At 48.7% G+C, this 52,223-nt stretch overlaps 3 protein-coding genes across 7 annotated transcripts; 2 read left to right on the forward strand and 1 right to left on the reverse strand.

The window, feature by feature from the left end:
- The first annotated feature begins 15,912 nt into the window (after positions 1-15,912).
- Positions 15,913-21,815, forward strand: Wdr45 (WD repeat domain 45). Of its 5 annotated transcripts, none has more exons than XM_057759514.1 (11): positions 15,913-15,996; positions 17,396-17,467; positions 17,570-17,644; positions 17,733-17,837; positions 19,567-19,672; positions 19,799-19,893; positions 20,324-20,403; positions 20,512-20,720; positions 20,815-20,916; positions 20,998-21,143; positions 21,394-21,815. In XM_057759514.1, exons 2-11 carry the CDS (start codon positions 17,413-17,415, stop codon positions 21,501-21,503), a joined length of 1,083 nt encoding a protein of 360 aa, XP_057615497.1. In that variant the 5' UTR covers positions 15,913-15,996; positions 17,396-17,412; the 3' UTR covers positions 21,504-21,815. The 5 variants fall into 5 exon arrangements, with proteins under 5 accessions (XP_057615497.1, XP_057615494.1, XP_057615495.1 ...); XM_057759511.1 differs by having other exon boundaries at positions 15,926-16,081; positions 17,134-17,467; XM_057759512.1 differs by having other exon boundaries at positions 15,926-15,996; positions 17,134-17,467.
- Positions 21,816-22,179: 364 nt separating this feature from the next.
- Praf2 (PRA1 domain family member 2) lies at positions 22,180-24,652 on the forward strand. The gene is made up of 3 exons (XM_057760000.1): positions 22,180-22,415; positions 23,377-23,594; positions 23,921-24,652. Exons 1-3 carry the CDS (start codon positions 22,237-22,239, stop codon positions 24,058-24,060), a joined length of 537 nt encoding a protein of 178 aa, XP_057615983.1. The 5' UTR covers positions 22,180-22,236; the 3' UTR covers positions 24,061-24,652.
- A 1,005-nt stretch (positions 24,653-25,657) lies between these two features.
- Positions 25,658-46,067, reverse strand: Ccdc120 (coiled-coil domain containing 120). Its single transcript, XM_057760399.1, is given in 12 exon segments — positions 25,658-26,717; positions 27,203-28,117; positions 29,152-29,250; positions 29,380-29,554; positions 29,821-29,883; positions 31,098-31,374; positions 31,710-31,850; positions 33,114-33,247; positions 33,389-33,479; positions 33,605-33,654; positions 33,657-33,758; positions 45,749-46,067. Coding segments are annotated over 11 exon segments (2,079 nt in total). The 5' UTR covers positions 33,676-33,758; positions 45,749-46,067; the 3' UTR covers positions 25,658-26,602.
- Between the last annotated feature and the right edge of the window lie 6,156 nt (positions 46,068-52,223).

A 52,223-nucleotide genomic window follows, 5' to 3' on the forward strand; every position in this document is an offset into this window, starting at 1 on the left:
ACCTGTGTGTTTTAGCAAAAGCCTCTTGGGAGGATACTGAGCAAACCCCTGGAAACTTTTATCATGTATGCAAATATTCTGAATGATATATTTGTCCGGGGGGGAAAAGCAAACTCTGCAGTATGGGGGGGGCGCCTAAAGTATTTTATTGTGCTGCCTGGAAATGTAAAACCAATGTCAATGTCTCCTGGTTGAGGGTTAACAAAAAAAAACTTAGTCTCTTTCACCTGTACCACACCAGAAAAAAATCTAAAATCACAATCACTTTCACTGAGAAAAAAAAAAAAGCTAACCGGTTAACAGGCAATATTTGAGGTTTATAGTTGTATAATCCAAAAAAAAAAAATACATAGGGATTCTGTTCACCCTATGACTTGCTGTAACACCTCCAATGACTATAGTACTAGGGCCCAACCCGATATTACCTGACCAGGGCCAGCTAGCCCTTGCTGAAATAGCCCCCCCTTGCCAGGGCCCTAGGCCCCACTCCTAATGCTAAGACAGATCCAATTAGTCCCCCAAATTTACTAATATCTCAAGATTGAGATATTTGACCAAATAAGAGGAGGGAATGTACAATCCTGAAGCCATTTTGACAATTCTGAATCCTCCCAGCCTCTGTGCCATAGTGCTTCCCCTCCTCCCCTGGGAACCAAGGACCTAACAGCTACACTCGCACGAACTCAGTTCCTGAACAATAATTACCCATATACGTATGCTTTGGTTCAGTCCCCTGGGAAACGGGGTCAAAATGACCTCTTACCTCACCTGATCTGGCAACAGCTCTCCAGTCAATTATTGGTAATAGCCCTTTCGAATAAGCCAATCAGAATAGTCAAAGAACAACTCCCCTTGCTTCTATGGCCCCTTTAAAAGTAAACTGTACCAGCTATTCGAGGTCCCTCGGCTTCCCGAATGCTGGGGGACCCTGTCATGACAGAATCAATAAAATCCTCATGCTTTTGCATCGGCTGAGGTGTATGAAGTGGTCTCTGGGGGCGACTCCTCCTCGGTGTTTGGACGCTCGGTGTTTGCAAATGTATACATGGGGTACAGTATAGCAAAGAAAAGAACAAGAAAGACTAAGTATAAGGGAATGGGGAAGGACTGAATGCAGGAAATGGACATGAATTATGAAAAAAGATATGAAGCTAATTGTTGGTGGGTTTTATTTCTCTTAAATCTCTAGGTGTTTTGCTTGCCTCTGTCTCTGCCCCACGTGAGTGCCTGTAGAGACCAGGAGAGTGCTCTCCTGGAACTGGAGTTCCAAAGAGTTGTGAGCCACCTTGTGGCTGCTAGGGATGAGCCCAGTCCTTTGAAGAGCAGCCAGTGCTCTTAAGTGCTGAGCCATCTCTCCAGCCCGTTGTTACTATTTTTGTTATTTTTTTGTTTTGTTGTTGTTGTTTTTTGTTTGTTTGGGTTTTTTTTTTTTTGGCGAGAACTCAAGACAGGGTCTCATTTCGTAGCCCCAGCTGTCCTAGAACTCAGTTTGTAAACCACTATGTCCTCAAACGCAGATATCCGCCTGCCTCTGCCCCTCTCCCCTGAGTGGTATTAAGGGAGTGTTCCACTATGCCGGGCTCACGAATGTTATTTTTATGAACTATCTGAGTAACGTTCAGTATTTTCCCAAGCCCCTCCCCACCCTGTCGATCACTCGAGTAACCGCAGTGCTCAGCAGGGTAGCAGGAGGATCTCCTTGAGTTTTAGGTCAATCTGGCCAACACGGGATGTTAGAAGCCAGTTTGAACGATTTAGAGTGTGCGACCCTGTCTCAAAAGTGAAAACCAGGACGCTCCACAACGTGTTCCCTTCCAAATGTTTGCAGTCTCAGGACCGTACCCACCCTAAGACCTGGTGCTCAGGGAAGTAGCCACTCCCAAGCCTTGTGACGCTAGCTCAGCCCAAACCACTGCGTGAGACCGGAGGGGACCATCTGAGCCGCGGATCGCGGCGGCCTGGACTGAACCACATGGATGTCGGGCGTGGGGGGAACTCGGGAGCCGCCGCCCGGCTCGAGCCCCTGCAGGGCGCGGCCATCTTGGGACGTTCCACTTGTCCATGGCGGAGGAGCGAGGCAAACGGGGAAGCGGCGTCTCGGCCGCAGACGGCCACCATCCGCTCACCCCAAAACCCCGTCCGGGCGTGCTTCCCGCCACTCTGCGCTGGCGGCTGGCACTATCGAGCCAGCGGGACGCCGCTATCCCAACCCGGCACGTTCGCCCGCTTTCCTGCGACCCCTCGAACCATTTGGAACCCGCTCCCGAGGCCCTCGAGCAGGCCATTGGCTGAGGCGCTGCCCCGGTGGGCTCTGATTGGTCGCCGGCCAGACTCGGGGTCGGCCGCTTTCTGCGGCTGCGGGGTCCTGGGAATAACGTAGCTCCACCCCCACCCTTGCGCCGGGTTCTGGGAACTGCTTCTAGACGTGCGCAGTGGTTGTGACCTGTAGCTAGGCATCTTTCCAAAGCCCAGGTTTAAGAACCTTAGGTCGATGGTTCAAATACAACCTCAGTGTTTTTTGTTTTTTTTTTTTTTTTTGGTTTTTTGAGACAGGGTTTCTCTGTAGCTTTGGAGCCTGTCCTGGAACTAGCTCTGTAGACCAGGCTGGTCTCGAACTCACAGAGATCCGCCTGCCTCTGCCTCCCAAGTGCTGGGATTAAAGGCGTGCGCCACCACCGCCCGGCTACAACCTCAGTGTTTAAAACTGCTCGCGGCTGGGCGGTGGTGGCGCTCGCCTTTAATACCAGCACTCGTAAATCAGAGGCAGGTGGATCTCTGTGAGTTCAAAGCCAGCCTGATCTACAGAGCGAGTTCCAGGACAGCCAGGGCTATTAAACAGAGAAACCCTGCCTCAAAAAACAAAAATTATAAAATAAAATTGATCGCGGGGTCAAAAGTCAGCAGAGGGTACTTGTTTTTACTGTCAAAGATTAGTGAGATCACACACCAGGCCATGGCGCTTTCATCATACTACAGCTTAAAATTTATCAATGCTGTTGTGTGTGCTAGTGCACCCCTTTAATCCCGGCACTAGGGAACCAGAGACAGACTGATTTTTGAGTTCCAGATCATTCTGATCTGCATGGTTCCGCCAGACAGTGGTGGCGCACGCCTTTAATCTCAGAGGATGGAGTATCTCCATGAGTTCGAGACCAGCCTGTTCTAAAAGAGCTAGTGCCAGGATAGGCTCCAAAGCTACACAGAGAAATACTGTCTCGAGAAAAAAAAAAAAAAAAACCAAGCCAAATAGGTATGCATGGTGTTAGTAAACAGGCAATAAATAATCTCACCTTGCACAAAAGAACACTCAAGGCTGGGCGGTGGTGGCGCACGCCTTTAATCCCAGCACTTGGGAGGCAGAGGCAGGCGGATCTCTGTGAGTTCGAGGCCAGCCTGGTCTACAAAGGGAGTCCAGGACAGGCTCCAAAGCTACAGAGAAACCCTGTCTCGAAAAACAAAAAAAAACAAAAAAAAAACAAAAAAAAAAAGAACACTCAAAGGGAAAAATAGCTAGGTAAGTTAGTTCTTGGAGCAGAGGGTGGCAAAAGAAGTGCTAGAACACACACCTGGGCCAACATGGCTATTTTGTTTGTAGGTGGAGGTGTTGGCTGCATTGCATCATACCCATTGGTGGGAACTTAACTTCACAATCTGACACGATTGGCTAATCAAAGCAAGGGGGAATGGGGAAATTAGGGGAATACAAGTCATTGCTGGACTGACTGCTTTTGATTTAAAAAAACAAACGTTTCTCATTATTTCTTCTTTTATTATGCTTTTTTATTTCAAACTTAGTAAGCATACATTGATCATTTGGAGGCTCTAATAGCAGTGTTGGGCCCTAAAGCCCCAACAAGGAGGAGGTCGCCCCAAGAGACACTCTCAGCACGGTTGATGCAGTAACAAGAGGAATTTTTATTCTGCCAAGGCAGAGGTCCCTGAGCCTCGAAAGGAGAAGGACCCCTGCTTTGTCTATTACAAGCTCTTTTAAAGGAAAAACCACAAAATCAGGGAGGGGGTGGTACAGAATCAAAGGGAAAGTGCAGAAATCATTTGTCAACTATTTCGACTAGTTCATTCAATGGTCAGCTAACTCTACTTGATCAATGCTGTGGTGATTACAAGGAGGTCACCTGCAGGTCGTCTCAGCCCAGTTCCAGCGTCCGGGTCTATTGAAAAAAGACTACAATGGTGATAGAAAGTACTCAAAGCTCCAGTGCACGCGTAGTTGGTTACCAGGGTCCTGGTTCCCAGGAAGGGGGTGCAGTAATGCTAAGGTGCCCCAAAGTCTTTCAGCAGTACATTACTGTTATGAGGGATGGCCTAAACATGGCTTTCGACAGTGGTGCTCAACTTTTCTCCTGCCGCGACTTTAATACCTCATGTTGTGGGGACCCCCCAACACACCATAAAATTATTTTCGTTGCTACTTTCTGTCATTTTGCTACTGTTGTGAACTGCAGTGTAAATATCTGTTTTCCAATGGTTGTAGGCAACCCGTTAGGTCAAGGCCCTTAGGCTGTAAAGAAACCACTGACTTACAGTCAGGATACCTTCCAAAGGGTAGTTTCTTGATGAAGCTATTGAACAGACCCAACTGGAATATAAAGTTTTCACCCTGTTCAAAAATTTTATTCTCTTGCCGGGCGGTGGTGGCGCACACCTTTAATCCCAGCACTTGGGAGGCAGAGGCAGGCGGATCTCTGTGAGTTCGAGACCAGCCTGGTCTACAAGAGCTAGTTCCAGGATAGGCTCCAAAACCACAGAGAAACCCTGTCTCGAAAAAAAAAAAAATTTTATTCTCTTGACTAGAAAGCAATTTGTCTTTGCAAAGTCTTTATTTCACTATTCTCCTCTCTGGAAGGGTCACTCTAAAATGGTTTAGGAGCCAGATTCAAGATCAGGTTTCTCAAAACACTTTGGTGCCCAGACATTTTTGGGTTTTAGCTAAAAAAGAAAAGAAACTATATGCTTTTCCTTGGGGCCTTTTTACTTTAAACTGTCTGGCCAGTGTCTATCCCCCTCTCAAGAGGTGTCCCTAATTGCTATTATGGGATTGGGGTGATGGCCGAACTGGCTTTCTCCAGATGAATTTTCAGTGTCAGGTGTGGCATTTTGGGGGGTACCAGCCCAGAGGGACTATCCAAAAGTTATCAACTACCAGCTGTAGGGAAGAAAGGAAGTCCTTAACTGCTGTCAAGGGATGCGAGGAGGATAAAGGCTAGAGTTAGGACAAGCAGGTAAGGAGGAAAAGGCAGAATATGAGAATATGTCTAAAACAAAGCCTGTTAGGAGTTCTTTATTCATTTGATTTTTCAAGACAGAGTTTCTAATAGCTTTGGAGCCTGTCCTGGAACTCACTCTGTAGACCAGGCTGGCTTCGAACTCACAGAGATCCTCCTGTCTTTGCCTCCTGAGTGCTGGGATTAAAGGCATGCGCCACCACCACCCAGCTCATTAGAATTTATTCATGGGCTCACACAGACATACTCTACTGGGCTTCTCATTTTTTCCCCAAGGTGGGGCTCAACAATGATATAGCCAGGATCTGTGGGTTCTGGAAATCCAACCCATGTTTGTTGGAAGAACAGCCAATGCTCTAAAGACTGAGCCATCTCAGCCGGGGCGTGGTGGTACACACCTCTAATCCCAGCACACGGGAGGCAAAGATAGGCCATTCTCTGTGAGTTCAAGGTCACCCTGGTCTGCACAGCAAGTCCCAGGACAGGCGTCAAAGCCACAGAGAAACCCTATCTCGAAAAACCAAAAGATATATATTATTATTTTGTGTATATGGGTGTTCTGCCTGCATCTATGTCTGAATATCACATGCATGCAGAGTCCTCAGAGACCAGAAGAGGACATCAGATGTGCTGAGACTGAAAATACAGTTGTGAGCAGCCATGTAGGGACTGGGGACAGAACCTGGGTCCTCTGGAAGAGCAGCCAATGCTCTTAACCATTGTTGAACTCTAGCGTCCAAACACCGAGGAGGAGTCGCCCCCAGAGACCACCTCATACACCATAGCTGATGCAAAAGCATGAGGATTTTAATAATCCTGTCATGACAGAGTCCCTCAGCATTCGGGAAGCCGAGAGACCTCGAATACCTGGTACAGGCTGCTTTTAAAGAAGGCCACAGAAGCAAGGGGGGTTGTGATTGGCTTATTCGAAAGGACGATTACCAATAATTGGCTGGAGAGCTGTTGCCAGATCAGGTGAGGTAAGAGGTCATTTTGACCCCGTTTCCCAGGGGACTGAATCAAAACATACGTATATGGGTAATTGTTCAGGAACTGAGTACGTGCATGTGTAGCTGTTAGGTCCTTGGTTCCCAGGGGAGGAGGGGAAGCACTATGGCACAGAGGCTGAGAGGATTCAGAATTGTCGTAAAGTCTTACACCATTAAGCCATCTCTCCAGCCCCCATACATAGTTTTGGTTTGCTTGAGGCAGGGTCCTACTATGCAGCCCTGAATGGCCTCAAAACTCGGAGGTCTGTCTATCTGTATCCAGAGTCTAGGCCAGTACCGCCATACCTGGCTCTCTACTGTGTTTGAGACGGGATCTCTCACTGGACTAGAGTTTGCCACTTTGGCTAAATGGTGGGCTACTGAGTCCCTGGGATCCTGCTGTCACCCCTGCCAGCTCCCACTGCTGAGATTAGAGATCTCTGCCCAGATTTTACATGCATGCTGGGGTTCTGAACTCAGGTCCTAATACCTGCGCATCAAGCACTTTATCCACCGATGCATATCCATTACCCATTTAAATTTTTTTAAATTTTATATTATTATTGTTGTCATTATTTGGCTTTTTTAGATAGAGTTTCTCTGTAGCTTTGGATCATGTCCTAGAACTAATTTTATTTTATTTATTTATTTATTATTATTATTATTATTTTATTTATTTATTTATTTTTTGTTTTTCGAGACAGGGTTTCTCTGTGGTTTTGGAGACTGTCCTGGAACTAGCTCTTGTAGACCAGGCTGGTCTCGAACTCACAGGGATCCGCCTGCCTCTGCCTCCCAAGTGCTGGGATTAAAGGCGTGCGCCACCACCGCCCGGCACTAATTTTATTTTTTAATGCGAATGGCTGCTTTGCTTGTATGTATGTCTATGCACAACTTTATGCCTGGCGCCAGAAAAGGCCATTGGATCCCCTGGAACTGGAGTTAGAGAGTTGGGAGATTCCTTGGTACTGGGACTGACACTCGAGCCCTCTGGAAGAGTGGCCAGTGCTCTTAACTGCTGAGCCATTTCTACAGCCCAACAACACGGTTTTCTGAAACAGGGTCTCATGAAATCCAGGCTTATCCCAGCCTTCCTACATAACTGAGCCTGACCTTGAACTCTCAATCCTGTCTCTACCTCCAAGATGCTGGAATTGCAGCTTGAGCCACCATGCCCAGCCTCCCTGAGATATTTTTTTTCTTCTCAGACAGGGTCTCAACTGTGATCCCTGGCTAGCTACGTGAATGTGGACCAGGATGGCCTGGAAGTTGTGACAATCCTCTTGCCTCTCTGCCTGCTGTGCTGGAATTATAAGCATGAGACATCATATACCCAGCCGCTCCTGCTATCTTGAGGGGATTCTTTAGGTCTTCTGACTGAGGAATCATGAGTGTTCTCCCCAGGTTTGGGTCCAAGGCTAAATTGTCCTGCACAAGCTCAAACTCCTGTAGCTCCAGGCGCTATTGGATGCACGCCCTCTGCCGGCGGTAGGGGAGGCCAAGGGGTTGCTTCTGTACCTTGTTACAACACATTGCGCCTGCGCGGCAAAACGAAACGAAGAAACCCAGCCCATTTACTGGGGGAGCCTTAGCGTCCCATGGGTCTGGGCAGGCAGAGAGCTGAGAGTTTTGGGAGCCGAGGGCCCGAGATTGTCTGTTAGGTTCCTAGGTGGAGCCAAGTGGGTATACTTCAGGACAAAAGTCTAGGAGGTGAGGCCCTAGGTTATCCTAGTGTATTCTTCCCTGCAGTGGCTCTCAAGCTTCCTAACTGCACCCCTTTGATCCAGTTCCTCGTGCTGTGGTGACCCCCCCACCATAAAATCAGTTTCCTTGCTTCTTCATTACGTCATTTTGCTACCATTAGGATAGTAATGCAAATCGTTTTGGAGACAGAGGCTTGCCAAATGGGGTGTAGCCCATAGGTTCAGGACTGCTGTTTTTGAGTTTCTGTGATAGAGGATTGTCAGAACTTTTGTTCGGCCTGGCACTCAAACCTGTGGTGATTCTAACGCTTAGGAGGCTGAGACAGAAGATTGTCATGAGTCCCTGGTTAAAAAAAAAACACACAACACAACCATAATTTCTCAATATTATTAACGGTATAAGTAATAGATAAGTAAATAGATGTTCGCTAAAATAGGAGCCAGGAGGTAGAGGAGGCCCTTGGATTGTCTTTAGCTTTTTAAAATATTTTTTGAAGGCCAGGCAGTGGTGGTGCACACCTTTAACCCCAGCAATCCAGGCAGAGACGGGTGGATCTCTGAGTTCAAGGCCAGCCTGGTCATTAGATTGAGTTCCAGGACAGGCTCCAAAGCTACACAGGGAAGCAGTGTCTCAAAAAAAAAAAACTATATATATATATATATATATATATATATATATATATATATAGAGAGAGAGAGAGAGAGAGAGAGAGAGAGAGAGAGAGAGAAAGAGAGAGAGAGAGCACGCTAAGGTATCATTTGTATGACTGATTACTTTATGTAGACCAGGCTGGCTTGGAACCCCCAGAGACTCACCTACCTCTGACTCTGAGTTCTAAAATTAAAGGCATGGGTCATCATGTCCAGCTCAATTTAATTTATTATTCATTCGCCTTTAAACAGTTTTTTTTTTATTATGTATACAATATTCTGTCTGTATGTATGTCTGCAGGCCAGAAGAGGGCACCAGACCTCATTACAGATGGTTGTGAGCCACCATGTGGTTGCTGGGAATTAAACTCAGAACCTTTGGAAGAACAGGCAATGCTCTTAGCCACTGAGCCATCTCTCCAGCCCCCTTATAATTTTTTTTAATTATTTATTTAGTATGTATACAATATTCTGTCTGTGTGCATGTCTGCAGGCCAGAAGAGGGCACCAGACCTCTTTACAGATGGTTGTGAGCCACCATGTGGTTGCTGGGAATTGAACTCAGGACCTTTGGAAGAGCAGGCAATGCTCTTAACCACTGAGCCATTTCTCCAGCCCGCCTTTAAACAGTTTTGAGGGAGAAGACATCACACTTCAATTTAAGCAAACACTTTCTACTGTCGGACTTCTCTCTTTCTGTACAGTAGGCCACGAATTCATAGGCAAGGGGCCCCACCAGCTTGGACTCCTTCGTATCAGTTTAATTACTTTATTTAATGATTCAAAATAGTTTTGTTGGTGGTTTTTGTTTGACACAAAGTCTCAGTATGTATCCCTGACTGGCCTCGAACTCACTCATAGACAAGTGGCCTTGAACTGCCAGAGTTCTAACACCCCCTCCTTCTTAACTTCGTGAGCTCTGCCAGCACTTGGTACAGGTCTACATGCAAACAAAACATTCACAGAAATAAAAACACCTCCAAACATCCTCTGAAGATCTGTGTCACACATGGCTGTAAAAGCAGGAAGGGACTGGCACAGGAGTGTATCAAGGGCACAGAGGGAGGTTAGTGCAAGACCCCTGCAGGTAGAGGTGAGGGCATAAAAAGAAAAACTAGTGTCGTTTCTAGCACCCTGTGTCAAGGCCTACTCTGGATAGATTAAAGGCATAAAAATGGGTGGATGAGTGGCCCGGCGGTGGTGGCACACGCCTTTAATCCCAGCATTCGGAGGCAGAGACAGGTGAATCTCTGTGAGTTCAAGGCCAGCCTGATCTACAAACTGAGTTCCAGGACAGGCTCCAAAAGCTACAGAGAAACCCTATCTTGAAACCCCTCCCCCACAGACGCCAAGAAAAAAAAAGATGAATGAACAGAAGGAACTAAGAGAGACACACATGGACCTAATCTACATGGGAAGTAGAAAAATACAAGATCTCCTGAGTAAATTGGGAGCACGGAGAGGGTATAAGGGGAGGGGAGAAGCAGGGAGGAGAGCAGAGAAAAATGTAGAGCTCAATAAAAATTTTAAAAAATGTGTATGTATAAATGTTTTGTCTGCATGTATGCATGTGAACCACATGCATGTTAGAAGCCTTCAGAAATAAGCAGAGGGGGTCAGATTCCCTGGCACTGGGGTTATGGATGGCTGTAAGTCACCATGTGGGTGCTGGGAAGAGAACCCAGGTCCTCTGGAGAACAAGTACTCTTAACTGTTGAGTCATCTCTCAGCCCCAAATAGACTTCTTTATTTGTATGTGTGTATGTGCACATGTGCGGTGCCTGTTGAAGAAAGAAGGGGACATCAGATGGTTGTGAGCTACATATGGTGCTGTGAATTGAACGGACTCATTCATCATAACCACTGAATCTTTTCTCCAGCTTCTGGTTTCTTGACTTTGACAAAGTGTGTCCCAGCACTGGAGAGGCAGAGGGAGTTCAAAGTCAGCCTGTTCTATAAAACAAGTTCCAAGATAGCCAGAATTGTTATACAGAGAAACTCCGTCTCAGAAAAAGAGAAACAAAAAAGATAAAAAGGGTCTTGCTGGCCTTGATGGTATGGCCTGTAGTCTACGCAACTGAGAGGCAGAAGCAGGAAGAGCAGAAGTTCAAGGTTCTTCCTGGCTAAAGATTTCTGGACCACTTGGATGGAAATACAGTTAAGCAATATGTGTGTATGTGTGTGTGTGTATACACATACATATATGCTTGGTAGATGCAGTGTGTAGTTTCTTATGGGATCACACCTGTACATTTGTAATCTCAGAAGTTGTTAATACCAAGGGGATCAAGAGTTCAAGGTCATTCTTAGCTACATATCAAATCTCAAACCACAGACGAGATCCTGCCTCCAAAACCAAAAAGCAAAACAGCAAAATAAAAACCAAGGACTCACATGAAAGGAGAGAACTGACTCCAACAAGTTGTTTTCTGACCTTCACACAGGCACCGTGACAAGTACACCCCACACACACACAAAAAAATGTAAAGTCATTTTATTATTCTGTTTGTATGAATGTTTGGCTTGCATGTATTATCTGTACACCATATGGATCCAGTGAGTGCTACTGGAGGCCAGAAGAGGGTATCAGATCCCCTGGGACTGAAATAACAGACAGTTGTGAGAGCCCTGTGGATGCTGAGGATCGAACCTGGGTTCTTTGAAAGAGCAGGCAGTGTTTGTTCCATTGAGCCACCCCTCCAACCCTCTAAAAGATTTTTTTAAAAAATTAAAGCCAGGAATGGTAGTGCATGCTTTTAATCCCAGCACTCAGAAGGCATGGGGCTTACTCAGTGAGTTCCAGGACAGTCCAAACTACATAAAGAGAGTGTATCTCAATAAAGAGAGAGAATGAGGGAGGAAGTAGAAAAAAGAAAGACACACACAGAGGAGACTATTTAATCGGCTGATATACACATACATACATATATCATTTTTTAAAAATCATAACAAAGCTGGGTGGTAGTAGTCCATACCTTTAATCCCAGAACTCGGGAGGCAGAGGCAGGCAGATCAAGGCCAGCCTGGTCTACAGAGTGAGTTCCAGAACAGGCTCCAAAGCTACACAAAGAGACCCTGTCTCAAAAAACAAAACCAAAATCATAACGATATTCAATCTTGTACATTTAAGGAATTCCTCCAAAAAAAATTTTATTTATCTTTTTTTTCTTCAATACAGGGTTTGTCTGTTTAACAGCCCTGGCTGTCCTGGAGCTAGCTCTGTAGACCAGGCTGCCCTAGAACTCACAGAGATCAACCTGTCTCTGTCTCCCGAGTGTTGGGATTAAAGGCGTGTGCCACCACTGCCCAGCTGCAAAACAATTTTCAAAGGACGGCAATTCCAAGAAAAAATGGTCAGAGGATATGATCAGGCAGGGTCCAGGTGTTACAAAGAGAAGGGGGGCCCTAGTTTGTCCCGGCTGCCCGGCTAGCTTACACCCAAATGAACCACACAGAAACTGTATTTATTAAAACACTGCTTGGCCCATTAGCTCTAGTTTCTTATTGGCTAATTCTTACATCTTAATTTAACCCATTTCTATTAAGCTGTGTATCGCCACGTAACTGTGGCATACTGGCAAGATTCTAACCAGCATCTGTCTCAGGCAGAAGATCCATGGCGTCTCTCACTCTGCCCTTCTTCTCAGCATTCTGTCTTCTCAGCCTACCTAAGTTCTTCACTATCAGGCCCAAAGCAGTTTCTTTATTCATTAACCAATGAAAGCAACACATGAGCAGAAGAACCTCCTACAACATCCGGGTTTCCTTTCCAGGTGCTTTGATAAAACACCTAATAAAGGAAACTTTGAAAAAAGTAGGGTTTATCTGGCTTCCATTTACAGGTTACTGTCCATCATAGCAGTGAAGGCAAGGCAGCTGGAACTTGGAGGCAGTCATATCAACTGTCAGAAGCAGAAAGAGAACACACACTGCTGATATAACGTTTTAATGCCGGTACTCAGCTAGGGCCTTTTCTTTTTGTAATACAGTTTGGTGTCCAAACCCAGGGAATAGTAACATCCAGAGTGGGCTGGGTCGTCCCACATCAATTAATGCCATCAAGACAATCCCCCAGACAAGCTCCAGGCCAACCTGATCCTAGATAATCCCTCCTTGATTCTCCCTTCCCAAGTGATCCTAGCTTGTGTGAAGGTAACAATACTACTCATCACAGCCCCCTTTCCAAAAGACAACCCCTCCCAGCACTAATCACACGCGACAGGTCACTCCGATAGATGACCAGAAAAATCTAAGTTGTACAAAGCACTTACTGGCTATTTGTCTGGAGAGCCTATGTAAACTAGAAAGTTCTCAGAAAGGCCAGCGAGGTGGAGAATGGAAGAGGGGGCCTACTTAGACAAAATAGAAGGGTTTCTTTTGGTGGGGGGAGTGACAGGATTTCACTATGTAGCTGTGTCTGGCCTGGAACTTGCTGTGTAGACCAAGCAGATCTTGTTTTTTTTTTTTTTTTTTTTTTTTTTTGTTTTTCGAGACAGGGTTTCTCTGTGGCTTTGGAGCCTGTCCTGGAACTAGCTCTTGTAGACCAGGCTGGTCTCGAACTCACAGAGATCCGCCTGCCTCTGCCTCCCGAGTGCTGGGATTAAAGGCGTGCGCCACCACCGCCTGGCTCGACCAAGCAGATCTTAAACTCAGAAATCTGCTTGCCTCTGCCTTCCAAGTACTGGGTTTAAAGGTGTAGGCAATTACCAAACCCAACTTGACAATATTTCTATTTAAATGGTTGTCCCTAGGTTAACAACCTTTACTACACACATATGCCTGTGCTGGAGCCCTCCTTGATTTTCAGCAGGCAAGCAACGTCAACCAGACTCTAGAAGGATCCTTTGTTAGACTGATTTTATTCTTATGTATGTGTATGTGTAGGTATATACCTTGTGAGTGTAGATGACCTGAGGCCATAAAAGGGCATCAGATACTCTGGAGCTGAGTTACAGAGGTTTTGAGTCTCCTGATGTGAGTGCTGGGAACCCAACTCAAGTCCCCTGGAAAAGCAGCAAGTGCTCTTAACCTCTGAGCCATCTCTCTAGCCCCTAAAAGGCCTCTTTTCTTACTCAAGTCCCCATACTTTTTCCTCCTGCCTCAGTGGCATGAGGATCAGGAGTTGAAGGTCTCAAATAAAAGTTAAGTCTGCCCACAGTTCAGCCATGTGAGATGAGTGCCTTAGCCAGCTTTCGGCAGAGCAGCTTCCCACTGCTGAGGGCAGTGGTTAATGCAGAACCCCATAACTGGTTAGGAATAAAGAATGGTGGCCTGCTTGGCCCTAAATGGGACACAGCTATATCACCTCCTCCAAGGCCCAGGGAAAATTAAGGAAGGAGGGGCAGAAAGAATGTGAGAGCCAGAGGATGTGGAGATGTCATTAACAAGATGACATCAAAAAGATGTCTCCTGAGCCGGGCAGTGGGGGTTCACGCTTCTAATCCCAACACTCGGGAGACAGAGGCAGGCGGATCTCTGGGAGTTCGAGGCCAGCCTGGTCTACAAGAGCTAGTTCCAGGACAGGCACCAAAGCTAGAGAAACCCTGTCTCGAAAAAAACCAAAAAAAAAAAAAAAAAAAAAAAAAGATACAGGGTTTCTCTAGCTTTGGTGCCTGTCCTGGAACTAGCTCTTGTAGACCAGGATGGCCTCGAACTCCCAGAGATCCGCCTGCCTCTGCCTCCCAAGTGTTGGGATTAAAGGCGTGCGCCACCACCGCCCTGCGAAACCCTGCCTTGAAAACCAAAAATAATAAATGTGTGTGTGTATGTCTGTATGTCTCCTAAGCATGAATGACATTGCAATTGCACTCATAACTGAAGCTGTGGTTATAAAGTTGTGCACAGGACTGGCACAAGACTGAGCTCTTCAATAATTCATCATGAATGGGGGAAGGGCTCATGAGGCCCCATTCTTTCTTCTAGGTAACTGATGGTTTGGGTGGCCGAAGGTGTAGATTTCTTCAGTGGTATAGGCACTGATAAGCTGTCCTTGCTGCAGCAAATACTATTCCACCCGTGCCAAGGGAAGAAACTCTAGACTCTACATCTACTTTTGCCCCAAGGAACAAGGTGCCAGAGTGACTGAGGATGGTTCCACTGTCCACCTCTGGCCCTCACACGTATGCGTATTCATACGTGTGCCTCCACACATGCAGAACAATGCACACACGTGCAGCACATGTGCACACACACAGACAAATGAAAATACAGGAAGTGTTGTTTACCTTACATTTGACTGCTAATAAAGCCAGGGCTCAGAGAGACTCAGCAGCTTGCCTGTCGGTGCTTATAGAACTGGAGGGGTACAGCAGTTACCCAGCTTAAAACATATGGCTGGCCCCACCATCACTAAGACACTTTCTTGCTACCAACTCTGATTTTTGGGAAGGCAGAGGCAAGTGGGTCTCTGTGATTTCTAGGCCAGCCTGGTCTACACGGTGAGTTCCAGGCCAGCCAGGGCTACACAGTGAGACCATTAAAAAAAAAAAAGCCAACACCACCAAACAGCATCAAAACAATACTCTTAAAAATAAGTCGCCGCCTTTAATCCCAGCACTCGGGAGGCAGAGGCAAGCGGATCTCTGTGAGTTCGAGGCCAGCCTGGTCTACAACAGCTAGTTCCAGGACAGGCTCCAAAACCACAGAGAAAATCCTGTCTCGAAAAACAAAAACAAAAACAAAACAAAACAAAACAAAAAAAGTCGCACTGCCGGGAGGTGGTGGCGCACTCCTTTAATCCCAGCACTCGGGAAGCAGAGGCAGGCAACTCCTGTTCCAACTACAGGAGTGCGCAAACACCCCTGGAGCACTCAGATGTTTTACCATTAAAAAAAGTATCATTTTTGTAAACAAACAGAGCTAGGGACAGGGTAGGGAAAAGAAAATAAAATCCCATCGCATCATTCCCCGCCCGAGGCGATCTCAACTTTCAACATTTTTTTATCTTCCTCCCAACCTGGAGCTTTCAGAGCCATAAACACAAACATCCAACAGCCACTCTAGCCCAATTCAGAGGACTAACTCGTTAGCCTGGGAGGTTCACCCCTCTATCTCTGGGTGGATTAATGAGCTCAATGCTTGGCCCGCTTCCGTTTAGGGAGGGGCAGGCCCTCTTTCTCTCCGGGTTCCCTCAGATAGTCCTGCCTTTGGGCAGTCTCTTATGCCTCCAGTACCCCTATGGGCCCTCCCTCTTCTCCCGATACGCCCCTAGGAGGACTCTACAACTACTCGGATGCTCCACAGATCCCCGCACTGGGAGCGAGGAGTTGTGGGCGGATTTTAGGGCCAGGATGAGTCACTTCCGGTCACAGACTCCCTCCTCCGGAAGTAAGATCTGATGTAAACAGCGGAACCGGGCACCAAAGCCCGGGAGGTCAAAAATTCGTGCCGCAGGCGGCACCAACAGCTAGGGTAGGGGTCGGGGAGGGGTGAAGATCAAGTCAGCAAAAGCAACGCGCAGCCGGAGCACGATCCAAGAGTTGGTCAGGGTCGCAGGGTGGGTGTTTCTACTAGAGGTCTTGACAGGTGGTGCATGGTTGGGGACTGGCGGCTAGAGTCGGTGCTGTCATGGAAAGGGAAAGGAACAAGACTTTTGAGAGAAGTTGAGGCGTTTCAATTAGGGTTCTTAGTTGGTGTGGGTATTTGGACGAGCGATCTAGGAGAGAGCCTTGGAAGCTGCTGCTATTCAGAGTATAGCTCATGTAGAAGCAATACCCAGGAATTACAGCAGAAGTAGGTTTAAAGTCTTAGAGGGTGGGTAGGAGGTGTGTCTGGACAGAGGTCTTCGAGTGATGGGGTTTGACAAGAGACAGAGAAGCAGGTCGAAGTTTTCCTAGGTAGATTTTTTTTGGGGTGGTGTGTACTGGGAGAAGGGTCTTTAGAGAGTATCTGTGCCCTAGGGCAGGGTCTTCGGGAGACAACGTGGGAACAAAAGGGGACACATTTTAGGGGAAAGGGGGCTCATGAGTAGCATTGGGTCACCTCAGTTAGGAGTCATGGGTAGAGAGTACAAGGAATGACGTGTGTGTCAAGTGTGAAGAATTTAGAATGTCAAGGGAACGCCAGGTGGGGACTTCAGGAAATAAGTCCTGGGTGTGGAGGGAGTTCCCAGGCTTGCCTCAGTGATCGGAATTAGCAGTGTGAGAAATGGGTTTGGGAAATGTATTTCATGGAGGGTGTGAATGGGGTTCTGGGGGCAATAAATGAGAGTTAGAAAAGTACGGGGGGGGGTTCTGTGAGTGATGGACATTCATAGCAGTCTCATGGAGATGGACACTACCTGACAGGTGGATCTGGGTGCAGGTATGAGGATGGGAAGCGTATGGGAAGAGATGTGAGGTCATGTCAGGCATTAGAGCCAAGAACGGCTTGGAGGGAGGATGTATCATGGGCTATCCTCTACCCCATTACTTCCTGATAAGTTCCAGTAAGGGTTGGTGTTTATGGCAGTTGTAAGTCTGTCATTGTCAGCCAAGATTCATTCTGCCTGTGGTCTTGGTTTGAACAGATACTCTGAGGTATACTCCGCTTGTTTTTTGTTTTTTGCAGTCTGGGGAGGAAGCCGGGCGTGATGGCACACTCCTGTAATCCCACCACTCAGGAGGTGGAGTCTGGAGGACTACTGGGAATTAAAAGCCAGCCTGTGCTACCTAGGGAGTACCAGGACAGCCAGGGCTACGTAGCAAGACCCTATCTCAAAACAAAATAGACAAAGTGGCGAGGAAGAAGAAATCGTTCCGGGGACAGAAGTTGTAGGACTTAAGAGAGGACACTCGAGAACTCTTCGCAACGCTGTCATTTTTGTGCCTAGGGAAGCGGTCCTGTACCATGTCTCAGCCGCCACTTCGAGGTGTGACCAGCCTCCATTTCAACCAAGACCAAAGTAAGCTTGTGATTGCATCTTTGTGGGAAGGATGGGAAAGAAGGGTCAGAGATAGCTGTGAGCCTTACAAGTTTGAGGCAGACAGATTCCTTTCATCCGCAGGTTGCTTTTGCTGTGCCATGGAGACTGGTGTACGTATCTATAATGTGGAGCCACTGATGGAGAAGGGGCATCTGGGTGAGTGACAGTAGAGGTGGGACAGTGGGCAGAAAGGCTGATATGGGCATTTGCATCTACCTCTATTGACACTCTGGTCCCTGTGCAGACCACGAGCAGGTAGGCAGCGTGGGCCTGGTAGAGATGCTGCACCGATCCAACCTGCTGGCCCTGGTAGGCGGTGGGAGCAGCCCCAAGTTCTCAGAGATCTCTGGTAAGTGCTTTCATCCTGTACTTGACCCAGATTCCCCAAATTCCTTACTTCCCACATACACCCTGAGGCATGGGCAGATGACATTGTCAGCACCTGAGTCCCACAGTGAGACACAGTTTGTAAGCTTGAAATGTTTGCTCTGTTATTTAGTGAGACAAGGCCTCACTGTGTAGTTCTTTGTTGACAAGGCTGGTTTCAAATGCACAGACTGCGGAGATTAAAGGTGTGCTCTACACATAGCTTTAGTCTTTTTCTTTAGGAAACATTTCTTGGGCTGGAGGTGTAGCTCTGTGGTAGAACACTTGCCTGGTATACTCAAGGTCCTCAGTTCCATCCAAAACACTATAAAAACGGCAATGCCACTGCTTTTTTTCCTTCTGGTTTTTCGAGACAGGGTTTCTCTGTGGTTTTGGAGCCTGTCCTGGAACTAGCTGTTGTAGACCAGGCTGGTCTCGAACTCACAGAGATCCGCCTGCCTCTGCCTCCCGAGTGCTGGGATTAAAGGCGTGCGCCACCACCGCCCGGATGCAAAGCCCCTTCTTGTCTGTCTCCTATTTGCCACAGTCTTACCAATGGAGCACTTACTGAGAGCCTAATCATTATTTTTTTCCTTTGTTTTTTTTTTTTTTTTCAAGACAGGGTTTCTCTGTAGCTTTGGAGGTGGTTCTGGAACTAGCTCTTGTAGGCCAGGCTGCCCTTGAACTCACAGAGATCCACCTGCCTCTGCCTCCCGAGTGCTGGGATTACAGGTGTGTGCCACCACCGCCCGGCCTAGCCTAATCGTTATTTTAAGCACTTTACATACATACATTAATTTGAAATAAGGTCAGCTGTAGCCAAGTATGACCTTGAATTGCTCTCCACCTCCCTAGTGCCAGGATTATAGGCTAACGCCTTCACACCTGGCTTTACATACATTAGCTCATTTAATTTTGTAGACTTTTCGTTCTTTTGGTTTTTAGAGATAGGCGCTCTATATAGCCCTGACTTTCTAGAACTCTATGTAGACCAGGATGGATTCAAACTCACAGAGATCTCCTGCCTCTGCCTGATGGGATTAAAGGTGTGCCCTACCATGCCCAACTAATTCTGTGTGGTAGGAAATACCATTAGCCCTTCTCCCCATTGTTGTGTGATGGATGGAACCCAGAGCTTTGCACATTCTGGTACTAAGCCTTAGCCCCATTTTTACTGATGAAGACCCTGAGGCCCACTTAAGATCACATAATTAATAGGTTTCCAAATCTTGGAATCATCTCTCCTATACCCTCTTGGCTTGACCCTCAAGCACCACCTTGTTTTAAGTTTTTTTTTTTCTTATTGATCCATAACATGGCAAGAGGTATCATAGATGAGTCATAGAACCCTAGAAGTCATTACAAAATCTCCTGAGGATGCGGATTGGATCCTGAAGACCGAAGTAGTTCCAGAGGAAAATTGTGGGCCTGGTCTGAATCCCTTAGCTGTTTCTTCCTGTGCTCTAAGGTCTTTGACCATACCTAGCTCATTTGAGCTTTGACTTCCTTATCTCCAAATGAGCTTCACTGTTCTAGAATGTGTTTTCTTTGGAATCTTGTCCCCAAGTGTTCCTGCTGTGTGAGGCTCACATTGAAAATTTAGTGAAAGGTGAAGCTCAGGGTTGTGTGCCCAGGGGTAAGGCTGGGCCCCACATCACAGTCACCTCTTAGCCTAAACCTTGGTCTCACCAACCCACCCCTCTGCTTCTCAGTGCTCATCTGGGATGACGCCCAAGAAGGCAAGGACTCCAAGGACAAACTCGTGCTGGAGTTCACCTTTACTAAGCCAGTGCTGGCTGTGCGCATGCGCTATGACAAGTGAGCTCGGTGAAGACTGGGGTGGGGGACAGGAGGTTCCCATAGCAAGTAAGAGGGCTCCCAACCCCACTCTGGCAGTTTCCCTTTCCTCATGGCCTGCTGTGTTCTGTGTGATATCGTCTGCAGGATTGTGATCGTGCTGAGGAACCGCATCTATGTGTACTCCTTCCCGGACAATCCTCGAAAGCTATTTGAATTTGATACTCGGGACAACCCCAAGGGTGAGAGGACCCAGATATCAAGGTGTAAGGATATGGGGCCGTGGAAGAGGCCAAAAGGAGGCAATGAAAGAAGAGACATATACTCAGATGCTGGGGGAGAGGCTTTATGCAAGAGATGCAGCCCTTTCAGTCCAACCGTATCCTTACCCCTGGTCCTGCCCCCACGTGACAACATAAAGCACTCCGTGAGGACATGGGCAAGTGTATCAGCAAGCCCTGGGCCTCTGATTTCCTGGCAACTTCTGAGAGCCTTTTCAGACCATGGAGAGTGGAGCTTAATGCAAGGCTACCCTTGTGGGGTTGCTATGGGTGATAGATCACAGAGGGTTAAAGTCTGGCCCTTACTTGTCCAGCTCTATCTATTCTGAGACTCAGCTCTCCCATGGCCTCCTCTTCACCTGCCCATCCCTTCTTCATCCTTACAACTTAGGGTTGTGCGACCTCTGCCCAAGCCTGGAGAAGCAACTGCTTGTGTTTCCTGGACACAAGTGTGGAAGTCTGCAACTTGTGGTGAGCAGTGGGCAAGGGCAGAGAGAGGTGGGTGGACTGTCTCTCTTGGTGAACTTGTGGTCCCTTTTCTTCCATGTCACCTCAAGCCCAAACTGTCCCCACCTCCAGGATCTGGCAAGCACCAAGCCTGGCACTTCCTCAGCTCCATTCACCATTAATGCACATCAGAGTGATGTGGCCTGTGTGTCCCTGAACCAGCCTGGCACTGTGGTGGCGTCGGCCTCCCAGAAGGGTACCCTAATTCGTCTGTTTGACACGCAGTCCAAGGAAAAACTGGTGGAGCTTCGAAGAGGCACAGACCCCGCCACCCTGTATTGGTGAGCACAGTGTTATGTGTGTTGGGCTGGTGGCCTTACAGCACGAGCCCTCACAAGTCAGCATGTTGGGCATCATTGCCGGTCTGTCTTGCAGCATTAACTTCAGCCACGACTCCTCCTTCCTCTGTGCTTCCAGTGACAAGGGCACTGTCCATATCTTTGCTCTTAAAGACACCCGTCTCAACCGGCGCTCTGCGTGAGTATCTTAGCCCTATCCTGTGTTGTCCCAGTCTCCCTGGCCATGTGCCTACCTAGACTTACCAAGTGCTGCCTACAGGCTGGCTCGTGTGGGCAAGGTCGGGCCTATGATTGGACAGTATGTGGATTCCCAGTGGAGCCTGGCCAGCTTTACCGTGCCTGCCGAGTCAGCATGCATCTGCGCCTTTGGTCGGAACACCTCCAAGAATGTCAACTCTGTAATTGGTGAGTGACAGTGGCCCCCTTGGCTTGGGGTACTACACAGGCAAAGGACGGCAGGTTGGACCTAAAAAAATGTAAGGGTTTTCCGAAGCTGGAGGAAACTGGAATGTGTGGGCTCAGCCTCAGAATTAGTAAGGGATGTGGCACTTGGGCAAAAGCCTGGCGTTAGCCCATGAGCCCTGGTGGGACATGAGGGAACAAAAATGTGTGGCTGGGGCATCTCCTAACCTTTCATAACACCTCAACCTTCTAGCCATCTGCGTAGACGGGACCTTCCACAAATATGTCTTCACGCCTGACGGAAACTGCAACCGAGAGGCCTTTGACGTGTACCTTGACATCTGTGATGACGATGACTTTTAAGAGCCCTGGCAGCTACACTAGGAACCTGCAGTAGCAGATGGCCAATCTGAGTCTTGAGGGTGTTGAAGCAGCCAGCAAGCATCAAGGAGGCCTCTCACTCTCCATTCAAGCACAGCTGTATCTAAAGAAACAGCTCGCTTCCCCCAGCACTTTTTTTGTGAGTGTGCCAAAGGCCAAGGACAGATTGCCTGGGCCACCTAGTCTGGAACACTCACAGGGACCCAAAGGGATTGTAGTAATCCAACCTGGGGATTTAAAAAAGGTTACCAGGAGAGATAGCCTCTGTGATGTATATCAATAAAAGGCTTTTAAATGGCATTTATGACTTGACCTCAAGGTGGGGGGCATACTTTTCCAGAAGCTGTGTGACCTAGGCTCCTGACAGGAAGGAAGTGGAATCCAGCTTGGGACTTGACTTCCTATTCTTATTAGTCCACTCAGCGTTGACTCACTCAACGCACAGCTTGCCCAGTCCGGCGTGGTGCCCCGCCCAGGGATGAAGAGAAGTTCGAGTTTTGAGCTTCTGCGCCGCGTGGCGAAGCTTGGTTTCCCAGCAGTCTCTGCTACCATAGTTGGTGGTTTCTGGCCACGTTCATAGCTGCAGCTGCGCAGTAGCCTACGTTGCTAGTCATCGCCCCCCTAGACTCTATTTCCCAATGTGCCTCGCGGTGCCGCGAGGGGTAACGGATGTTGTAGTCTCGCCGCCCTTCGGGCTGGTCCAGCAACCCGCAGGATGTCGGAGGTGCGGCTGCCACCGCTGCGCGCCCTAGACGACTTTGTTTTGGGGTCTGCGCGTCTGGCGGCTCCTGATCCAGGCGATCCACAACGATGGTGTCACCGCGTCATCAACAATCTCCTCTACTACCAAACTAATTACCTTCTCTGCTTCGGCATCAGTCTCGCTCTGGCCGGGTGAGGGAGAGAGGTGGTGATTGGCTGAAGATACTAGCGGGAAGTAGGGTGGACTTGCGGGCCTTTGAGAATGAGGAGAGGGGAACATAAGGGGAAATGCTGGGCTGGGAAGGGCGAATTCGGTAGAAAAGGAAGGTCTGAGGGGCATGATTGGAAGGATTTGAAGGAGGGAGGGCTTTTTTATAAGGAGGGTTGGGGGTGGGGGGAGTTGAGGGAAGACCTGGGTAGGAAAAGGGGGGAGGGGGGAATGAAGAGGGATGTGGGCTAGGAGGTGGCCCCGGATTTAAAGAAGGCCTGATATGAAGGATGAGAGAGTACCGAAGAGGTTCAGTGATGTGAATGATGGGGCAGATTGGGGAGCCCTGGAGGGTTTAATACAGAGGTGGGGGTGTAGTAAAGACAGGGTTTGGGAGGTGAGTTTACAGAAAGCCTACTCATATTGGGCCCATAGTGACCATCCAGTGTTGCGAAGCTGGAAGCCAAAGAGGACAATCTAGAAGAGAGCTTAAGACTGGGACTTAAACCAAGGATAGGTTCAAGCAATTGTGGGAGGGTGGCTCTATATAAAAATGGGGTAGTGGAGGACCTTTTGAATGAAATGACACCTGGAAGGTGCCCAGCCTGCAAGGAGAAATATGTATTGACTGAAGGCCTTGGCGAGGGATCTGCAAGGGTTAAGGTCATAGAGGAATGTGGGAGCGGACCTGGAAATGCTAGAAAGAAACCCTGCAGGTCTAAAGTCAAAGACCTTTGGAACCCAGGACCTCTGGCAGTATGTGAGGGCCCTATAGGACTGTAGTACCGAGGAATCCAGAGTTCTAGGAACCCCTGGAGGCTGGACTTACTGGAGACAGGCCTGGTGAGACTATCTGTCGGGATGCAGATTCCAGAGACAGGAAACAAACTTGGGGTCCAGGATCGGGTGGACGGTGAGGCTAGCTGAGTGCCCTTGTTCCTGCAGGTACATTCGTCCACTGCACACCCTCCTGAGTGCACTGGTAGTGGTAGTGGCGCTCGGTGTGCTAGTGTGGGCTGCTGAAACCCATGCAGCTGTGCGCCGCTGCCGTCGCAGCCACCCTGCTGCCTGCCTGGCTGCAGTGCTTGCCATAAGCCTCCTCATTCTCGGGGCCGTGGGCGGCACTTTCACCTTCCTGCTCTGCATCACAACCCCGGTGATTTGTGAGTCTCTACTCTCCCTGTCTTAGCTGGGAAAATGGACGGCTCATGCTTGAACACTAGGCCTGCCCCACACTGGTTCCTGGTCTAAGAGGGGACTGGAAACCCTGAAGGATATACATGCCTCCATTAACTGGCTTCCCGAGTATCTCTCTTTATTACCTTTTTTGGGTTTTCTCGTGTTAAGTGCCTTAAACTGTCCAAGTCCTAATTTACTGGGATGTTCTTCCTGGCCACATCTCCCATAGCAGGCTAGCCTGCCTCTGGGTAAATTCTGCATTGTAGGCTGCAAGCTAAGGCCCCTGACCCTCTCTTGGTATTGCCTACAGTGATCCTGCTGCATGCTTCACTGCGCCTGAGAAACCTTAAAAACAAGATTGAGAACAAGATCGAGAGCATTGGTCTAAAGCGGACGCCAATGGGGCTGCTCCTAGAGGCACTGGGACAAGAGCAGGAAGCTGGATCCTAGGACCCTGGATTCTACATCCTGGATCTAGACGCCCCCCACCCCCCACCCCATACCCAAGATGGACCCTTTTCTCAGCCATTAAAATAGGAGCCTAGAGTCCTCTGGCCTGCAAAAAAATAAAAGACACCTGTGACTGCTTACTCCAACCCTAAACTAGTCATCTCTTACCCCCCAGCCCGTTACCTAGGGACTGAAGTCTTCAGTCCTGATTTTGAGACTCAGTAACCTACATCGAGCCTTGAAACTGGGTTTTTTTAAGCCAGAGCATCCATAGCCAATCTCAAAACTGGACCAAGAGATCCATAGCCAATCTCAAAACTGGACCCTCCCCCCATCTGGCTTGGAACCCAGGTTAAGACGTGGCCAAATCTTGAGCTTAAATCCCAAGTGTACTCAGTCCTCACCCCATTGAACCCAGATGACCCTAACCCTCCCCAGACCCAATAGCCTCCCTCTAACTCTATGTAGAGGTTTTCTCCCTTCCCCACAATGTTCCTAGTATTGAGGACCAAGGTATGGGGCTAGCTAGCAATAGTCCCCGCTGGCAATGGAGCACATGTATTAGTGTTCCTGCAACAATAAAGCCGGTGAATCTCAAGCTTGTTTGGCCTCCTGTGTGAAGTTCTTGTACCTTTCAATGAACAACCCAGTGGCTGTCTTCAGTTCTGCTGGACCATCCCTGACTGAAGTATTTGTGCTGAAAAGGTGACTTCTATGGCCCTCAAACCTGCTGCCTCTGAATTAGCATTAATTAAAACACAGGGACGTAGAAATGTGTACTATCATTTTGGATATTCTCTTCTTTTTAGATTTATTTATTATGTATACAATATTGTGTCTGCCTGCAGGCCAGAAGAGGGTACCAGATCTCATTACAGATGGTTGTGAGCTACCATATGGTTACTGGGAACTGAACTCAGGACCTTTGGAAGAGCACGCAGTGCCCTTACCACTGAGCCATCTCTCCAGCCCTGGATATTCTCTTCTTATAAGTGGACCAGGAGTATAAGTGCAGGGAGACAAAGAAGCTGCCCCATCTCACAAAGCAAGTGGTCAACACGTCAGCTGGACATTGTGACGCCGGGAATCCCAGCAGTGAAGAGCAAGGGGACTGAGTTGTGGCCAGCCCTGGCTACATACAAACTAGCTCAAGAAGACAAAACACATAACACTATTGTAAGCTATTTCCAGTGTTTTTTCTCCCCATAAAAATACTTTGTTGCCGGGCGGTGGTGGCGCACGCCTTTAATCCCAGCACTCGGGAGGCAGAGACAGGCGGATCTCTGTGAGTTCGAGACCAGCCTGGTCTACAAGAGCTAGTTCCAGGACAGGCTCCAAAACCACAGAGAAACCCTGTCTCAAAAAAGAAAAAAAAAAAAAAAAAACTTTGTTTTCTGACTGGCCGTGGTTGTACATGCCCTTTATGCCAGTATAGATGGATCTGAGTACAAGGCCAATGTGGTCTACAACTGAGTGCCAGGCCAGCCAGGGCTACAGAGTGGGTCCCTGTGCCGTCTAATAAATATATACATATAATCTGGTCTTCACTAGAGGTGTGGGTTCCTGTGATGAAGCAGACAAAGAAGCAATCCAGGGGTTCAGTTTATACATTTATTATAGAAATCCCCTTCCAGTGTGAGTAGTGTCTTGGGCCCAGATCCATTGATACAAAAAGAAAATTTAACACCAGGTAAAGGGGGTAGGGGAACCCCCAGTTCCAGAAAGTCACACACAATATAGAAAACACAGCTTATGTGGATTTGTTTAAAAAGTGGTAAACAGAGGAATGTCAAGGAGGACATGATGTGGCCTGTGGCCCATGGCCAGATGTCACCTGAGGGTTTTGCTGGCATTGACCAGTTGCCAGGTTTAACCACTGCAGCATCCCAGGATGGGACATACTCAAATGGCTCTGCTTCTTGACAAACTCTTGTATAGCCTCCTGACCGGGGAAAGTCAGCACAGAGGCCATGGGCAGAGATGGAGACAACAGCTCCTTCAGGCACCCCACCTAGACTTCCGTCCTTCCAAACGTGGACAGGAGCCCATCTGTCCAAGAACTCTAGTGGGAGGAGGCAGGGAATTCTCTTCATAGCAGTCTCTTAACCCCCGAGACTCTATATGGTCCATTTTGTTGAGGTGGGGTGGTGGCTCCTGAATGGAACAGGCTGGGCATAAGGACAGGAATGAACCCAACCAGGACTGAGCTCACAGCTTCCCTTTTATAAAACACCTAGTGCTGGGCAAAGACAGTGAATACTAAATCACAACTGTAAACAGAAATGGAGGAAGGGGCAGAGTCCCCAAACCATCATCCCCCTCTTTGAAGCTAGCTGGGGCCCTCCAGTCCCCCAGCACAGAATGAGAAGAGATGCAGGGGTATCGGACATCCTTCTGGGCCCCAAAGAAGCCAGGGATCCTGTGAGATCAAGCAGTTGTCCCTCAGAACCAAGAGCAACCATATCGCAGGGCTCAGCGAGGTTGACTGTATGTTCCCCAGACTGGACTATGTCCAGACCAACAAGAGGCTTATCAGGAAGGGTCAGACCAATGTCCCTGGGGTCTGGGGATCAGAACTGGAAGACTGTTCCCCCTCTAGCGTCAGGTCACTTAAACGAGCGCTCAGCTCCGGGGGATACAGGAAGTCCGTGTAGTATCTTTAGAAAAGACAGCAGGAATCCGGAAGACAGGGAAGGGAAGAGAGGAAGAGACAGACAGGACACACACAGAGAGAGGAAAAGAGGCTTGTTAAAGAGGTGGAGACAGGCACAGGACAGCACCTTCAGGCTCTTAAGCATGGGGTATGGAGTTTAGAAGAGAAAGCCATGGAGCACGTATGTCCCTTCTTCCCAGCACCCTGACTTCAAGGCTCACTGCCAGCTGTCATGTACTAGGGAGAATACATAGAATAGAATCTTTCTAAAGCTTGGGAAAGAACTCCTGCTACCAACATCCAAGATCCCCCTCACCAGGACCCTAAGGACTAAGGCAGGCCATGTCTGATAAAGTGACCCCATGCCAAGACCGCAGCTAGTTTCCTTGTGGTCCCACTCATCTGGTATCTTGACAAAGTGCTCCCCGGTCAGGATACATTCAGCATCTCAATCAATACCCCTACCCATCAGCAAAAGCACCCCCATACCTGCCGGAGACAGGGGGTGCTGTGAAACTCCTCGAGTGCGGGAGCGGTGCCTGGCTGGGAGGACCATATAGTGCCTGGCCCACTTCATAGCAGCGGGCATGGAGGAAGGGTGCGTGTGTTGGGCCCACGTGTGGGAGCACAGGTCTGCGCTGGGGCCCCATGGCCAGTCCCGAATTCCGGATGTACCAGTCCCGGAGCCCCTCCAGGGCAAGGTTCTTATGGCCGCCTCGCTCACCAGCTGGAGGTAGCCGGGTGGGTGGCGGCATCCAGAGTAATGGGTTTGGATGCACTTCCAGACCCTCCACAGCTTCTGGGGGCAGGCCACAGGGCTTGGAACGAATGGCACGGGTGTTGGGGTCTTTGCTGCGGAGAAGGGGGCTGCTGCCATCAGCTGCATATATGGGTGGAGGACCAGGGAGCATGGTAAGGAGCCCATCTCTGCGGGAAAGGGGTCCTGGGACTTCAGGAGCAGGCAGCAAATCCCCCCAACCTGCCCCACCAGCACCACGGGGCAAGCCCCGGTCCAATGAATAGTCCAAGAGGAAGTCTCCACACACAGGTGGGAGTCGGGGGGGTCCACGGGATGCAGGGGCAGCTGAGCTAGGTCGGGCAGCCCGAGGAGGGTCTGGGGGACCAGCGGTGCGGGAGGAGAAGGCAGGGACTGGTTGGGGGCGCTCATACAGCACCTCACTGCTCTTGCAGACTGGGGGACCAGCAGCAGGGGGACCCAGGGGCGCAGGTGGAGATCCTGCTCCCCCAGCAGCTGCCCGGTCCACCAGCAGGGCCTCAGAGCTATTGCTGCGGCGGGTGCGAGCTGCGAAGAGGGAGGCCCGATCCGAAGCAGGGTCAGGCCGAGGAAAGCCCATCTGTGAGTCCTGACTACCCGACCACTGGCGAGAATGGAGGCCTTCCGGTCTGGAGAACAGAGGTGCGGTAAGAAGAGCAGGGTCAGAAAAAGAAGACAAATGACGAGTGCCCTGACTGCCCCATCTCATTCTGAGCCTTCACTATCTCTAAAACAGGACCAGTCGTGTGCATGTAGCTACTAAGCAGTGTGTGTAAGGGCCACTGAGATTTGGCCCCAGACGGGAAGCCAGAGGGTAGGGCATGGAAATGCTCACCGAGATAAGGCCGCAAGCTCTTAGGGTAAATGTTTCTGGGAATGGGAAGGAAAGGCTAGCTAAGGAAGGACATACACAGGCACCCTCCTGTTCCCACAGCTCCTATTCTCCTGCTAAGGCTATTCTCATGGCTCCTTTCTACCTCCTGAAGAAAGTCCTAGGCCTTAGGACTGGAACTAAAGGCTTTCTGAACTCTAACCACCAGGTCTGTGAACCAGCCCCAAACAACTGTCCCACCATGCACAGAAGCATGCCCCCAAAAGACAGGGATTCTGTTCACAGCATGGGAAAAGTAGGCATTTAAGGACTTAAGGAACGTTACTGTTTGGCATGTCAAGGCTGACTAGTTTAAAACTTTGCATGGGCTCCAAACTTCACAACTTTGGTTTACTCACAAGTTACTTAATTAACCTTTCTGTGCCTCAGTTTCCACACCTATAAAATGCAAATAATAGCACCTCCTCAGAGGGATCTTAGGATGACAAAGGAGCTGCTATCCACCACAAATGCTACCGATTATTAGCAGAAAGTAGGCATTTGATACATGCTACCCAACATGCATTGTACCTGTGTCTCTCAAAGGCACTCACTTCACAAACAAGGAAGAAAAGATTCAGAGAAAGAAAATGACTTATCCCCAAAAATGCAGGAAAGCCCATACTCAATCTCTCACGCCTCTGCCTCCAATTCCCATGCCAGCTTCTAGCCACCTTTCAAAGCCCAGTTGCCCATGTCCCACATCTTTTGGAAATTCCTATTCAACATCTACAGTTCGAATTAAAGGTTTCCTCCTCTGATACTCAGACCCACCCTCAAGAGTCCCCTTACTTGCAAAGCCGGGGGCCAGTGCCCCGGGTGAGGACAGGGGTGGCAGGCACACTTCGCCCCTCAAAACTGGAGGCACTCCTGGGCAGCGAGCGGGTGGGGCTAGACAGAGATGGCAGGCCCACATCGGGACCCAGGTTAGAAACCGCACTCACCAGTAGGCCCTCCTGCCAGCCCAGGCTCAGGATCCCACTCCTAGTCCCAGGAAAGGAGGAAAAGGTTCCTCTTTACCTGGTGGGGCTGGCCACAGAGTTGCGCCGGCTCTTCAGGTCCCCATAAATATCTGAAGGGGGAGGTTTCCATGGGGCTCGCCGCTCAGGGCTCCCTCCGGATACTGCCCGAAACTGGTCCCAGGCCTTTGGTGGTGAGGGGCGCTCAGTTAGAGGGTAGCAGCTATGAGGGTCCTCTGGGTAGAAGGGAGAATAGGGTAGAATTCAATGAGAGAGGGCCTGGAAGGAGCAGGGCAGGTTTAAGGGAGGGCACCGACAAGCTAAGAGAGGAAGCAAGGCAAACGTAGGAGCTGACCTGTAAGGTCTAGGGCAGAGGAGGCGGAGACAGGTGAAGCTAAGGGCACATGGGAGCATGGGGCATGGCTAAAGAAGAGGGGCTGAACCAACAGATATTCTCAGAGGACATGGGAGGGGTGAGCTCAGGCTGGGGGATAGTTCTCACCATTATCATGGCTGGCCCCTGACTCTGAGAGGGAGCTGCTCTCCGAGTGCAGAACTACATCCTCTACAGGGGAGAAAGGAAAAGGCACCCTGTCACTCCAAGGTCTGAATTCCATCCCCTGCACCGCTGGATAGCATCTCTGTGTGCACTGCCTTCTGCTACCTGATTCTGGCGCCTTCCCAAGAAAAATTCATCTTTGCCAGACACACAGACCTCTAATTCCAGCTACCTAAAAGGCTTTATGAAGCAGGGTGCATGTGTGTGTGTGTGTGCGTGTGCGTGTGTAAAATAAGTTCAATGCCGGTCTGGAACATGGAATGAGTTCAAGACCAGTCTGGGCAACTTACCAAAATCCTGTCTCAAAATAAAAGCAACAACAAAACAAGGGAGCCGAGCAGTGTTGGTGCACGCCTTTAATCCCAACAGAGGCAAGTGGATCTCTGTGAGTTCGAGGCCAGCCTGGTCTACAGAGTGATTTCCAGGACAGCCAAGGCTACACGGAGAAACCCTGTCTTGAAAAAAAACTTAAAACAAAACAAAAACAAAAACAAAAAAAAAAACAATGTGCTGGAGAGATGGTTCAAGGTTAAGAGCACTTGCTACCCTTGCAGAGGACCTGGGTTCGGTTCCTACACCAGGCACTTCACAACAGTCTCTAACTCTAGTTCCAAGAGTTCCAAAGCCACTTGCCTCCACAAACGCCTGTATGTGTGTGGTAAATGTAAACTCACGCAGGAACACATACATGTAAATAAAAATGAATAACTATTTTTAAAAATAAAAACAAAAGCCAGGCAGTAGTGGTGCACGCCTTTAGTCCCAGCATTTGGGAGACAGAGGCAGGCGGATCTCTGTGAGTTTCGAGGCCAGCCTGGTCTACAAGAGCTAGTTGCAGGATAGTCAGGACTACACAGAGAAACCCTGTCGAGAAAAAACTAACTAACTAAATAAATAATAAAAATAAAGAAGAGGACTGGGGATGTAGCTCCATGGTAGAATGACTTTCTAGAATGCTGATCGGCCTAGGTCAACGTTTACCTGAATCCAAGACCACCATGAACTTGAGTATTCATCTTCCTGTTGCTTACTGTTCAAGTCCTCTGAACCTCAAGTCAGGTTATTACAATTCTCCTTGATGGGCATTCCCCTTATAAGTCCTGCTCACCTCTCTGCCTTCAACGGCTGCTCAGCCACTCCACCACTCCTATATGCATAAGCCACAGTCCATTCTCAGGGTCATTTTCCCACGCACTGGAGGGATGTGGGACCTGGCTTACCTTGACTGAGCTGAGCAAGGCGTGTGCCCATGCAGACACCCTGGGCATTGACTAGTGCTCCTGCGGAGAGTGGCAGCACCGGGAGGCCAAGGCGGGCCCGGAAGTCCCTGAGCTGCTCTTCCAGCTCGTGCAGCCTCCGCAGGGCATCCACCTGCACTTGGCGCCGCCGCCGCCTCTGCTCTCCAGTAAGGTCAGGGGCCAGGGCCAGGCGGCGGGCAGCAGCTGCGATCTGCTGCTGCACGGACACCTCACGCTCCAAGGCCTCAAGAGCCAGCTCCTGCACAAGCCAAGAGGGATGGAACAGAGCTAAATCATAGAAATGACTACCCAAGTAGCAGGAAGTTGGCAGAGCCCATCTATACTGGAAATGGGGCCTGTTCTTCCTGGGGGAGTCGTTTGCCTCAAGGGACAGGATGAGGAGGTGGGCCTATGTATCTAAAGATAGGAAGCTTGTCTTGACAAAGTTGGGGGTCTCATACTGCACGGGGAACCCACCAGTTCAAACTCTTTCCCTTCTTAGCTCCTCCCACTCCTGGCCATAACCCTCATTCTGCCCTTGTTTGCCCCTGCTCCTCACCTGCACCATCTTGCTCCCCACACCCAACTGCTTACCTCAGCAGGACACAAGGGGTGGTGTACTGGGTTCGGGTGTGGTGGAGGGTAGGCACGTGCTGCAGGGGGCCTCCGGCGTACCAACTGAGGACGTTCACCAGGCTCCAGTGGGCACTCAGGGGGCAGCTGGCCAGTTAGCTCCTGGAGGGGATGGAGACAGAAACTACAAGGGTTAGTTGGAGAGATGACATAAAGTAATAAGGGTAGGAAGTGTGGACCCTAAGTCCCTCAGTGGCTCCAAAAAAATCTCCGGGCCATTGGGTATCTTGGAAATCTGGAGCCCAGAGTTCTTAGTTTTTTTGGTTTTTGGTTTCTGGAGACAGGGTTTCTCTGTGGTTTTGGAGCCTGTCCTGGAACTAGCTCTGTAGACCAGGCTGGTCTCGAACTCACAGAGATCCGCCTGCCTCTGCCTCCCGAGTGCTGGGATTAAAGGTGTGCGCCACCATCGCCCAGCTGAGTTCTTAGTTTTTATAATTATAAAAGCCCACTGTATATGCTGCACATATAACACAGGGGCTGGTCTTCTGAACCCCATTAGAGTTCGTGTGTGTGCGTGCGCGTGTGCGTGCGCCTGCGCCTGTAGCTGTACGTATGTGTAGGCCAGAGGCCAATCTTGGAAGATGTTGTTACTCAGGATACTATCTCCTTTTTTTTTTTTTTTTTGAGACAAGGTTTCTTTCTCACTGGCTTGGGACTTGCTGATTAGGCTAGCCTGGCTAGTCAGAACGCTCCAGGGAAGCCATCTGGTCTCCGCTTCTCCAGCACAGGATTGCAAGTGCTGGCCACCATGCCCGGCCATTCTTTTTCCATAGTTTCTGAGGGTTGAACTCGGGTCCTTATGCTTACATGGTCAACTGAGCAAATTCCCCATCCCCTGAGCCCTATTATTCCTTCAGGAAAAGCGTGTGGACACTCACACTGAGAAGGGAAAATCAGAGCTGTAGCCAGCTGTGGTAGATCATGCCTAGAATTCCAGTTCGTGGGAGGCTAACGCATGAGATAGAGACTACCCTAGGCTTCAGTGAGAGTTCTAAGTCAGCCTGGGCTACAGAGTGAGACCCTGTCTCAGAAAACAGATGAACAGATGGATAGATGGGCTAGTGGAGAGAAGGGAACAATAATTCACCCTGCGTCAGTTCAGGATGAACTCTGTTGCCCAATTTTGGAAACAGTTTTCACTTTGGAGAGGGGAGGTTTAAAATTATTGACCAGTGACTATGGATCAGCATTGATACTGTGACGTCTAAGTCAAACTCTGAGGACACACAGGGTGACAAGAAAACTCCTAACCCCCAGACAATTGGTTAGGCACCTATCATAGTAGTCTGCCTGCCTAGACACCCTGGCTCCTCACCCTACCCCACCCCTCACCCCCACCTAATAGCCCTGGGGTGAGGCCCTCACCGCCTCCTGCAGACAGACTTTTCTGAGCTCTTGAAGCTTCAGGCTCAGGGCCTCTTGCAGGGCCCGCTGGCGGTCAAGCAGCCCTCGAAGACGTTCTGACTTCACCTGGGGGGCAGCCTCTCCAAACAGGGCAGCTGCGCACGGGGAGGGAGCAAAGATGAAGACTACCAGGACATCTTGGAGCAACTGTGGGGAGAGGGACCAACCCTTCCCAAGCAGGCACATGGAGACTCGGGGTAGGGAGGGGACAGCACGAAGTGGAGGCAGCCGCTTACCTGGGGCATTGAAGGTAGGGGAGCTGATCAGCTGACCTTTGACTTCCATCCTTGTACTGTCTGGAGGCTGTGGCTGGTGGCTGGACAAAGCCTGGCAGTGACGCAGCACAGAAGGCATTAAGCAGGCATATCCCACGACAGCCCCAGTCCCAAGGCCAGTCCTACTTCCCATCTTCCAGCTAGGAATAGAAAGTACCCCGGGCCCCACCCACCTACCTGGCCTGCCCACTCAGAGTCTGTGTCAATGTCTGGACCCACTTGGCCTGGTACCTTGGTTCCCTTCCCATTGAGTGCTGACACAGTGAGTGGGAAGCTGGGCAGACTTACAATGCCTCCTCAGAGGCCCATAGGCCACAGCCAGGAGTCTCACCTAGGGAGAGAATTAATGGTACAGGTTCAATTGAGTATACCAACCGCGAGCACATATTCAGCCTTGGGTGCCTGGAACAGTTATCTGCTCTGTCACAATGAATCTTTGAAACCCCTCAGGCAGGAGCTCCGTCATTATTACCTTTCCTTAGGAGATGAGGGGTGGAAAGCACAGAGAGCCGAAATAATTGCCCAGTAAAGGGCTTCACATAGGACAACCCCTCTGGTTCTATACAATTCCTCAAGACAGCAGCTCCAATCCTGCCATTTGCCTCTTGAGCACCTCGGTCCATCGATCAGGCAGAAAAGGGCCTTTGCCCAGGCTGTGGCCACAGTCTAGGGCACTGGGTTCCATCCTCTCACCAGCAGAACCTTGCTTCTCACTTATTTTGGAGGTGTTTGAGTTTCAGCACACAGTCTCACTCTGTAGACTAGGCTAGCCTGAAAGTAACTGTGTTCAAGCTGCTCTTGAACTCACAGCGATCCTCCTGCCTCAGACTGCCACATGCTGGGATTACAGGCAGGCACTACCATGCCCAGCTCATTTCGGGGCTTAGCTGCCGCTTTCAGAGGTGGTTCCTGAGTGCCACCCTCTCCCAGCTGCCACTAAACAAGAGCCTGGGCCTCCCTGTACTGCCATTTGGACAGGGAGCAGGTCTGCCCCAGGGAATCAGTAGCTCCAGCACCGCAAATGCTGCTGCACACAGCAAGTAGCCCACAAATGTACGCCAGCTGGCTGAACAAGTAACCGAGTGAACAAACGCAAGAGAGCCGAGCCAGGTATCCAGACCGGATCTGGCTCTGTACGCGTTCTAATTCCACCCTGCTGCCCTGATGTAGCAAGGAGTGCCCCTTGACCTCAGGGTCCCTCCAGCTCCTCTTCCCTCCCACCCTCTTCTGAAACTAGCACAGAAGTTATCCTGCTGGGATGGGTGAGAAGAGCCATCCACAGCCATGGATAACCCATTATCTGCCTTTTTCTGTCCCTAGAAGCCCTGGATGACCATGGAGCCTGCTTTGGCTAGCTGCCAGCCCTCCTTCTGCTTCTTTGGAGTTTGCTCCCTCCCTCCCACATCCTGCTTGGTCCCCCGCTGGGCAACCAGGTGACATCACCTCCCACCACCTGTGCTAACCTCCAAGGTAGGTAACTAGGAAGGCCTAATGGAGATAGCAGAGTTCCCATTTTAACCTACCTTGAATTTCACAGCTTGTTGTGATGTTCTAGAAAAGACCCAGACAAGCAAGGCAGCCTGGCTCTAAGCTCCTTCCCCACGTTCACACTGTAGGGTATAATCAAACTGCCTACAAGGTTCCCCCAGTTTATCTGTTGTCCTCCTGGCTGTCCCACAGGGTCTGTGACCCTCCCTCAAAGGACTCATGCACTATCCTCAACATCAATGTGACACAATCCCCAAATCCAGACACTACGCAGTGCAGAGGTTCTCACAAGCCCACCCATCTGGGGTTCAGTACGGCAGGGGTTCTTTGATGTCCCATCTCAGATTCCTCTGTCCTTCAGCTCCTAGAACTCCTACTTTTCCCAGGCCCCATTTTAGTTTGGAAAACTTTTCACAAGGCTGGCTTGAACCCCTTTCCACCCCAACAGAAACCCAACTCCCCTGACCTCTGGGTCCATTCACCCCGTTCGCCACCATCAGTCTCATGCTCCTCATTCGAGTGCCTCAACCCTTCCTTCTTTAGATCAGAGCATCGTGGACGTCAACACAGGGTCCAGACAGGAACCCCGACTCCACCCTGTCAGCCTGACCTAGGGACATAGCTAGGGCATGAGTCATTGGGTCACTGGGCAGGCTAGACTCAGGTCAACGCCCCACACCTCCATACCTGACTCAGGAACCTTTGCTTCTACTCTGCTGTGCTCTGCACACTTGCCTTGGGACTTAGGGCTGCCTCCCACCAAGATAAGATAGCGAGAAAGCAGTCCGCCACCACCCCTGCGTCACTGCCACCCCTGCGTCACTAGCGCTCCCTCACACAGGCCTCCGAGACCCTCCTGTCCGCCCCAGGGCCTTGTCATTCTGTGTCCTGTTGCTGGGACAGACTGTAGTATGAGAGTCACAGGGGGCACATGCGGGGACACACACACACACACACACACACCCAGAGGCAGGCCCAGCAGGTTTTTCAGGTCTGCCCTTCTGACACCATAGCTGAGAAAAATTCCTGGCTGTAATGACTGTTTACAACCAAGATACTTCACCTGGGTGGCACTCCAACACTGTCAATGAGAGCCCCCAGTTCCACATCCTGCCACCACTTGAACAAATACACACGCAAAGTCTGGACTGCTCCCCAGTGCTCCCTCCCCGCCACAGCACACCCCTTTCCATCACTCTGGGTGAACAAATAGAGGGAGAAACAGAGCCTGAACAACATGGTTTCTAAATAGTTCAGTTGGCCTTTTCTGAGGCACTAGCCCTGATAAAAGAGGCCACTCTGAAAAGTGGGAGGGATGGGGCAGAGAAGAGGGGGCTGAGTCTCTTTGCTCCATCCCTCTTCCTCCATTTCCAACCCTAAATTGCTCTCTATCAAGAAAGGAGAATGGGCATGTGGGAATTTGCCCTGCTCCCCAGCTCCTCCTGTACCCAACATTGCCCCTCCTATCGCAACCCTTTATTGTCGATGGACTTCTCCCGCCTGACCAGGCTCTCTGGAAGATCACTTCAGTACACTGCATCCCAGCCCTCAATCCCTGCGCCTTCACAGTCTCACACCCCTGGCCCATTGCTCCGAGGTACTCACCAATGCCAGAGTGCTGTATGACAGCCTCAAATAGCTCAAAAAGCACAGTTGTCTCGTCCAGGCCCTAGCTCTCCTGGCAGTAGAAGAGAACAGCAGTGGCTGCTGCCTTGGCTGCCTCCCACTAGGTAAGGCCCAGCCTACCTGGACAGGAACTGGGCTGGCCCATACCTTTTAACCCTTACCTGCCGGCTTCCAGGGCTAGGGCCACTCCTGGGGAAGCAGTCTCTGGGACCAGGTGCCTCACTCAGGGTGCCCAACAGGGCCAAGAAGAAAGCATAGAACTCTCTCCTCACTGCAGACACCTAAGAAAGAACTGGGGAAGAAGCGCTAAGAGCTGTAGGAGCAGCCAGCCACTGCTTCTCCTGCCTCTACTGCTGCCGAGATCCCCAGGCCACTGGAGCCTGCCTATACAAGGTAGCACCTCGGGGAATGGGAGCTAGGAAGCTGAAAGGTACACACGTACACACACGCGCGCGCACACACACACACACCTGTTTTTTTTTTTTTAACTCTGAGCAGAGTGCATTACCTCTCCAGACTCTTAGCCTTCCCTCCCAGAGCAATGCAGGGATAAAAGAAGGTCTTGGGGAAAATTTTTCCCATAATTAGGTTAATGGTTTTCTAAGCTGCAGAGAGAAGTTAACAGGGTTTCTCTGTGTGGTCCTGGCTGTCCTGGACCTCACTCTGTAGACCAGGCTGGCCTCAAACTCAGAGATTCACCCGCCTCTGCCTGCCAAGTGCTGGGATGGAACGAAGACATGTGCTACCACCGCCCAGCAGAAACTAACCTTTCTAAGGAGGACCAGATCCCAAGCCACCATCTTCCATAGTCCAGGAAGAAATAATCTTGGTTTCTGCTCTACAAACCTGAGAGATGGCACAGAAAGAGCCTTGTCTGAACAAGGAATGGGAAGCTGGGCCTTGGCAAGGTGAAAAGGCCTGCCTAAGAACATGATGATGTAAAACATAAGGAGCCAGGAAGTGGGGGTGCACACCTTTAATCCCAGCACTCGGAGGCATAAATTTGAGGGATCTCCATGAGTTTGAGGCCACCAGAACAGCCAGAACTCTTACACAGAGAAACTGTCTTGGAAAAACAACAAGGTGGGCATGGTGATGCACACCTTTGATCCTAGCACTTGGGAAGCAGGAGCAGGCTGATCTCTGTGAGTTTGAGGCTAGCCTGATCTACAGAGCAAGTTCCAGAACAAAACAAAACAAAATCAGCATGAGAAGGAGTTTGGAATCAGAATGCTAGAGCTGGACCCTGGGCTAGAGGTGGCCTGTGGCTGCTCCCAAAGGCAGAAGGGACAGACAGACAGCTCAGACTTCTGTATCCTAGCATATTCTTCCCGATTCCTTCTGCTTAACATTTGTGGCCTGAAGCGAAGCTTTATGGCAGACAAGGAAATTGAGAACTCTGAGTCCCTATGATGTCCCTCAACACAACCCTACCTGGGCACATTCTAAACATCTTCTACTCCAGGTAACATGATCTGCTTTGTGACTACAGAACCCAAACCTAACCCAGATCCCTTACAGAAGGCCAGGCCATGTATGGACAGGGATGGCTGTTTGGCTGTTCCCTCCCATGCTGGGGAGAAGAACTTAGAGAAGAATTCCCTCAGTCCCATGCTATTAAGGCTTCCTACACACCTTTCTTCCTGGTTGTGAAATTTATGGTGTGCACTATTGCTGCAGCCAGCGCAGCCTGGATAGCCAAGACTGGTGGGGGGTGGGGTGGGGGTGCTGGGATTGACACATGGAGGCTTCTTTTCAGGTGGAAGAACAGCAACCTTTATTTTGCCCCGAGCTAAAGCCTTTTATACCTCTACTGCTTCTGTGGAAAACCAACAGCCAGAAAGAACACAAACATCCTTGTCAATTACAGACCACAAGGAAGTTCCGCTGTCAGGGGGAGTGAGGGCAGCTGGATCACAACACACCACAAAGTGCCCTGCCTTTCCCTTCCCGCTTAGCTCTCCTTTGGTGTACTGGTGGAGGTGAGAGGCAGGCACAGGAGCAACTAGGTGAATACTTCTGGGGACTATCGTCCTGGCCATGGCCTCCCTTCCCCATCTTGTAGATCAGCAGACATGGCGGGAAAATGCATGTCTATAATCAGGGACAAGAGAAATGAGAAAATTTGGCTAATAATGCAGATGGAGCCTTGGGGTTTAGGTTACCATAAAATGGAGGGCAAAAACTGTTACTTCATCCATAAAATGAGCAAAATAGACAACAGAGATCAAATGAACTTTAGAAGGTATTTCATAGTACATGTAACTCACATCAAATCATTAACAACCCTTCGCAAGAACAAGAAATTTGGAGTTGGACAGATGGCTCAATAGTTAAGCGTATATACTGCTCTTCCAGAGGACCTGAGTTCAATTCTGAGAATCCATGTTACGTGGCTCATAACCCCCTATAACTCCAGTCCCAGGGGTCTAATACCTCTAGCTTCTGGGTGCACCTTTGCACATGTACTCGAACACACACACACACAGGGTTAAAAATTAAATCTTTTGCTGGGCAGTGGTGGTGCACACCTTTAATTCCAGCACTCAGGGAGGCAGAGGCAGGTGGATCTCTATGAGTTCAAGACCAGCCTGGTCTACAAGAACTAGTTCTAGAACAGCTAGAGCTCTTACAGAGAAACCCTGTCTCTAAAAAACAAACAACAAGGGGCTGGAGAGATGGCTCAGAGGTTAAGAGCATTGCCTGCTCTTCCAAAGGTCCTGAGTTCAATTCCCAGCAACCACATGGTGGCTCACAACCATCTGTAATGGGGTCTGGTGCTCTCTTCTGGCCTGAAGGCATACACACAGACAGAATATTGTATACATAATAAATAAATAAATAAATAAATAAATACAACAACCAAAAAATAAAATAAAATAAAATAAATCTTTCAAGAAATCTTAAAATTTGGCCAGGTGGTGGTGGCGCATGCCTTTAATCCAAGCACTCAGGAGGCTGAGGCAGGCGGATCTCTGAGTTCGAGGCCAACCTGGGCTACAGAGTGATTTCTAGGATAGCCAGAGTTACACAGAGAAACCCTGTTTCAAAAAAGTTAAGATTTTATTTACTTACTTTCGTTTTGTTTTGTTTTTGAGACAGGGATTCACTATATAGCCCTGAGTGTCCTGGAACTCGCTGTGTAAGCCATACTGGCCTCAAACTCATAGAAACCCACCTGTGTCTGCCTCCCAAATCCTGGGACTAAAGAACACTAATGTCAGCCTGAACGTATGTCTGGAAACCATGTGCCTGCAGTGCCTATGGAGGCCAGAAGACTGGAGCAACAGATGTTGTAAACCATCATGTGAGTGTTGAGAATTCAAATCAGTTCCTCTGGAAGGGCAGCTAGTGTTTTTAATTGCTGAGACATCTCTCCAGCCCCAACAATTTTGTCTGTTTGTTTGCTTGTTTTTAAAGAACAATAAATCTGAGGCTTGAGAGATGTCTTAGTGGTTAAGAGCACTTGCTGAGGGATTGGAGAGATGGCTCAGGGGTTAAGAACACTGGCTATTCTTCCAAAGGACCCAGGTTCAGTTCCCAGCAGCCACATGGCAGCTCACAACTGTCTGTAACTCCAACTCCAGAGGACCTGAGGACACCTTCACACAGACACACATGCAGTCAATACACCAATGTATATAAAAATAAATAAATCTTAAAAGAAAAAAGGAGTGCTTGCTCCTCTTCTAGAGAACTGAGGACTGGGGTTTGATTCTCAGTATCCATATCTGGTGGCTCACAACCACCTTCTAGCTCGAGTGGAACCAAGGCCCTCTTTTGACCTCTGGGGGTACCAGTACGCATGTTACATATATGGACACAGATACATATACATAAATAAAAATAAATCCACAGAAGCAGACTAGTTTAAAAGGAAGTGGGAAATAGACAATGATTCCTGGGCCAAGTAAACAAGTAGGACTGAGTTTCGCACACACATCATTGCCCCACTCGTGATTTTTTCATTTGTGCATGCTAAGCAAGCACTCTGCCACTGGCTATAGCCCTAGTCCCACAATCTGAACAAACCTAGTCTGACCGCTAAACACACATGCATACTGTACAAAGAGCGAATGGTGAGTCAGGGACTTAACTCTGTCACTTACTGGCCATGTGACTGTTTAGAAAAACCACTTTTCTGGGCCTCAATGTCCTCAATCTGTTAAATAGGGAAACTGAGGTTGTGAAGGGAACATTATAGGAACTTGGAGAACTCCTCAATGATAACTTATAAAACAGTTGCCAGGCATAGGTGACCTTTATTCCCAGTACTAGGGAGGCAAAGGCAGGAAGCTCTCTATGAGTTCGAGGCCGGCCTGGTCTATATATTGAGTTCCAGGTCAGCCAGGATTACATAGAAAGACCCTGTCTCAAAACAAAATTATAAAACAGAAACAGATACTCACAGAGTTATCGCAACCAACTGACTTAATTCAAGCTTGCTAGGATACAGCAACTGGCTAGGTATTATAGTGATACTTTATCTGTATAAACAAATAAATAAACAAAACTTGCCTGAAGATCAGAAGGTAAAATTAAGTCACTAGAGGCTAGGCAGTGGTGTCACACACCTTTAACCCCAGGATTTGGGAGACAGTGGCAGATGGATCTCTGTGAGTTCAAGGTCACCCTGGGCTACCAAAGATCAGTGCAGAAACAGATCCAGGCGGTGGTGGCTCACACCTTTAAATCCCAGTAATAGTAAATCACACACCTTTAATCCCAGCACGAAAGGGGAATATAATCCCAGCACTAAAGGGGAGGAGACAGATGTTCAGAGCTCAGTCTGCAGTCACCCAGCCTTGATAGAGATAAGATTTCTCTAGTGGCTTGGCTGTTTTTCTGATCTTCATCTTGAACCCCAATACCTGTCTCTGGGTTTTTATTATTCATCAGACAGGGTATCAGTACCCAAAGTGCAATGCTGTTATAATTACAAGTATTCCTCCGCAATGAATCAAACAGATATTTTTGGATGCTCCCTTTGACACAGAGCTGGTATCATTCAGCCTCACCCAATAAATTTGAAACAGATGTTTGGTTTTTTTCTTTTCTTGGGTAACCTTGTTTGAATTCTCCCTATCCAAAATCAAGAACTGAAAGTATTCACGGAGCCAAGAAGATGTCTTAGGGAAAAACCCTCGCAAAGCAAGCCAAACGTGAGTTGTCAGACACAATGTCTCATGTCTGTAACGCCAGCACTCCTACAGCAAGATAGGAGGCAAAGACAAAAGAATTCCCCTGATGCATGTGGGCCAGCAAGCCTGGAATTCACAGTACCACTGCAAATGAGAGACTACCTCAAACAAATCAGAAGGTGGGACCAACACCTGAAGTCTTCCTTTGACAGCCATACACCAGCCCTCACACACAAGGATGCACATTTACACAAAAATAAAGGGTAGCCAGCAGGATATTCCAGTGCCACCTGAAGCTTGAGGACTGAGTTAAATTCCTAGGACTTAACATGGTGCAAGAAGGGAGCAGACTCCTGAAGGATGTCTACAAACACACAAACACACACACACGCACCCCTGACTTCCACATATGATATAAATGTAAAAATATTATATAAAAATTGTCAGGGCTGGAGAGATGGCTCAGTGGTTAAGAGCACTGGCTGCTCTTCCAGAGGTCCTGAGTTCAATTCCCAGCACCCACATGATGGTTCACAACCACCTATAACAGGATCTGGTGCCCTCTACTAGGCACTCACACATAAAATATAAATAAATAAATAATTTAAAAAATTGTCTACAGGGCTGGAGAGATGGCTCAGTGGTTAAGAGCATTGCCTGCTCTTCCAAAGGTCATGAGTTCAATTCCCGGCAACCACATGGTGGCTCACAACCATCTGTAATGAGGTTTGGTGCCCTCTTCTGACCTGCAGACATACACACAGACAGAATATTGTATACATAATAAATACATTTTAAAAAATTAGCTACAAAGAACTAAACATATTCAGATGCATTTGAGATAGACAGCTGGTATTGCAGCCTCTAAAGTCTCCCTTCTTGCCAAAAGCAGCCATATTTGAAAGAGGGTGTGTGTGCCTCCCCCCCCACACCCCGTTCTCTAATTTATCATTAAAGATGCACGAACTGGGAAAGCTGTGATGCCTGCCTGTAATCCCAGCACCAGGGAGGATGAGACAGGAGATGTGCCTTGCCAGGCATGGTACCACACGCCTTTAATCCCAGCACTTGGGAAGCAGAAGCAGGTGGATCTCTGAGAGTTCGAGGCTACAGAGTGAGTTTCAGGCAAACTAAGACTACATGTTGAGATCCTGCATGAAAAATAAACAAATAAATAATATAAATAAATAAATGATGGGCTTTGCTATTGCCTGGACTGACCAGAGACTCCTGGGCTCAAGTGAACCTTCCACATTTGCTTCTTCTTTCTCTTTTTGGTTTTTTTTTCTTTTCTTTCTTTTTTTTTTGTTTTTTGTTTTTTGGTTTTTTCGAGACAGGGTTTCTCCGTAGCTTTTTGGTTCCTGTCCTGGAACTAGCTCTTGTAGACCAGGGTGGTCTCGAACTCACAGAGATCCACCTGCCTCTGTCCCGAGTGCTGGGATTAAAGGCGTGCGCCACCACCGCCCGGCCTCTTTTTGGTTTTTCAAGACAGGGTTTCTCTGTGTATCTCTGGCTGTCCTGGAACTCACTTTGTAGATCAGACTAGCCTTGAACTCAAAATCCATCTGCTTCTGCATCCCAAGTGCTAGGATTTAAGGCATGTTGCCCAGTTTCAGTTTAGTACTTGGGTTTTTTTTTTTTTTTTTTTTTTTTTTTTTTTGGTTTTTCGAGACAGGGTTTCTCTGTGGTTTTGGAACCTGTCCTGGAACTAGCTCTTGTAGACCAGGCTGGTCTAGAAGTACTTGGGTTTTTGTTTTTGTTTTGAGACAGGGTTTCTCCGTAGCTTTGGTGCCTGTCCTGGAACTAATCCTTGTAGACCAGGCTGGCCTTGAACTCACAGAGATCCGCCTGTCTCTGTCTCCCAAGTGCTAGGATTAAAGGCGTGCGCCACCACCACTCGGCAAGACAGGGTTGCTTTGGAGCCTGTCCTGGAACTAGCTCTTGTAGATCAGGCTGGCCTTGAGCTCACAGAGATCTTCCTACCTTTGCCTACCGAGTGCTGGGATTAAAAGCGTGTGCCACCACCACCTGGGCACATTTGCTTCTTGAGTAGCTGGAGATACAGCACTACCAGGCTGAATGAGCCTGACTCTAACATCCAGCAACAGTCGCTGCCTATGCCCCTACACACAGCACAGAGACCCCTATGGGTGGGATGTTTTAGCACCAAAATGTTTATTGATAACTTCATGAGAGAAAGAAAGAAATTCCTTCCCTCATCTCACCCCTACCAAGTCCTGAAGCCTCTGACCAAGAACAGTTTTCTTTGGTTTGGTTTTGTCAGTCCCAAGAAGCAGAGATAATACCAAAATCAAAACTGAAAATCAGGTGCCACAGATGACATGACGTCTCGTAGCCTCCCTCCCCCAACATGGGACAGGCCGCAATATAGAAAGACTGAAAACACGATCCAGACCTCTCCGACTCCCAGAGAGTCAATGAATAATTTAGGGTGTTCTTTCACAGTTCAGGGGAGCAGGGCTTGTGGGAACGTTTCCATGCACTCCTAGGGCAGTAAAAGAAATGCAAGCTCCATGTGAGATCACTCGGATGGAGACGGGGATGGGGAGATCCCATACAAAAACTCCGCCTGCTGCAAAGAGCTTACAAGGCTACTTGTTTCTGTATAAGGAACATACTGTAGAAGCCCTGGGGACAAAGAGCCTTCAAGTTCTGAGGCAAGGGCTAATGAGACTCAGAGTACAAAAGGGATGGGAAATGGATGTTAGGAAGGGCTGAACAAGTTGGAAGGTTACAATAATAAGTAAAACGGGAGGCCTGGTTGGGGGAGTGGGATTTGAGGTTAGGACAAGAATGAGTGCAAGGTCTAAAAGAGAAAAAGTCACTATAAGATAGATGGAGCTCAGGAGGCAGAGCAGGGGCCAGCTATGGTGGGACACGCCTCTAACCCTAACACTCTGGAGGTGCAGACAGAGTGATTGTTACAAGTTCCAGACCCACCTAGGTTCCATAGTAAGACCCTGTCTTTAAAAAAAAGGCTGGGGCCGGGCGGTGGTGGCGCACGCCTTTAATCCCAGCACTTGGGAGGCAGAGGCAGGCGGATCTCTGTGAGTTCGAGACCAGCCTGGTCTACAAGAGCTAGTTCCAGGACAGGCTCCAAAGCCACAGAGAAACCCTGTCTCGAAAAACCAAAAAAAAAAAAAAAAAAAAAAAGGCTGGGCATGGTGGTGGTACATGCCTATCATCCCAGCACTCTGGAGGCAGAGGCCAGAGGAGCACATCACATATTTGAGGCCATCCCGGACTACATAGCAAGTTCCAGGACAGGCAAGGCTATGTAGACAAATCTTGTCTAAGAAGAACAGAGCCAAGACAAGATGCTGGATAGAAGACTAAGGTTCAGAAGATGAGGAAAAAGTACAAGGAGACACACACCAATGTAGAAAAATAGCCAGAAGACATGACTGGGATAAGTCAAGCCAGTGATCAGGGAGGGAAAGGGGCAGGTTCAGGTGGAGGTCAGGAACACGAAAAGACAGAATGAAGGCAGGGACGAAGTGGTGATATCAGGGAGAAAAAAAGGGAAAACTGATGGAGATCTGGAGTGTTGGCAGGGCCACAGTTCAGGGGGGTACAGAAGTCAGAGGTCAGCAATCAGGATAGAACCGGAACAAACTAGGGTTAGTGGAAGGAATTCAGAGACTGGATAAGCATTTTGAAAACAGTGTGGTCAAGCATCCGATCAGAATCCGGAGTTGTTGTTGGGCTTCAAAACAAGGGCTTCAGAGATAGAATATGGTCAAACAGGGACCTGGGCCAAACACAAACCTGGATGGGGCTGGGGATCAGAACTGGGCTTGGCGGACAAAGAAGGGGTTCAAGATCACACTACGCCAAAATATAGTTAGGTCAGGAGTAGGACTGAAGGCTCTGGGCCAAGGACTTCGGAGTTTAAAAGGGATGTCGACAGGTCAGACAGGGGTCAGGGGTGGGGGCAGAGGGTCAAAGGGTGTAGGTGCGCGCGCAGGTCCATCCTTGTGGACGTTTCCGGGCCTCGTCCCGCCCTGTCCCCACCCTTCTTCTCCTGGCAGGAAAGGTTACTCACCGAGGGTCCTCGCACCGCTGTGCAGGTGGGGTCGGTAGAAGCCGATAGACATCTAGTGGGCGCGCCTTCCCTCGCAGCGCCCCGCTCGTCCCTGGAAGCGCGCCTCCTAGTCTTCTGCTCCCTACCTCCGGGCCGCGTTCGACCGCATGCACTACCGTTAGCCTTCGGGGGTAGATGGGGAACCCCCAGATGGTGGGAGAGGTGCGGCGGGGGCGGGGGCCCCGCGCACCTCACCTTTAACTCAAGACGTCCGTTGCTGGCTGCACAGCCACCTCTGCCGCTGAGCGCGAACCTAGGGGGTTGGAGGACGAGGGGGCGGGGCGCGGGACCACAGCAGTGGCAGGCACAAAGTGCGCAGGCGCCAGTTTGGGTCTTCGATTTTTTTTTTTTTTTTTCCAGCTTTGGGAGCGCCAGGAATGAAGAAGCGGGGAGCGTGTGCGCACGCGCCTTTTGGGGCGACAGAGCCCTAAGCCACGCCCCCTAGGTGAGCCGACGGGTGCCCCGACTCCAAGTCACTCTTCCCCCAAGGCAGTATCTCAAATGCTATCTACAAGCCTTTATCACGCCTCTACAGTACCCCAAACAATTCCTTTTGCCATCTCCTAGATGCTCTCCCAAACGACCTTCCGTTATCCTCCAAATTATATCCCCAAAGTATTGTCTTTGATCCCAAGCAGTACCTCCAGGCCATTGTCTGCTGTCATTGACCTGCACCAACACACAACTCTATCTATCGAGCATGCAGAAATCATCTGTTTGCACGAGGCTAGACCCACAAGTTATCCTCCGTGAATGTAAAATTGCGTGCAAAATTTTTTTCATAAGTAGATCCTTGGGGTGTGCACTTCAAGCTACACTCCAGCAGCCTCCAAATCACTCTTTTCATCTGTGTTGCACCCCTCAAATAACTTCCCATAGTTCCCCCAACTGTTAATCCCAAGTAGTCAATCCACCCTTCCTCAATAGTCAATCTGCACCAATAAACTGCCTTCCACAACCTCCTTCACCATCCTCAACTGACGCTTGAAGTCAATAGCTTCTAAACAGCATTTATATTATTTATTCATTTGCGGTGCCAGGAATTTCCAGAACCCAGGGCCTCACGCATAATAGGTAAGTGTTCTATCAATGAAATAAATGCCGCACTCCGAATATCCCTCCTAAATCCTAATTTTATTGAACATGGAAAACACCTTTTGTTGACCCTAACCACTCCATGGGATCCCCACACCACCCTCTATTGATTCCCAGGGGGCCATCCAAGAATGTGCAGCGCCACCCTGAACATTACTAATTATGACCAATATAGGCTCCACTTGCACCTCGAATCACTTCCAACTGTCGCTTGTTTAACAGCGAACCATGCTCCGTGGACACCCCACCAAAACAAGCGCCTTCTACTAACAGATCATCCTATTGCTACAAAACTTTGTTTTGTTTGTTTGTTTGTATGGGAGTTGAAGTCCCATAAGGCACAGACTGACCCCCAACTCTATGTTGTCAAAGATAATCTTGAACTTCTGATCCTCCTTCCTCCACCTCCCAAGCTAAACTCCTAGCCTCTTCCCCATTTTTTTTTTTTTTTTTTTTTGGTTTTTTCGAGACAGGGTTTCTCTGTTGTTTTGGAGCCTGTCCTGGAACTAGCTCTTGTAGACCAGGCTGGTCTCGAACTCACAGAGATCCGCCTGCCTCTGCCTCCCAAGTGCTGGGATTAAAGGCATGCGCCACCACCGCCTGGCTCTTCCCCATTTTTTGAGACAATTTGATGTGACCCAGGCTAGCCTGACCTTGCTGTGTGATTGAGGATGATATTCAACTCCTGATTCATGGGGCAGGGGAGTGCTCGGATGGTAAAGAGCACTGCCTGCTTTTCCAGAGGTTCTGAGTTCAATTCCCGGCATTGGCAAACAACCATCTGTAGTTAAAAAAAAAAAATCTGGTGCCCTCTTCTGGCCGACAGGCATACATGCAGACAGAACACTGTATCCCTAAATAAATCTTTAAAAAAAAAAAAAAAAAAAGAACACTGGCTGCTATTCTGGAGGACCTGAGTTTGGCTCCCAGGTGGTTCATGCCAGTGTTTGTAAAAACAAAAGAAAAAAACAAATTAACATCAACTCCTGATCCTCTTGCCTCCACCATCCCAATAAGGTCCCATTCTCAGTCCTAGACAACAGCCACAAATCAACTGTCTATAGATTTTCTTTATTCTAGACATTTTATATAAATGTAATATGTAAATCTTTAAAACATTTATTTTTACTGTATGTGTATGAGTGTTTTGGCTGCATGTATATATATGTTTGTACCACATTCATCCAATGCCTGTAGGGGCCAGAAGAGGGCATCAGCTTCCCTAGAATTGGAGATACAGATGGTTATGAGCCACAATTTGGGCCCTCTAGAAGAGCAGCAAGTGCTCTTAACCCTGGAGTCATCTCTCCAGCCACCACATGCAGATGTTTTAATGTCTGACTTAGCATGAGGCTTCGGTGGTGATGGTGATGAGCATTTTTTTTTTTTTTTTTTTTTTGGTTTTTTGAGACAGGGTTTCTCTGTGGTTTTGGAGCCTGTCCTGGAACTAGCTCTTGTAGACCAGGCTGGTCTCGAACTCACAGAGATCCGCCTGCCTCTGCCTCCCAAGTGCTGGGATTAAAGGCGTGCGCCACCATCGCCCGGCGGTGATGAGCATTTTATGAGACATGGTCTCACACCGTATCCCAGGCTAGCCTGAACTCCCAGTGATGCTTCTGCTGCAGCCTCCCAAGAGTGCTTCACCATAGCATAGGTTTTGAAGGTTTATACATATTGTAGCATGGAACAAGCAGTCTGTGCTTTTGTTGTTCTTGTTTGCTTTGGTTTTTCGAGACAGGGTTTCTCTGTAGCTTTGGATCCTGTCCTGGAACTCACTCTGTAGAGCAGGCTGGTCTCGGACTCACAAAGATCTTCTGCTTCTGCCTTCAGAGTGCTGGGATTAAAGGCGTGTGCCACCACCGCCCAGCTCAGTTTTTTTCAATGTTGAAAACAAAACCTAAAAATAAACACAAAAACAAAATGAAAAACTTCCAAAAATATCCCCCAAATGCCCTTTAGCAATACTTAATGTCACTGATTCCAAGCCACTTTTCAATAATTGTAAACCTCACCTCTAAAATTCCCCTGGAGCCCCAACTCTGCCTATAAATACTCCCTAACTTCCTTTCCTTAGTATCACAACTACACCCACAAACTGGAACCCCAAACTACACTACTTTTTAAGGATGTTCATTCATGCCTAACTTGTCTACCTCTCTCTCTCCTCTCTCTGTATGAGGGTGTGTCTGTGCTCTGTTTCCCTGAGCTTTACTTCTGACATTTCTTCCTGTCTTCCTTTTTCTTTTTCTTTTCTTTTTCTTCTTTTTTTGGGGGGATGGGAGCTTTTTTCTCTGTGTAACAGTTCTGGCTGTCCTGGAACTCACTCTGTGGATCTGAAACTCAGAGATCCCGATGGATCTGCCTCCCAAGTGCTGGGGTTAAAGACATGCCTCCCTCCCTTCCTCCTTCCCTCTCTCCCTCCCTGCCTTCCTCCCTCCATAGCATTGGCTGTCCTGGAACTATGTAGACCAGGTTGGCTTCTGCCTCAGAGTGCTGGAATTAAAGGTGTGTGCCTCTCCTCTCCTCTTCTCCCTCTCTCTGTATATCTCTATCTCTCTCTCTCTCTCTCTCTCTAGGATGCAAATTGCTCAGGCTGGCTTCAAACTTTACCACTAGCTAAAAATGACCTTGAATTGATTCCGCCTCTCTAGCCTCCTCCTACGAGGTAGTGTTGCAGGCATTCCCCACCATACCTGGCTGGGATCTTGCAAGCCACCCACCTGGCTTATAGAGCACAGGCACAGAAAGAAGAGAGACCCTGCCTCAACAAGCGGAGAAGCAGCACTGACTCCTGCAAATTGTTCTCTGACTTCTGTACATTTACAAGAGTGCACACACAGCCGGGCGGTGGTGGCGCACGCCTTTAATCCCAGCACTTGGGAGGCAGAGGCAGGCGGATCTCTGTGAGTTCGAGACCAGCCTGGTCTACAAGAGCTAGTTCCAGGACAGGCTCCAAAACCACAGAGAAACCCTGTCTCGAAAAACCTAAAAAAAAAAAAAAAAAAAAAAAAAAAAAAAAAAGAGTGCACACACACACAAAAAAAAACCCAAAAAATTTAAAACCCTAAAACCATTTTTTTCAACTGTGCCATCTACATCATGCCCCCAAGAAGTCTCATCTACACCCTCAAATTGCCTTTCAGTATCCCCTAGTGCTACTTGCAAACGTAACCCATTTACAGTCCCAATCTCCCAACCATACTCAAACCATTCTCCAGTGACCCCGTGGCCCTTTGATGGGTCTAACAACACCCAAGTAGTGCCCAATTGTGCCCTTAAGTTGTTCCCAGTAATTCCCAAGCATATCTAAGTGCTCCACAATAGCTTCCGGCTCCACCCCAAAGGCTTCAGTGTTAGCCTTTTGTGGCTGTATAGCTCATCATCATCAATTTGGGAGCTTAAGATAACAGAAATTTGGAAATCTGTTCTTTCACAATTCTGAGAACTAGAAGTGTACTGTCAGTTTCACTGAGCCAAAATTAAGGTGTTACCAAAGCTGTTCTGGTCTCTGTAAGAGAAAATCTACTCTTTGTCTCTTCCAGCTTCTGGCGACTGCCGGCATTCCTTGGCTTGTAGCCCTCTCACACAGTCTCTTCCTCCCTGTCAGTCAGGTGTGCATCACCTACCTTTCATAAGAACACTTGTGCCGGGCGATGGTGGCGCACGCCTTTAATCCCAGCACTCGGGAGGCAGAAGCAGGAGGATCACTGTGAGTATGAGTTGAGGCCAGCCTGGTCTACAGAGTGAATTCCAGGACAGCCAGGGCTAAGCAGAAACCCTGTCTCAAAACAAACAAGCAAACAAAACCACTTGTGGTTACAATTAGGGTCTATTTGGATAATCCAGACTAATCTCCCCATTTCAAAATCCTTAATTTAGAAACTAACAATGCTTATGTATGCCTGTAATCCTGACTACTATTGAGATTGATGTTATAGATCACTTAGGCACATAAGTGTTGCTGTTGTTGTTTTTCTGAGACAGGGTTTCTCTGTAGCTTTGAAGCCTGTCCTGGAACTAGCTCTTGTAGACCAGGCTGGCCTTGAACTCACAGAGATCTGCCTGCCTCTGTCTCCCGAGTGCTGGGAGATACCATCGCCCAGCATAGACACAGAAGTTTTAAACCAGCCCTAGTAACATAACAAGACCCTGACTTACTTTCTCTCTCTCTCTCTCTCTCTCTCTCTCTCTCTCTCTCTCTCTCTCTCTCTCTCCTTTCTTTCGTACACAGTGGGTCTGTCTGCATATGTCTCTGCAGGCCAGAAGAGGGCACCATATCTCAATACAGATGGTTGTGAGCCACCATGTGGTTCCTGGGAATTGAACTCAGGACCTTTGGAATTGCAACCAGTGCTCTTAACCGCTCAGCCATCTCTCCAGCCCTCTTTCTTTCTTTTGTTATTTTTTTTTATTTTAATTTTTCGAGAGGAGTTTCTCTGTGTAACATTCCTAGCTGTCCTGGAACTCACACTGTAGTCTGGTCTGGCCTCGAATTCACAGAGATCCGCATGCCTCTGCCTCCTGAGTGCTGGGATTAAAGGCATGCGCCACCACTGCCTGGCTGATCCTGATTTTTCTAAGCTAGCCGTGGGAGTGCACACCTTCAATCCCAGGACTTGGGAGGCAGAGGTAAGTGGACCTCTCTGAGTTTGATGCCAGCCTACTCTACACAGAGAGTTCCAACCAAAGCTAAGACCCTGTCTTAAATAAACAAAACAAAATAACCCCCTGATTTAGTTACATCTGCAACGTCCTTCTGAAGCTCTCATACCCACTCCTTGGTCTAGCTTTCATATTCTCTCTCTCTCTCTCTCTCTCTCTCTCTCTCTCTCTCTCTCTTACTCATATTTGTTATATAACATTCATGAGGGCCAATGGGGTGGCTCAGTGCATAACAGCTATTGCCACCAAGCCTGAAGACCTGATTTCAATGGCCCAGACACACATAAAGGTAAGAGAGAACTGACTCCTTCAAGTTATCCTCTGACCTCTAAATGATGCACACATAAACATATTCAACAACACACACACAATAATAAAAAAATGTTTTTCAAAAAAAATGTTTTTTCAAAAGGTGCAGAGTAATGGCACACACCTCTAATCCTGTACACCGGAGAAGCAGAGGCAGCTGATCGCTTATGAGTTCAAGGCCAGCCTCGTAGTCTTTCTACTTAGCAAATTCCAGTTCAGGAGGTATACATAGTGAGATCCCATCTCAAAAAAAAAAAAAAAAAAAAAAAAAGAAGAAAGAAAGAAAGAAAGAAAAGAAAAAGAAATGAAGGAAGGAAGGAAATAAAAAAAGAGAACCATTCATGGGTTAGGACAGGGTAACTTTGGGAAG

Source organism: Chionomys nivalis, chromosome X (genome assembly GCF_950005125.1).
Source record: "Chionomys nivalis chromosome X, mChiNiv1.1, whole genome shotgun sequence".
Taxonomy (NCBI): Eukaryota; Metazoa; Chordata; class Mammalia; order Rodentia; family Cricetidae; genus Chionomys; species Chionomys nivalis.

Coding starts and splice junctions, on each gene's coding strand:
- Praf2 (XM_057760000.1), top strand. CDS start 22,237: ATGTCGGAGGTGCGGCTGCCACCGCTGCGCGCCCTAGACGACTTTGTT. Junction 22,416..23,376: donor ATCAGTCTCGCTCTGGCCGG/GTGAGGGAGAGA, acceptor TTGTTCCTGCAG/GTACATTCGTCCACTGCACA. Junction 23,595..23,920: donor CATCACAACCCCGGTGATTT/GTGAGTCTCTAC, acceptor TATTGCCTACAG/TGATCCTGCTGCATGCTTCA.
- Wdr45 (XM_057759514.1), top strand. CDS start 17,413: ATGTCTCAGCCGCCACTTCGAGGTGTGACCAGCCTCCATTTCAACCAA. Junction 19,673..19,798: donor GTGCGCATGCGCTATGACAA/GTGAGCTCGGTG, acceptor TATCGTCTGCAG/GATTGTGATCGTGCTGAGGA. Junction 20,404..20,511: donor GTGGAAGTCTGCAACTTGTG/GTGAGCAGTGGG, acceptor CCCCACCTCCAG/GATCTGGCAAGCACCAAGCC.